Below are 72,089 nucleotides of genomic sequence, written 5' to 3'. Positions count from 1 at the left end.
ATCAACTGGAGATGCGACCCTTCTTCATGTACAAGTATGTCCTATACAAGTACAGGGTCTAGCAGTCATGCTAGTCTGTCCTAGACATGTGCGTAGACTTATAGCCATTGCTCTCCAGAGCGTTGGTTTTCACAAGTCACGTGATAAAAGGGTGAGATTTTCTCAGCGCCTTTGTGGAACCATTAGTTGTTTTGCTACAACAAGTGACCCAAACTGGTGAATGCCTGAGACGTCTTCAGTGCCAAACACCGCAAGTTCGATCTCCAAAGCAGCCCTCCATTATTGTTGTAATCGAGCAGTTTCCATACAGAGCAAGTGTTTATGTCAGGGCTCTGCCTTCATGTGGGTTGGAGGCAAGATGTACGATGTCACGATGTCTTGATTCAAATCGTGTTCATTCAAAGTCCAGAGCATGTATTTCTGACATCCGTGCAGCTGTTGCTAGGGCGATCAGGAACAGCATTCTCTGAGTTAGTAGTTCAAAGGATGTCCGTCCTAGAGGCATCACTGGTCAGATGTTGTAGAAATATGTTGAAATCCAAGGCAGGAGCCTTAAATTTCTTTTGTTGGTCTTCCACCTTAAAACGAACATAGTAGTGCCAGAATCTCAGGTACTTTGGTCAGCTTGATACCCGTTTTCATGGTAATAACTGTACTGAGGGGCAGCCAAGCAAGTTGAGAGTGTTGAACCTTTAAGTGTCTCGTCTGGTTGTAGATGACATAGGCATTCCGCCTTTGAGGATGTGTTGCTTTCGCTGCTGTAAAGCCTTTCCTCTTGCATACTTTTCAAATCTCTGCCACTTGTCGTCGCACAAGTTGCGGTGAGTTGATCTGCGTAGAGCTAGTGTAACTGCTTTCGCTGCTCTGGCGGAGTACCCTCTGGTCTTCAGGCAAGCTTTAATATGCTCCACGCTGCGTAACTGGAACAGTGTTGGGTTCCCGTGTGAGCTTGCTTGGTGCTTTGGATGGACGAGTAGGTTCGACCACTCTGGTAGTTTCAGGGTTGGACTACAGAGTTCTTGTATGAGGAGGAGAAACCATACCTCTCGCTGGCCAATAGGACATGGCCAAAATCAGTTGCAACGTAGTCCTCTGCTTGATTTTCTGTAGTACTTGTGGTAGCAGTGCAGGAGGTGGAAACGTGTAAACGTTTAGTCCTTCCCATGAGATGCTTAGAGCGTCTGTTGCCCATGCCTGAGGATCTGGAATCGGTGAGACAAATGTTGGTAGCTGTTTGTTGAACTTTGTTGCAAACAGGTCTATTTTTTTAAGGGATCCTATAGTCTGTATGATGAAGAACTGGAATGCTTCTGGATGCAGCATCCATTCTGGTCGGGGCGTCTGCTATGACATTACTCTTTGCTCCCGGAATGTGACATGCCTTCCTGTAGATGTTCAGGTTGTCGACTATGCTGAACAGGAGAAAGCTGAGTTGTAGCAGACTTGTTGATCTCGTTGACCCTTGTTTGTTGATGTAAAACGCCACTGTGGAGTTGTCCGTGTGTACCATGAGTCGTGCGTTCTTGAGCGCGCTGGACCAAGTGTTGAAAGGCGTTGATTATTGCTTTCATCTCAAACAGATTGATGTGTGACATCTGATCCTGACTCGACTACTTCCCCTGCTGCCACTGGTTGTTGAAGTGCGCACCCCATCCTTGTAGGGAGGCATCCACGTAAAGATGAGTATTGCAAACCGGCTCTGTCACAAAAAGGTTCCTCCGCAAACATTCGACTTCCAAGTCCACCATAGGAGATATGGTTTCATGCTGTCTGGTAGTATTAACGGATCTAGGCTGTCTAAGTGGGCGTTCACAAATACTTGTAGTGGCGCAACTGTAGCCTCCTCTGTGAGTCATGTCTTGAGCTGGAGGTGAGTAGACCTAGCATGCTTTGCCAAGCATGAAGTGTCAATGGAGAGAGCATTGCTTGAGATATCATCTGTTGTATCTTGACCCATCGATCCTCTGGAACGACTATGCAATTCACTGGTGTGATGAGTCGAATTCCTAGAAATTGCACATCTTTTTCGCTCCAGTTCCGACTTGAGGAGATTTACAAGCCATCCTAGTTGGGTGAGCAGCCTGATGGTGAAGTCTAGTTGCAGTCGGAGCTGAGGAAGATGTATCATCTTGAATTCTGCTGGTCTGTGTAGATACTCCCGGTTGAACTTCCTCATGTTGTAGATAAGCTGAAATTTCTCCTTGTAATTCTTCTTCGGTACGAGGAAAATTGGGGAGTAGAACCCGGGCGTGATGAGATCTTGATCTATCTCTTCTTCTCCCTCTTTGTCGAGTAGGCTCTTGATAACGTCGTCGAGTTTCTCTATCTGGTCGGCTGCATAGTTGAAGGCCATCGGGTTGCTTGTGAACGGAAGGGGTGGCTTCCAACTGTATCTTGTACCTCTGTGCAGTATCTGGGACTCATAGTCGTCTCTGTAAGATTCCCCTCAATTTTCCCAGTACTGTTGAAGACGTCCACCCACTGTCGAAGGTTGTACAGGAACGGCTGGGGGTGGAAGACACCAGTCGTTCCAAACCTGGCCTTCAGCGCTTGATTCCTCTTGCACCCCTAGGTGCTTGGCCTCTTCCAGGGTTACCTCTAGGAGCTCCGGTTGGGCGAAGAAAGGAGCCTCTTCCTCCTTTCATGCTGGAATACTTCTGTTCTCTGGGTCTCTGAACTCCTGCAAACTTGGATTTGTTGGAGAAGCGTTAGGATGTCTTATGAATCACATTAGCCAAGATGTTGATGGATTTTAATAATCATAACCTCCCCTTGTGTCGTGAGAGACTTCTCTGGCGACTTCTTCAACTCCTCCTCCAAAGATGTAAGATGCTGCACATGGGGCTCTGTATAAGGACTTGGTGAAGCGTTCACTCCAAGTGCATCCTGACAATAACCCTTGTCTTCTCAGGAGAGTCAGGCCGCTGATGTGGATGCTCAATGCTCTGACATAAACTAATGGTCCCTTTTCTGCATTAGTAGAGCTGAGTATATCATCCCGTCATCTTCGGCCAAGGAATTCTTGAACTTCGAGATCATTGTTTCATTGATAGCCCCTCGATCTGGCTAATCCGAAGTAGGTATGTCTGGTGATTGTATCCAGCCAGCGCTAAACTTCTTATCCCTCAATCTTGTAAGTTCTCTGACGGGAGTCGGTGATAATCTTGTAGTCATCATCAACGTCTGGAGCCTTCTGAAAGGGTTCCATCCTATGTAGAGGGAATTTCCTGGCGTTGAACTTCGCAAATATACAAGGATATGTGCCGTATAGGGACCCAGGTGCTCTCACAACCGTCCTCAAGGGCGAAGAAGGAGAGAGTGACAAACATGGCTGGTCATGTGACCAAAAAGGGCGCCAAAAGGGAGGAAAGGGAGACTACTTGTGGGTGAGTGAGTTTACGTCCGCTTTTTTAGAAGGGAACTTCAAGAGATTTCAAGTGTCCACTATCATTCGCAAGCGGGAGACAAGCATAATTAGCATGAGTCAGGATAAGGAAAAATGTGTTATTTAAAATGGGATTTGGCTTTGTTTGCGATAACCAGTGTATTGATAATATTCAGTCATTTTTATTAGAATTTATGGATAGAGCTAAGTCATAGTAAATGTATTTATCAGCAAGTTTGGCATACATCTTTGTCACAAGGTTCTAAAACATATAATTATTCTATGTACAAGTTAAACTTATATCCAGAGCATTATATTAAGCATATAACTATTCGAAAATTTCGTGTCGCTTTAGCTAAGTTTAGATGTAGTTCTCACCAACTGAAAACTGAGATGGGTAGATATTCAAATGTCCCAAGAAATAAAAAGATCTTTGTGAACAATGTCAAGATGAGTACCACTTTTGTTAGTATGCAAGGCTTATGTCCATTTACTTGAACAGTTTATTGCTAGGAAATACTACGATTTCAAACATTAGCTAAATTTAATCTTTTAATGTCAAGTGATAAGTGATCTTATAAGAAAGTTGGCTATGTATGTTGGCTATGCAATTAAGAAAAAAATCTGTTAATGTAGGCAATATGTATTGTGGCTGCTCTAATAACCTAATGTTGTGTCATGGGCCGATGGCCTACGTCTCTTTTGCTGAATAAAACACTATTGAATTGACTGCATTGTAAGAGGGGTGTTTGGGGTGACAGCCGTGTCAGAGGGTGTTTGGGGTGACTGCAGTGTCAGAGGGTGTTTGGGGTGCATTGTCTGCAGTGTCAGAGGGTGTTTGGGGTGACTGCAGTGTCAGAGGGTGTTTTCGGGGTGACTGCAGTGTCAGAGGGTGTTTGGGGTGGGTGTTTTAGGGTGCACTGCAGTGTCAGAGGGTGTTTGGGGCTGGGGTGACTGCAGTGTCAGGGGTGTTTGGGGTGACTGCAGTGTCAGGGGGTGTTTGGGGTGACTGCAGTGTCAGAGGGTGTTTGGGGTGACTGCAGTGTCAGAGGGTGTTTGGGGTGACTGCAGTGTCAGAGGGTGTTTGGGGTGACTGCAGTGTCAGAGGGTGTTTGGGGTGACTGCAGTGTCAGGGGGTGTTTGGGGTGACTGCAGTGTCAGAGGGTGTTTGGGGTGCTGGAGTTGTCTGGTGGTGTCTTTGGTGTCATGGTGCTCCTGTGTGTTGGGGGGGATGACTGGTATGCCATATTTTTTCAGTCACAGTTTCAAAACATTCTCTTATCAACAGAATCACACGCTTTTTTCATGCTCAATATTTGATATTGCTTGAACTGTCGGGTTGGGTGCGTCTCTCACTCACTCACCCACACATCACCATCCTTACGTTTTGTAACGGGTATCCCGCCTGGGTGAGGGCATGTATGGTGTAGTTGACACTCAGGTTGTAACAGGGATGTGAATGGGTGGGGGGTGGGGGTTGGGGGGCAGCAGGTCGAACATCAACACATTGTCACTGTAGTTCCTGCCCAATCGTGCAAGCTCCTCCAGTGTAGGCAACGTCTGATTGGCTACATGCCTCTGCTGAGCATCGGTCAAGTCCCCAGATGTCCAGAAATGGTCATTCTGAAGAAATGAAAAAATTGTTGTCAGTGCTTAATTCACATGACCAACAGTTTCCGTGCACAGAATGAAACTTCAGTTGTCTTAACCACGTTAATCTGTAAACCTGCCTTTGTGGACGATAAATACCTAAACATTTGTTGGCTTGGTGGTTTCATTTGGCGAGGTTGCTGGAGACTGTCAAGTGTCATAATCTGAATGATTTTACTGGATATCAATGTCCACAGAGTGTCAGTAAGTTATACATAAGCATGAACCTGCTGGAGACAGGCTTGACTTTAAGGTGTCTCTGTATTTAACAAAACAGTTCCGTAATGGCCAATTATCAACTAATTAATCTGACCATTTTCAAAAGTTTTGTCAACTCTTAATGAATCTCGATATTTCACCATGTACATAATCTTCTTAATCGCCGAACTGTTTATCCAGAGAAGTGGTGGCATGGACTTTGTCCATCTTTGCAATCTTTACATAAATTACAAGAAGGGAGGTAATTCAGTTGAGTTGGTCGACTTGATATATAACGTTGCACACAGCAATATTCCAGCTATGTGGCGGAAGTCTGTAACTAATTGAGTCTGGATCAGACAGTCCAGTGATCAACAGAATGAGCATTGATTGAAACAATTGGGAGGTGATGACATGTGCCAACCAAGTCAGCGAGTCAGACCACCAGATCCCAATAGTCGTCTTTTACAACAAGCATGGGTTGCTGAAGACCAATTCTAACCCAGATCTTCACTGGTATTTTCAGCTGAGTAACCACACCTCACAGCAAAGTCACACAGTGAAAGGTGGCTTTCAGTGTTCAGCAAATACTCACTTGTAAAAACCACGAGCCAGCATCCAGCCTTTTCAGATCTGACATGTTGAAAGACGACGGATCATCATTTATCCAGTCAGGATGAAGGGCACACAGTCCAAACTGAAACAGACAGAAGACATCAGTGTTTGTCTGTTTGTTTGTTGTTCAACACAAGTTTCAGCAATATTCCAGCAGTGGTCTGAGTCTCCTCAAATCTGTACCAGATCCAGAGATCGATATTGTGAGCAGCTACACATCAGAGTATAATGACACTGAGGCTGATTGTTTGGGCGTCTCTTCCAAGCAGCATGGGTTTGGCCAATTCTAACAATGAATCCCTACTTGCGGTAACTGTAAGGCAGATTCGACACCCAGCACAACCAATCTTCATACACAGGTAGAACTGATGACACTTCCAGCTTGTAATACACTAGAGGTAACTGTAAGGCAGATTCTACACCCAGCACAACCAGTCTTCATACACGGGTAGAACTGATGACACTTCCAGCTTTTAATACAGATCTGCTTTAGTCTACAAGATGCAGCAACACAGCACAAAGTACAGCTTGTTCAGCTTGACCTGATCAAGTGAATACTAATGAATTGCGTGTTTGGGTAAACTTACGTCAATGACAGATTACAATTGAAAATTAAAACAACAATGTCTTTATGTTTTAATTAATGCCTATATGTTCTCAATCCAATGCTACGTACCGCCATACATAAACATACAGAATTAGGCCCATTTGCATACAGTAATAACTGAGATAAACAGATGTAATTCAACTCATTAAATTTTAGCACCAGACAAGAACAACTAGTCAACCTTTGTTGACTAGAGATTCCCTACAAGGGAAGGGAGGTAACTCTGTGTAATCTGTCTGACTACAGACCGTGTCACAACTGGTTGGGTCTTTTATTGTGAAGGGGTGCACAATTGTCAGTTGTTTGTCAACATGTCCGAATAGTCGAGACAGGTCGACCTTTGTCCTAACTTTCTTTAAAAGAGAAGCTACAGATGGTTTGATGTTTCCGATTCGGGCTGTAACGAATCTATGTATGAATGCAACATTAATAACATTCTCTGCTATCCTATTTAATGAAGTTAACTCGACCGGCCGTTTGTGCCATTTGACATCCCGGGTCAAGCAAACAGTCTCTTCTTAAAGACATAGTGAGGAACTGCTCAAGCAAACAGTCTCTTCTTAAAGACAGTGAGGAACTGTTTTAGAAAAACAGTTTCCGGACGGAGGATGTTACACTCACCTGAGCTGCACGTCACTCTCCACACCGTACACACCATCCTGGTAGGCAAAGTCATATGCCATCAGTGTATTCTCGGGTAAAATCTACAAACAGGAAAGGTATGTATCTTAGAAACTTTGCTACAGCTGCACGCCACTCTCCACGCCATACACGCCATCCTGGTAGGCAAAGTCATATGCCATCAGTGTATTATCGGGTAAAATCTACAAACAGGAAAGGTATGTATCTTAGAAACTTTGCTACAGCTGCACGCCACTCTCCACGCCATACACGCCATCCTGGTAGGCAAAGTCATATGCCATCAGTGTATTATCGGGTAAAATCTACAAACAGGAAAGGTATGTATCTTAGAAACCTTGCTGCAGCTGCGTTACTCAACACACCGTACACGCCATCCTGGTAGGCAAAGTCATATGCCATTAGGGTATTCTCGGGTAAAATCTACAAACAGGAAAGGTATGTATCTTAGAAACCTTGCTGCAGCTGCGTTACTCAACACGCCGTACACGCCATCCTGGTAGGCAAAGTCATATGCCATTAGGGTATTCTCGGGTAAAATCTACAAACAGGAAAGGTATGTATCTTAGAAACTTTGCTACAGCTACACGTCACTCTCCACGCCGTACACGCCATCCTGGTAGGCAAAGTCATATGCCATCAGGGTATTCTCGGGTAAAATCTACAAACAAGAAAGGTATGTATCTTAGAAACCTTGCTGCAGCTGCGTTACTCAACACGCCGTACACACCATCCTGGTAGGCAAAGTCATATGCCATCAGGGTATTCTCGGGTAAAATCTACAAACAGGAAAGGTATGTATCTTAGAAACCTTGCTGCAGGTGCGTTACTCAACACGCCATGGTGTAGAGTGATTACACTGTTATCACAGACCTGTAGCATGTTGGAAGTTGTTGAGATGCTGTTTCCTCCAGTTTGAACCATTACTCCACTTTACTGAAACCTCCATACAGAGGGGCCTGGGTTTTACATGGTGCAGATGTGCAGGTTTAATGTATCAAATACTTAACCTCTAAAAATTATGTCATTTTCTGAATAAAATTGATATTTTATACTTATCCTGACTCATGCTCTTTTGCTTGTCCAGTCTAAGTAAACTTAGTCTCAATACTATTCGTTACACTCCTCTACTGAGTCTAACAAAACCTTATGGAAGGTCGCGTCAGGTGACCTTTGAGATTGACCAATCAGAACAGAGCTTACCAGATCGCGAAAGTCGACATTCGCACAAACCCTTTGAACTTTTACCTCGAAAAGTTTGTACCCGAACGATTCCGAATGCAATTTTCCGTACGATCGCTTCCGGTTGATGCACATGGAGCGCGCCACAACCGTGAGTAAACAGTCGCGGAAAATATCGTTTTGTCATTATTCAAGGATGTCAGCTTGCGGAAATATTAGCTAACGGTAACCATCTGACCATGTCAACAGTAACCCCAAAGCGTATATACTGCAGGTCAAATATCTGTGTTTTATGCGGATTTTCGTTTGTTGAGAGGTCAGTGTCAGCGACTGGGGAAGAGAAAATCCAAAAACACTTCACGCAGAAACTCAAACTCAATTCTGAAAGGATTGAGAAGATTCATCTAGTCATTGGTGATTTTGAAAGGGAACCGTCGTGTGAAGATTCCAATGGCGTGTGTGTTAAATGCTTCAGACGGGTTGAGAACGTTTTTAAAATGAAGAAGGAAATTGAAAATCAGATTGAATCGCTAAACAAGTCAAGAAAAACTGTAGATAACACCCTCTTGACTTTGCCATCGCCACGAAAACAAACAGTAACCAAAAGACTGCTAAGATCCCCACATTCAGGACAAGAAGCCAAGTTATCCACAGCTACAAAATTGTTTCCTACAACTGTGGTGCGAAAGTACCCCGTGCAGCTATCTACTCTGCAGCCACTGCAATCTTCCAACAGGAAAACAGTATGTTCCCCAAAGCAAATGTTGCCAGGCATACCTCTGTTACCAGGAGTTGAGAATTTACCAAGCAGTGAAGGTGAGTTAAAACACACACAACTACAGTATGCTAAAATGTTAATGTTACCTATTTTCTCTAATATGTTTCAGGAATATATCAAGCCATCTGAACTAATCTTCAAGTCAACACGAAGTATTACACTTTAAAAAATTGGTTATATCAGCGGTATTATTGATAAAAATAACTAAAGGACATATATAATTAACCATTTATCTGAATCACCTGTAAGTTTTTCCTTGTATTAATTTTCAAAAATCTTTTCATGCTACTTAGACATTGAAGCCAAAAGATCAGCACGAAGATCGATTGACTTTAAACAGTCAGAAAAATCTCCTGACATGGAAAGACCTGACGGAGAAGTAGAGGTGTTTGAATGATCATGAATACAAAATTAATGTTTTTTGTGAATTCCACTGCATGATTTGAGTTTAAGTTGAGTATTTATTGTGTTTTGTGTACTCAGCTGAAATGGATATGTTCTACTTAAACTTTCACCAAAAACAAACACTCTTTGAACAGAACAAATAATTAAAAAGGACGTTTTGAAGTTATGGAGTGTCCAAGTATTACATATACTCGAGATAATGATTTTGAGATGTTAACATGAGAGACATTTGACATTATTTGTATTACTAATGGCTAAAGTAAAGACTTATAATTTTCAGGAATATTAAACATCAAAGTCATGGAAACCTAAAAATGGTCATTACCGTCATGCAAATCAAGCTAATTTACATAAAACAAAAATTTGAGTTGAAAATGTGTATGGTGATTTCACAAGAAAATTTAACAGCTTACGAAAAGAAGAGTATATTATTAAGAAACTTTTAAAGTTTAGCTTTTGATCATGTTACTTTGTAGTTATGTTGACTATACTAACCTATACTAACTATAATTTTCAGATTTCAAGCACTCGGCTTGTTTAATACTAACTCTGTTTTTGATTTGCAATGAAGTGAAAGTTCAATTCACCCACATATGTTATATGCTATCTATACTTGAAAAAAGTTTATCTATACTTGAAAAAAGTTTTTATTAAGTGGATTAAAGATTAACTGAACCATATGTTATTCTTTGACTGCCTTGTAATTCATCAGTTTCCATCTTCAGGTTCTGGGTAAGAGGTTAATAGTTCTATTCAATTTTTTCAGATGTTCATTTGCATGCTGTTTGCAACAGTATCATACCCAGGTCTAGTTATTGGTAAGTTAAACATCTGAGCACACAACAGACTCTCAGTATTAAATGAAAAATAATACAAAAAATCATCTATACTCACTGATAAATCTTGGTGGCATTGTTATTTGTGGGTACAAAGGCAGATTGGAGAGTGGGGTCTTGACTTTAGTTACTGTTAATTTGACAGTAGTAGCCCTTAAAGGGGGTTAAAGTATTGTAAAATTATTGTCCTCCTGAGAGGGTACGTAAGTCAAGAAACTTTCAAAGTACATTTCAACTTACCAGATTCTTGAAACGTAGTATTTTTGTGATTTTAATTTATGGCTAAATTTGACCAAAATTGCCAGCGGCTGAAGGGATGATATAAATCCAGCTAGGTACCATGCAGGTAGCAAAAGTACTGTAAGTCTCCATGGTTCCTAGTATGGTGATATACCTTCAGTTGATGGCAATCTATTGCCTGTTTTTTTATTAAGTATTGTCCAAATAATGCTATTATTAAATTACTGGTGTGACATTGAATGTTAACTCACTCACTAATGCATCAGAAAAAAAATTGTGATAACATTCTGTTTTTACCTAGGTCACAATCTTCTACCAGAGCGGTGCAAAAAAAAAGATTGTTGAGGAAGAAGGGCAGAAGAAAGCCTGCAGGGCCATAGTTAGAGGATCTGACTTTAATAAGGTTGTTTTAGACCACATAACTGTTTCAAAACCAATGGATGTCATTAAAAGCTCCACCAAAGTGGTTGCACATGAGTGCAGAACCTTATGCAGAAAGAGCACTCAGTCACTTCTAATGCTGAAAACTCATGATGACATTATGAATTTCACATGGGAAAAGTTTTACCATGAACTTACAGCCAGGTGCCCAGGACTTTGTTCCATTTTGTCAGCAATTGTGAGTGATGTGCCAATACAAGCAACCAGCAAGGCATTCCGCCACATGTTGATGACAGCAGCAGTTGGTCTTCATGGTAGATCCCAAGACATGTCAGCCCTCCAGTACATATCAGGCTTTCTTCTCACCCATGGTGGTTGTACTCAGAAGGTACTTTTTGAATATGCTCATGATATGTAAAACGTTTTTAATTATGGCAGTAATTTTCAGTATAAGCACCATGATTTCTTATTAAGTGCCTCAGGTGATTGCAATAAATGTTTATGAACATGGGTGACATAAGATACCCTTTAAGTGTATAAGCATCATCTTCCATCAACAGTATTCTGACAGTCTGATGTAATACATGGCAGCAAATTATTAAGTTCAAGTAAGCACTGTGTTATGTGTGTTATGACAGACTTACAACACCATTACCAATTATTCACTTCCAGCATTTACACAGGATTATGATTCCATGTAAATTGTTTCATGTATTTCTGAAGGAGTGGTTGTAGAAGTAGTACATCACACAACTCAACTATTTAGTCCATTTTTAGTTACATACCTAATCAAATGTATTTCTCTTTCAAGGCTATTCAGAGGCTGTCACAGATAGGATTCACTATGCATCCAGTTACATTACATCAGAAGCTGCTTTCTTGGGAAAGTGAGCTTAGCTCAGAGATCAAGGATATGAAGAATGAATGGGCTGCTGGAGGACAGAAGAAGTATCAACTGATTGGTGACAATTGGGATAAAAACATTCTGCCATCCTACAGGACCTCGGACAGGAAAACTGTATCACTTCATCTGTTTAACATGTATGCCATTGTTGACAGAATCTGCCCACAGCCATCTGCATCCTATACAAAAGTTATAAATGCCATTGATTTGGACTGTTTGACCTTTATACCATCAAAGGAAGAGCAGGCTTTGCTTCTGAGAGAGATGACATTCCTGTTTTCAACATCAGTCATTGCTAATCACCCTGAGCTGAACAGCAAGTTTGGAAAAATCTTCCCTCAGCATCTACCACATGAATACAGTCACCTAGCAGGAATCAAGACAAGCCAGGTCAATACACATGTAACGCTATTTATATTTACCAAATAATATTTAGTCTGTGTTTAGTGACCTTTTGGACTAAACAATTATCCATCTTTACTAAATTTATGAGCTAATTCATTATTTAATTTACAGCTGAAATGTTTGATCACCCCTGTATCATATTGTTATTGCCTGCTGGTGAAGTCAAAGGGGATCATGTCAAGGCTGTGATGTGATGTATTTGTTTTACAGTGAAAATGTAATAATCGCATACTCTTGATTCCAATTCATTTGAATAATATCAATGGTTTTTTTTCTGCCTTTCAGTATCCACTTGGGCTTTTTGACTGTAATGAAAACAAGACACAGGATGTCATAAAGCTCTTGACTGATCTCACCGAAGAGTATGTGCCATTCGCCGATGGAGAAATAGTGGAATCAGTATTTCTGGGAGGCAAGTTAACAAGTATTGTTTTCAGACATACCATTACTTTGAACAGGTATCTGTAAAGAAACATTTTCTCACATTTTTACCTCATCAGGCCTGTACATATATCTATTCATTTCAGGTGACAGACTTACTGATGAAAGGGTTCAGTGCGCTCAACAGTCTGTAGGAAATGGATTAACACCGAAAGACAGACTTGAAGGATTCATCTCAAAGATAGAGGATTTTCACAGACTGATGAATTTACTCGAGGTAATGATATGATAGACTTTCATAATTCTAATTCTGAGGAGTTGAACCTTGATCAATGACTGAAAATTCTTTTGATACAACCTATCAGACAGGAACTAACTATTCTTCAGACTGCATTCAATCTGTACATGTTAACTTACTGATATAATTTAGTTACGTTGTTTTATGCATGATAAGAATATTATCAAATACTAAATGTTTCCTTCTTCAGGCAATACACAAGATGAGTTACAGCACAAAAAGTGGAAATGACAAGGGAACTGTGTATTTCTTCAGGAACCTGCTGAACATGAGAAATGTAAAGGGAGATGTGAAAAATGCTTATCGGCCCTTTAAAATATTGTATTACATCATCTTGGATGCAATATGCTTGCTGCTGTTCTTACACCATTTGCATTTGGATGACCCTGACACCAAGATAAGCTTTCCTGACAACTTCACTGACCTGTCAGCAGGGGAAAGGGTACAGTGGCTGAATGATATCTCAGAGGAAATCATTAAAGAGTGGTTTTTTGAAGATTCAGAGGACATTTGTGAATCTCTGAGAAGGGTTCTTTCAAATCCTGAACATCAGGAAAACTACTGGGTGTCAAACCTTGATGAAGGCCGTGTCAAGTGTCATTTTTGTGAAAAGACATATGCATATATTGGGTCACTTAAGGCACATGAAGCAAAGTTTCACAATGTGAACATTCAGAAAAAGAAACCAAAAAGCAAAACCAAGAAATCAGATCAGTTGAAAGACCATCTTTTAATGGTGTTTAAGCTGACAATGCTTCACAAGAACTTAGACCAAGCTGTTGACATGGCTGATGGTTGTCGATCTGTTCGCTCCGCAAAGTATGAACTTCCATTGTACAACAAGACAAACAAGGTGAAATATGTCATCGGTTCGGTACATTTAACTGCCCTTACTTCAGGCACTTTGCCAGCAGAACAGAGCGAGCGACTTGTCGCTAATCGATTTGTGAATTTGCAAGGGGGAAAAAACAACAACATTGCTCTTGATGAGTACTTGGAAATGCTAAATCGGGACAGCAAAATTGCATGTTCCGGCCACAAGACCAAAGAGAGTATCATTCAGCATTCCAAGGAGTACCCACATCTTACCCAGTCTGTGCGGAATTTTGAAGACATTTGCAATCTGAAACAGAGGAAGGGATTTCATCACTTGCCAAACTATGGTGCCGATGTACACAAGGTACTGAGTGAACTGAGACAATTAGATGTGCTCACAACGAAACCTGAGCGTTCACTCCACTGCAAGGATCTGTGTAGTGACAGGAATCCATTTGCCAACAGTGAATCAAATCTGTCTACCATGATACATCGTCACAAACCAACAGTCCCCTTTGCACGTCTCCGCAACAAGCATATTTGATTGTGAAACAAGCTGTGATATTAATTCACCGGGGATATGTGATGTGTGCTCACTTTTGACTTGTTATTCAAGTTCACTGATGTTCAAAGCATTACATTCAACATCATAATAGTGTTGAACACTCTGATAAGCCTTTTTGTGCCAGAATATTATAAGGCAATATTAACTGCATGTCCAAATGTTTATTGCAATAGAAAGTTTAAAAGCTTGATTGTAATTTCCAACAGGTGTGTATGTATCTTTAGAGTAACTGTTAATCACAATCACCATCTCGATATTCTCAAATTTAAACTAGTAACTCTTCAGGTTAGATTTAGTTATTATTTCTAAAAATATGTTATAGAACAAAGAGAGGTAAATCATGTGGATGGTAATATTTTAATATCCTTGATCAAACATCTTGACATTTACATTGACAATAATCCTGTGTAAATGGGAGTTAAGATCATCTTTGTGCTAAGACCGATTTGAGGCTGTGTTACAGCATGGGAGTTAAGATCGTATTTGTGCTAAGACCGTTTTAAGGCTGTGTTACAGCATGGGAGTTAAGATCATCTTTGTGCTAAGACCGATTTGAGGCTGTGTTACAGCATGGGAGTTAAGATCGTATTTGTGCTAAGACCGTTTTAAGGCTGTGTTACAGCATGGGAGTTAAGATCGTATTTGTGCTAAGACCGTTTTAAGGCTGTGTTACAGCATGGGAGTTAAGATCATCTTTGTGCTAAGATCGTTTTGAGGCTGTGTTACAGCATGGGAGTTAAGATCATCTTTGTGCTAAGACCGATTTGAGGCTGTGTTACAGCATGGGAGTTAAGATCGTATTTGTGCTAAGACCGTTTTAAGGCTGTGTTACAGCATGGGAGTTAAGATTGTATTTGTGCTAAGACCGTTTTGAGGCTGTGTTACAGCATGGGAGTTAAGATCATCTTTGTGCTAAGACCGATTTGAGGCTGTGTTACAGCATGGGAGTTAAGATCGTATTTGTGCTAAGACCGATTTGAGGCTGTGTTACAGCATGGGAGTTAAGATCGTATTTGTGCTAAGACCGTTTTAAGGCTGTGTTACAGCATGGGAGTTAAGATTGTATTTGTGCTAAGACCGTTTTGAGGCTGTGTTACAGCATGGGAGTTAAGATCATCTTTGTGCTAAGACCGATTTGAGGCTGTGTTACAGCATGGGAGTTAAGATCGTATTTGTGCTAAGACCGTTTTAAGGGCTGTGTTACAGCATGGGAGTTAAGATCGTATTTGTGCTAAGACCGTTTTGAGGCTGTGTTACAGCATGGGAGTTAAGATCATCTTTGTGCTAAGACCGATTTGAGGCTGTGTTACAGCATGGGAGTTAAGATCGTATTTGTGCTAAGACCGTTTTAAGGCTGTGTTACAGCATGGGAGTTAAGATTGTATTTGTGCTAAGACCGTTTTGAGGCTGTGTTACAGCATGGGAGTTAAGATTGTATTTGTGCTAAGACCGTTTTGAGGCTGTGTTACAGCATGGGAGTTAAGATTGTATTTGTGCTAAGACCGTTTTGAGGCTGTGTTACAGCATGGGAGTTAAGATCGTCTTTGTGCTAAGACCATTTTGAGGCTGTGTTACAGCATGGGGTAAAGAAATGTACAAACATCCCAGTAGATTGCAAGACTAAATGTTTTAATAAAAGTATTTATTTCTCAAACACTGCTGAATCTTTTTCCTCATTTAATACAGTATACCCTAGTTATAATGCCACCATTTTGCCAGGAGAAGGCATGTCTTTATTGATTATTCTTTATTTCTCAGTTACATAGCACATGTACACTTGCACATAAATGCAAAATACATTTTAATAAGGGCAGAAAATCTGTTCTGGCATAAACATGGCATTATATCCAGGTTGCACTGTCTATTAAAAATACTTATTTCATTTGCATTACTTTTCCAACACATTTAGACGCAAATCATTACATGAAATCAACACAAGATTGTTGTTGTGATATCATAAATTCCAGACAGGTACTCAATGTAAATGAAAATACTTGCTGCAGTTCATTATCTACATCAAACATCATTTCTGCAAGCTGAGGCTAAAAATCTGATTCACCACCCGAATCGGATGTGTAATAGAAATCTGTACTGGAACTGTTGTCTGAAGAGTCTGATAGAACAGGCTCCACTCCTGCAAACAGTTCTTCTAGTTTCAACATAGAACACTTTCCACATGAACACGCTTCAGCACAGATGTCACAACAAGTATGACAGCCGGTTTCAAGTTTGAGTTCATCCAACTGTTTCACTGTGAGAAATGATGTCATGAGAGACATTCTTCTGCATTCTGTTAACTGGTACACATTTCTTACTTCAGTGTCAGACTTTCTCAAGTGAAATGAGTTGTGCAACAACAGTGCAATGGCCATGTGACCTCCTCGTCCAACTCGACCTATTTCCTGTACAAGATCAACAGTGTTACCTGGATTTCCGTATATTATAACACTGTCAAAACCTGCTATGTCAACACCCATGCCAAGCGCACTTGTACACACCACCAACCTTAGTGAACTTGAGGTATCTTTCAAGCCCTGTAAAATGTCCATCTTTTTATCCTGCGGTGTATGTGAATGAAACATGTCCACTTGCTTCACAAGATCTGGCTGCTCTTCGGTAATGTAGGTATACATTCTTGTTACATCCCTGATAGTCTGACAGTACATAACAGTTCTAGGAAAATGATTCTTTAAGTCTCTTAACCCGTCCACAAGCCAAGACATGGCAATTTCAACAGTGTTGGGCACTTTAGCTACAACAAGTTTGATGTTGGTCTTGTTTGGAGACATGTTTATGACATATGTATTTTCTTTTAAGGACAGCACTTTCAGTACACGTTTTCTAATTTGTGTTGTACATGTGGCACTTAGTGCTAGTATGCATGCATCAGGAAACAATGATCGCAGTTCCCCAATGTGAGCAAACCATTTCCTGAAAGCTTCTTTTTCGGTACCATCACTCCCATGTCCCCTGAAACAAGTTATGAAACCTAACAGTTACTTGAACAAATATTCAATTAATTGTTCAAATGTCAGGTTGGTCTAAAACTGCAAAAACATTAACAAATGTGTCCAACCTTAATAAAAATGACTTTTGTGATAAAATGGTTATATCAAGTATGAAGAAACTTAAAGCTGTATAGATGATATTGTTGACATTTTAGTCTTTTGATGAGACATACCATGTTGCAATTGTGTGGAACTCGTCGATGACAATCACATCAACTTTGAGCTTTTGTAGTGCTGTTCTCCAAAGTGGGTCACCAACAAGTGTCTCTGGAGAGGCATAGATGATATCTACTGATCCCTCTTGAATAAGTTTGTCACTTGACTCACTGAAACCTACAAAGATGAACAAGCTGAATTATAGGAATTATAAGATTATTTTGACTTTCTGGCGTGAGATGTTTTCACAGATGGTTAAAGTGGTTATTACAAACACTGAACCATGTAAACAAACATTCAGAAATGGAGGTTAGAGTATTGGTACTAAATTATACTGTCTAAAATTGTGTATTCAAGATGACTGTCGTAGAATTGATAATGATAGAAGTTGTGCGGTGTCAAAAAATGTAATCAAAATTGTTATAATTGGCAGCAAAAGGTAAGCTTTACATAAGAATTTCGTACCAAATATTTTACTGACGTCTCATGTACATGAATTTAATTAAGAAATGTAGCTAATAACAGGAACATTAGTGTAATTTTCAAAATATAATAAGCCTATAATAAGTACATTTAAAACAAATTCATTACATATTAGGCTCTTAAGATTAACACAAATGTTCATACCTCTGTATGCTGCAGCAATGCCCGGAATGGAGGAGAGTTTATCTACTTGATCGTGCATTAGTGACACGAGCGGACAGCAAACGATCATCCTGCCGGTATGTGTAGAATCCAACACGCGACGAACGGGAATGTAAGTTTGAAAAGCAAGTGACTTGCCAAATCCAGTTGGTAGTGTGGCAACACAGTCGCTATCGGCCAGCAAACACTTTAAAATTTCTTTCTGTTGCTTTTTCATCTCTTTTACACCGAAATGCGGAAGAACTTTTCCGAGCGCACTGTCAATTTCATCTTGAGTCGCCATTTTGCAAGTCCCGCCGTACGCAAAATAGTAGCCGTTGTCTGATTGGTGAATTCCGTTCGGCCGTCTCGCGTTTGATTGGGCGGTCATAGGTCGCTCAAAGGTCACCTGACGCGACCTTCCATACGGTTTTGTTAGACCTCAGTATAGTAGGGTAACGAATAATACTGAGGCTAAGTTTACGGTGGTACGAGACTTCGGACTTAGTCGCTGTCGATAGAGGGATGAATAACCGCTTGAGTTGTCGTCGCCTCGTTTTGGATCGTTGTAGATAGATTTTGAGTGCTCTGACTGGACATAGAGATAGGTCAAGCGTATCTTGAGGTCCGAGAATTGAGGACTGACTGACTGAGTGAGTTTGGTTTTACGCCGCTTTTAGCAATATTCCAGCAATATCACGGCGGGGGACACCAGAAATGGGCTTCACTCATTGTACCCATGTGGGGATTCGAACCCGGGTCTTCGGCGCGACAAGCCAACGCTTTAACCACTAGACTACCCCACCGCCCCCCGAGAATTGAGGAGAGTGCAGGGACATGGAATAATCTGTATGGTTGACCTGGCAATTGATTCTTGGCTATAAAGTCCCATCGCAGTCCCATATGCACTATGTTTTGATTGTCGTCAAAACGTATTCTCTTATAATCTAGTGCGTGAATTTCTGACATCCTGGCTGCCGTTGCTAAGGATAACAGGAACAATGTTTTCTGTGACAGAAATTCAGAGGTTGTTGATTCCAGTGGTTCATAGGCCTCACTCTGTGAGGTGTTGGAGCACTATATTTAGATCCCATGCTGGAGCCGAATCTCTGTTTCTGATCCTCCAATCGGAATGAACGTAGTAAGGCCAGTAACTCTGGCGCTGCTAACTTGACACCCGTTCTCATAGTTAATACAGAACTTAGAGCTGCAGATATGCGTGACAATGTCGAGCCTTTTAGACGTTTAGTTTGTCGTAGGTAACACAGATAGTCAGCCACTTGTGGATTTGTAGCATTTCTCGCTGTAAATCCCTTTTTAGCAGCCGTATGTTTGAAAACTGTGCCACTTTGTCGCCATACAAGTTGGCGGTAGAATTGGCGTAAAGCAAGCATGACTGCTTTCGCCGCTTCTGGCTGAATAACCTCTTTGTTTAGCCACTCTCTTTAATACAGTCCATACGTGAAGTTGGAATGCTTCTGGGTTTCCGCACTTGTTTGGTGTGAGGATGTACTAGTAGATTCGAGCGCTTTGGTAGCTGTAGTGTTGGTTGTCCGATTTCTTGAATTAGAATGGGAAACCACGTTCTCACTGGCCAGTAGGGCCGCAATTCAAAAATCAGTTGGAGGCTCTGCGTTTGTCTGATTTTTGTAACACCTTTGAATTAGCTGGCCGGCGGAAACGCGTGACGCGTTTGAGGCCTTCCCAGGATATGCTTAGTAGCCGTCCGCTGCCCAAGCTTGTGGATCCGGGGACTGGTGATACGAATGTTGTTAGCTGACTGTTGAAGCGAGTGGGGAATAGGTCTATTAGCGGAGCCCTATTTCCTTTGATAATCTGTGCAAAATTTCTGTATGGAGCATCCATTCTGTCGGTGATGGTAGATGCTGCCGAGAGTGCGCCTGCTAGTACATTCTTGGCTCAAGGAATGTGGCATGCTCTGACATGTATGTTGAGATCGGCCGATTAGATCGAACAGTTGAAAGCATAGAGTCAATAGGTTCAATGATCTCGCTGAGCCTTGTTTGTTTACATAAACGCCACTGTTGAGTTGTCGGTTGTGAATCATTAGATGACATTCTGTAGAATGGTGCTCCAATGTAGTAGGGCGCTGATTACTGCTTTCATTTCTAGCATGTTTATGTGCAGCTTGCTCTCTTGCTGGTTCCATAACCCTTGATGTCATCCGGGTGGATTAGATGAGCTCCAACAACCTTGGAGCGACGGTCTACATAGAGATGAGTTTTGAATTCGCTCTGTTAAATAGATGCCTTCAGAGACATTCGACCTCCTGGTCCACCATAGTAGATGATGGTCTGGATGTGTTTCGGTAGACTGAATGGCTGTAGGTCGTCGAGATGAGTGTTGATGAGGACCTGTAACGGACGAATCTCGTAGTCTGCCTCTGACTGTCATGTCTTTGGGCTGACGTGGAGACCCAACAGACTCTGCCATTGTCGTAGTGGTAGCCGAGAGAGTAAGGCTTGTGGAATGGTCTGTTGGATCTTGAGCCATCGGTCCTCTGGTACGACGATACGGTTCTGTGTGTCGCGGATAAATCGTAATGCCTAGAAATTGCAGATCTTGGTGCGTAGGTTCTAGGTCCGACTGGAGTAGGATTACTAACCATCCTAGCTGTGTTTTTAGTAGCTTGATGATGAAGTTTAACTGTAGTTTGAGACTCTGATCTTGATCTACTTGAACTCCCGTCGTCGAGGTAGAAATCGCACTCCCGTGAGCCCCAGACGATTTAGGTAAGTGACTCCATAGGTTTCGCAGTACTCTTTGTGAATAACCAGGGCCGATGATATTCCAAATGGGAGTACTCTCCATTGATAATGCAGCCCTTCTTGTGTAAAACCGTAGGTATTTCCTGGATTCGGGATGTATCAGATATGTAGATAAGCATCCTGCAGATTTATACTGGCCATGTAGTCCATGGGACGAATTAGGTGCCGTAGTTGAGGTAGATGTATCATGCGAAACGTTGGCAGTTTGCGTAGATAATCTCTGTTGAACGTGCTCATGTTGTAAATGAGTCTGAACTTTTCCTTGGAGTTTTTCTTGGGCACTAGGAAAACTGGGGAGTAGAAGCCTGGTTCGATGTTTTCTTGATCCAGTACTTCTATGGCCCAAGCTTGGTTAGGAGAGATGTAACAGCCTCTCTTAACTTTGGTAGTTGTTGCTTCCTGGAAGCCTAACTTGTGAGGGTTGACTGTAAGCGGAGGCATGGCCTGTAGTTGGATTGACATCCGTGTTGAAGTATGTTGGAGACATATGGGTCTTGTACAATTCCCCAGTTCTCCCAGTGCAGTTGAAGGCGTCCACCCAATTGTGATGGTTGTACTGGAATGGCTGGGGTGGAAGACTCCCGTCGTTCCGATCCCGCCTTTCATCGCTTATAGTTGCGGGAACCTCTGGGTGCTCCTGCCTCTTCCAGATCCTCCTCTGTAGTTGCTATATGGGCGACGAAAAGAATCTTTTTCCTCTTGAACTGACCATCTTCCTGTCCCGTGCTTTCTGTAAGCCGGTAAATTTTGATCTTCCTGAATATCTCTGTGATGTCTGCCTGATGGCTTAGCTAAGCGTCCATCGACTTTATCATAAGGACTTCCCTTGAATCCTTGGTGACTTCTTTAGAGACTTTATCTATTCCTCCATCGAAGATAGATGGCGAGACCGACGGGCTGTGTAGAGTGGAGACGTGAACTGTTCACCCCAACTACAGGAAGCGAGGAGACCTTGACGACGCAGCCAGAGTTAGCGCCGCGGAGACTGATGTAAGATGATCCGTTAGAAACGGCTGGTCCATCTTCTGCATAAGGAGGGCCGAGTATATCATTCTGTCATCTTCTGATGTAGAATTTTGAAATCTGGTGATGAGAGTCTCATTAATCGCTTCTTGATCTGTTAAGGCCGAAGAACATTCTCCTTGTCATGGTTTCCGATCTGAACCAGCTTGCGGTCGTCTATCTTGTAGGTCTTATTCTTTGCATCGTTGATTACTTTGAAGTTATCGTCGATTTCTTGTGCCTTGAAAAATGGGTCCATATTATGGGTTGAGAACTTTTTGGCGTTGAACTGTGGTAAGTCCGGCGCCTGGGCTTTAGTGGCTTTATGGAAGGCTGTGTCCAGATTCTGGGGGACCGCTGCTATCAGGTCGATCGGAGGTAGGGTGATGGTGTCTGCATCGTCCTCCCTCATAAGGTAAGTGTGGGCCGGGTTACCGTTCTTGGAAGGTGAAGATACGTCCAGGTTGTTAACCATCCAATAGCGTATTTCTGCGTCGGAGAAAATGATGCCTCCATCATCCTCTGTAATGGGATCGCTGATAATAATAATAATAATAATACACAAGATTTGTATAGCGCCTTATTTGCTTTTTTAAAAAACACTCTAAGGCGCTTAACATATAAAATACTGTATGGTGATATACAGGTGGTATACAAGTGATGCTAAAAGATGAAACATCTAACACATGGTAAAAACACATACAAGGAGTAACATTCTACACAGTGATAAAACCAGTGATACATTATATGGAATAAGCAGCTTTAAAAAGATGGGTTTTAAGAGCTTTCTTAAAAATGTCCAGTGAGGATGAATTTCTTAGGCTAATTGGTAAACTGTTCCAAAGATTAGCTGAAATGCTGTCAAAACATCTGTGGCCATCGTTACTGTACCTAGCTCTTTGGTTGAGAGAAGACGGATTCAGATTCTGATCTGAGTGACCTGGTTGGATGATATGGCACAACAAGTTCCTGAAGATAGTATGGGGGCCACACCGTGGATACATTTATAAGCATGCCACATCAAGATCTTATACTGGCATCTCTGTCTGACTGGAAGCCAGTGTAGCTTCTCTCTCACAGGCGCCATCTCCTCACGCCGGCTAGTCTTGGTAATGAGTCTAGCCGCACAGTTCTGCACCTTCTCTGTAGACAACAGTGAGGGTTTCAGGTAGTCCACAGAGAAGACCATTTCCATAATCCAGTCTAGATGTCACTAAAGCATGTACTAGAGTCTTACAACTGTCTTCTGTGATGTATCGGCGTATGGCTGAAATACTTCTGATCTGGAAGTAGCATGACTTGGCTGATGGCATTCACTTGTCTCTCCATTGTCAGTTTGTGGTCGGGCTTAACAACAAGGTTCTTCACAGAAACAGCTGATTTAACAGAGCTGTCTCCAACTTGTACTTGCATATCACTAGTGTCAACTTTAGGGTTCTTAGAACTGAAAATAATAAATTCAGTTTTTTCCTGATTGACTTTAAGCATATTGGTGCTTGTCCAGTCGATGACTTCTGACACACAGGCCTCCAATGCTTTCGAAGTGGGCGTCCAAGAAATCCAAGGTTGAACAACTCTGTACATCTGCTGATCATCCGCGTAAACCATATAGGAGAGATCATGTTGTTGGCAGATGTTGCCCATCGGCTTTGAATACAGACAGTACAAAACAGGCCCCAAAACGGAGCCCTGTGGTGCACCGAAATGAATATCCGCACACTCAGACACTGTAGATCTTATCGCCACACTCTGTGTTTAACATATAGGACTGAACCCATGATAGGGCTTCTCCGGTCACACCATAGCTGTACTGTAGTCTTTGTAATAGTATGTCGTGATCTATGAGATCGAATGCAGCTGACTGATCGATCAATACCATTGCGACGGCAGTTTTGTTGTCTAGAGCTTTGATGATATCATGGTGCACACGCAGGAGAGCAGTTTCCGTCGAATGACCAGATCTGTAGGCAGATTTAAATTTGTCCTGGAGGTTATTGACTTGAAGATGCTGACTTATGCGAGAAAACACAACCTTCTCTAAGATTTTGGAGATAAAGCACAAATTGGAGACAGGTCTATAATGCTTCAGCACCTCCTTGTCCAGGCCAGCTTTCTTTAGCAATGGTCTCACCAAGGCTTGCTTGAAACACTGTGGGACACATGACTCCTTAAGGGACATGTTGACAATGGCCGTGATCAATGGCAGCACCTTGTCCAAGCACCCCTTCAGTGGGTAAGTCGGAACTGGGTACAATTCACATGACTTGGAGGGAGCTTTCGTGACAATATTGCGAATTTCTGATTCAGTAGTCGGTGAGAAATCAGGCAGACATTCTCCTTGGAATTCAACATCGGCACTCAAGGTAGAAAGATTTGAAGAATCAGACAGAATGCTGTTCCTGATAGTTTCCACTTTGTCAGTAAAGAAGTCCTTGAACTTATTGGCCAGTATCTTGTCAGATGAGCAACTAGGCAGGATAACTTCACCTGTGTGTCCCATCAACGTTTTGCTGACTTTGAAAAGTTGTTTATAGTCAGAGCCACATTCGATGATCTTATTGCAAAAGTACTCACTTTTGGTCTTTACAAGCAGCTTGTGATATGACTGACACATACTCCTAAACAATTGATGGTATACAAGAAGCTTAGACCTATGCCAGAGTCTCTCTGCTTTACGTCGCTGGTGCTTAAGTTCGCGGAGCTCATCACTATACCATGGAGAGTTAGGCCTCAGTGTTATGACCTTCGTCTGTGTGGGAGCATGTTTATCAATCAGAGTTTGAAATCCGCTGTTGTAGGCACTCAGAAGTTCATCCAGTGAACCATCTGTGAGCTGTAGGGATTCACTGGATTCCACATCCTTGATAAACTCCTGGATGGATATAGCCCTGTATCTACGGAAGGTACTTGATTGTCTCATTAGCTTAGGTTTGACACAGCGAGATCACAGGTTATTGCAAAATGATCTCCAGCTGAATTACCGTTCTTGTCACAGAATCCAGGATCAACTACCACAGGATCACTGCGAGAACAGGACTGTTGTGTCTGGTAATCAACACATCTAGTGTGTGGCCATGGATATGTGTTGGTCCGGTAATATGCTGTACAAGACCGTGAGCATCCAATAGACTGTGGAACTGCTTTGTATCAGGGTTGGAAAGGTCGTCCAAGTGAAAGTTTAAGTCACCTGTAATGATTATTTCCTGGGGAATGAGATTCAGTAGATTCATATATTCTGCCCACTCTACGAAGAATGTGCTGTTTCTAAAACCATTTACGCTGGATGGTGGGGGGCGATATATTACACACAGAATGAAGTGGATGTCACCTATGGTCACAGAACACTCAATGTGTTCAAAATGTGTAGCGCCTTCATCAGCACATACCTTCATTTTCTTTACATGAAGTTCACTTTTATGTATGATAGCAACGCCTCCGCCTCGCTTGTCTTTACGAGGGACGTGAGTGTTACTGTATCCGTTTGGTACCAACTCTGTGATCACATGTGCATCAATGTTGGTTCCAAGCCATGTCTCTGTAAGAGCTAGGATGTCGATGTTACGGGTTGTCATCAAATCGCTGACTGACAATGCTTTGTTTTTGACCGATCTGCAATTTACTGAACACAAGGAAAACACATTCACTTGCTCTGTGCTACTGTTAGTCAGAGGTATCGTTTTTAAATTGGATTGATTTACCCCACTTGAAGTTGTCTTTTTTGATTTGGTACGTGTTGATTCAACAATTGTGTTGATATAAGTCACATTGCTAACTGCATGAGCATCGGGTTCGGTTGGAGCTATATGGGTGAGATTATTAAAGTTGGCGTAGTTTTGTACATTATGGTTACGTCTAGTTGCTGTTTGTAGCACAGGAATATGTCTTTTTATCTTCCTTCCAGCTCTTTGACCTCTTTTCCTTTTCAGATTACACAGGTCCGGTATGCAGTTCAAAACGTGCATTGTTTTCACCTTGGCTGTAGTCAATGCTGGCTGTAGTGACATAAGCTCGTCCCTGCTGTACACAATGCGGGCTTGATTGGTACCCATTGTCTTATTGCCCTGGTGTGAGCAAACTGGCCACAGTGCTTGCCTGTTGATTGATTTATCACAGGAGAGACTTGAAATATTCAGCAAAATAGTCAACCAAAACACCTCGTAAATCCACATTTCTAGATGAAAATATGTCCAAACATTTTCATGAATCTCTCCTAGGTATATTTATACACGTCCATGCCGTTTTCCAGGAATGAGGAGTAGTTATAAAACACATAAATCCAGCAAAACATGAGAGCTCCTGTATATGTGACTGTTGCTGCTGAGCGCCACCCTGGTCTGCAAAGGTCACCACACCGTTCGCCTCACAAGATAAGAGGTTGATGCTCTTCCGATGGTGACTGAGGTGGAGACCTGTATACTTCTACAGCTGTGCAAGGTGACGTCAACGGAGACCTGTCTGGGGACTTCCGTGAAGACTTGTGAGGCAAACGGTGTGGTGACCTGCGAGGAAATCCACGTGGTGACCTGCGAGGAGATTGGCGAGGTGAACGACGAGGTGATCGGCTAGGAGAACGGCCTGACGCGCTGCGTCTATATGGTGACCTTCGCGGAGATCTGTGTGGTGAACGTTGATAGCTTCGCGAAGCTCTTGGGGAATCCCTCGATGACCTTCTAGACGAAGATGACTTGGAGCCTGTAACTGGTGCCCTTCGCGAAGACCTTCGCGAAGCTTCATCTGAGTCCGGTCCTGGGGAGTGACGACTTGACCTTCGCGAAGGCTGAGGGTCCGAGTCAGAGTCCGGGGATGAGAGGATCTTCCTTCGCGAACCTCTTCATGAGCGTTGATCATCGGAGTCCGAGGTAGGTGACAATCTAGATGTCCTTTGCAGAGGTGGGATGTGACGTCCTTCGCACAGGTGGCTTCCCCAGCGATGACTTGGTAGCAGCCGCTACGTTGACAGGGGGTCCCTCTGGGGTGACGTCTACGTTGGAGCCTTTGCGAAGGCTCAGGCTCTGGGCTGGTTGTCTCTCCAGTCCGTAGCGGTCTTCCATCATCTTCATAATCTGAAGAACCAGGTCGTCTGGGACGGTCTGTGAAGATGTAGTTGGTGCCCTCTCTGCGTTGGTAGCGACGGGACCCTCAGGAAGATCGTCAGACATCAGCATTGGTACATCAGGCTGCGTGTAGATCTGCGCTGACGTCACTGTTGCCGACACCGTTCGTTTCTTGTGGCGTAGATCAGGTATGATGATCGGCTGATCATCATACAGGCCCAGTTCTGCGACGGGAACAATCTCGGCTGAGAAGGTTCTAGTAGACTTCGTCGATTTCCCCTTGGAGGTAGACGCTGCCCTGGGGGTACGGAGTCTGCGTTGAGATGATGTAGAAGCCCTCTTAGTCTTTGGCTGCGACGACGGGATGTCTGGGGATGCAGGACGCTTCTTGGAGACGGCGGACTGCGTCCCACGCCTCTCCTCCGAGGGTAACTCTAGCGGAACACCAGATGGGAGGGGGTCGTCCGACAGCAGTTGACTGGCGAGGGGTTCCGATGTATCGGCCATGGCTAAACTCTGTTTACGTGACCTATCTGCTGCGCGTCTCAAGACGCAAAGATAATATTTGTTAAAAGCAGAATTCGACAAATTATTACAGTAACTGCAACGTGAAGAAAATGCACATGGTGCAGTTCAGCTATGGCATATTAAATGCGGATCAGCAGCAGAAAAACGTAACCTACAAACAGTACAGATTTTCATCAACGTAAACTTGCTGAACAATCACGGCGTCCCGTGAATAAACAGCAGAAATACGAATAAATATCAATACATCATTGTTGAAGGATACTAGCTAAACCTCTATAGAAGGCTATAAGAGGTAACTAACTAAGAATAATCAAAGGATATAGTGTGTAGGGAGACACAGGCGCTCTCACATCCTGCTCACTGGGCGAAGAAGGAGAGAGTGAAGCATGAGGGAAGAGGTGGCGCCTCCTTTCCCGCGCATTTTGGAAGAGGGAGGCAACTCTTGGTGAGTACTAATTAGTGATTTTACATTGAAGGGAGCTTCAATTAGGGAGATACAAGTGTTCCACTATGTTCGCAAGAAGAAGAAGACAAGCAAAAGAGCATGAGTCAGGATAAGGAAAAATATGAAAGCTTTAAATCACAAATGTGCTGATTGGTGGGAACAAAACTTAAGGTCAAGGGTGTTCATAGTGATTCTAGTAATAGAAAAATAGTGGAGAAAAAATAGCCGTAAATGGATGAAATTCTCCCAAAACATGCATTAATGTCTTTGCACTCAGTATGTCAACCACAAATTCAAAGGAGGAGTGTTAAAGGAACTAAGTGGAAGATATGTTTTTATTGAATAGTTGCATATACATACAGTGAGAGTACAAGTTTCTTGTCTTGTGTAATATGTTGCAGTCATCAGTGATTATCATTATTATACCGTTGGTATGTTTAGTTTAGTCCAGCCCTACTTGATGATAAATCTTTAGGTAATGTATAACGATTTTGATGATCATTTAATCAGTGAAAATTATGTGTAATATCCCACCAGTATGTAATACCTTGTCTGTCAGTCCTGTCCGTCGTCTGTAATTCATTTCGTTTCCTGAGCAGATCTTGAAAAACGTTCATTATCTCCTTCTGAAACTTTGTATGCATCAGCCAAGTACTGAAGTGGTGCCTTTTGATATTTTCAGAATACTAAACTTTTATTTCAATGGCTAGACTTAGAATTTCTACCTGGTAAGGGTTTGTTTTTGGATCAGAAAAATGATCTTAGGATTTATGTGGAACTGGTGGGATAATTATCTTCTGATGATTCTTGTTGTCACATCGATAAAATAACTACTTTTAAAACAAATATAAAATATATACTAAATATAATCTCATGTGAAATTAAATGATATGGTAGAATTACTAAGACAGACAGGACATGGGCTCTAAATTGACACAAGCTGATCCTTATATATTTTGGCATTCAGATTTTCCCAGTTTGTTTCATTTGCAAATAGTCTAATTTTTCTAGACCGAACGATCCTTTCTCATTGAAAAAGCCACAAAAACTTTCACAAAATCACACAGATTAGCATTAGGTTACACAACACCAAATGTTTTCCCATAGACTTCTATAGTAACCTTATATATTTTTTTAAAATATCCAGGCTATCAACAGCCATTCCATGTACACATGGGTACACTCTAGCCTTTAAACTACCATCAAAACAAAATATCAGGCCAACTTGTCCTGCTCGTTTTGAGAGCACAGTAAGCGGAACACATCAACCCCAGTTCCGCACCAAATGTCACCTACTGGAAAATATCTGTACACACAATAAGCATAAGTGATGGTGATAAAAATGACAGCACTAAATACTTCAAATTGTGGTCAGTTTTAATTACTGGTTGGATGTGCTTTTAAAAAATAAACATCTTACACTATTTCATCCAATCACAGCTGTCACATGTCTCTGTCTCTCTTCACTTGTTTACATATGGCTCTTGCGCAGGGAGCAAGTGATACTGATTAAGTGTAGTGGAACCTATAGGAAAATTTAGAAACATTTGCCCTAGGCAAATCTGTGATTTATGTACTGTATATACATGTAACTTCTCAGAAAAAATATAAAATTGCATGAAGCTTCAATACTTTTTCCTGTCCAACATATCTATAAGGCACAAGAATATAGTGATTTGCTGCACTGACAGCTGTAAGAGTTATATTATGTCTATTTCACCAAAGCTATACAAAATGCACTTCTGTATTAATAGAGAAAGTTTTCAAATCATACCTATACCATGGGAGTTTACTCTTATTTCACAAAAGAAGGGGGGCCATGGGTTAATTCCATGCATGACTGGGACTGCCTTGATCATATCAATCCAAAATATATTTTGAACGACAAAAATCATGGAATTCAGGCCAGAAATTGGACAGGTTTAACATTAAGCAGCATTAACATCCTGACATATGTAAGGCAGGATGATGAACTTTGCCAGAATGTAATTAGTGAGGGGTTGGATAATGCCTAGCAGTCTGAAACACTGACCACAGTACCCTGCCGCCTGTTAGTCGATCAAGGCAAATGACCCCTTCAACAGATGAAATCACTTTTAAACCACAGCATAAGAACTTACACTTGAATCTGTTGATTCATCAAGCTAAGACTTTGAAATACTTCCAGAAATTCAAAATTATTTACTGTGTATTGTTTGGAGGCTGTTAGACTTGCCAATTTCATGTATAAGCCAGTTTAGAGGGAACAAAGTGAAAAAATCCACATAACTTTGGAAATGCATTGGTTACCCTGCCCTAAACTGAATATTTTTAATTACAATTAACAGTGTTTGGCAATATCAGCTAAAAACAGAGCTTCTCTGCAGTAATTTATGGGTTACTGGGTTAGAGAAAGACACAATGTATTTAGGTAAACAGGGGAGATAATTTTACGATATCGAACACTCTCATGTCAATAAAATGTGAATTCAGACCCATAATATTACATTCCACAAAGGTCAGTTGTTATTATTTACATCTAAGCAGCTTCTGGGGTTGATGTACAGCCCTTATTTCATGTCTGGGAAACTGAAATACTACACAGTGAGGCATTAAGGGGACACTGTCAGAAATTTCTAATGGATGAGGATGACCGAGTGATGGAATTTGGTAGTGAGACATTGTGGTGCCTTAACTGGACTGGGGGCACTTAAATGTACTATATGTACCTACATGTCCAAGAACTGCAACTTCTACAAGGCGGTAAAGCATATCGAAGCAAAGGGAGTATGCTTGATTAGACACTGCCAACAACAGCCTTTGGACCGGCTTGTCGAAATACCACATTGGATGTGAAGGCTTCTTTTTCTGCTGTATTTGTGAAGATACACCTCCCCATTCACCAACAGGCATTCTACAAGCTGAAAATAGTGTTGAGATTACATTAAATGTCAAGTCATAAATCCATAACAGCAATGAGACAGTTGTTAATAAAATAGAAATTCATTTTGAAAGTCCTATGGGTGAAAAAAGGGGTATATTTTTAAAAAAGGAAAAGAAAATTAGGTCGTTGCATATTCAAAAGGGGACAGACAGAAAGAATTGATCATATGCTACACTGTTTGCATTTAAAACAAGGGTTTGTGACATGTTCTGCTGTCAGCAGTGAACATATTTCATGATATTCTTATCATTTGACTTCAAACTGACCCTCAGGAGATTAACTTAGACACTCACATTGTTGTGGCAGTGGTGATTTTAACATAATTTGTTGTCAAATTCCAACAAATTTAGAAGCCAGGGAACCACTACTTGATGGTAAGACTCACCTTGAGGGTCTTTTACCACTGTTCGACCACAAAACGAAGCAACGTTCATATTCTGGACACTAAAACAATCTATTCCACTCAAAACAGCCATATCTTTACTCCCAGTACCTTTAAACTTGCCTCTACATTAATGCTAACATGTTTCCATGGTGAAATAAACACAGGAAAGCATGTAAAGTATGAATTACTGAAAAATGCTCGAACCCTGTAGAATAATGGTCTGCATCTGCACTAATTAAATCTGTGACGTATTTATTGTAAATATATGTAGCTCCTTAGAAACAAATGGAAATTGGTTCAAGCGCTATACTTTGTGCTCACTGCCATGTGTGTATGACACATATATATGCAGAGATCAGATACATCATAAAAGCTGTTAAGAGTTAAATCACTATGGTTTTGGCAGCTTATTGCAACATGTACTTCTGTATTAATAAAGAACTTTCTATGACCATACACAGGCCCCTATTGTTTATTCTTGTTTCCCAAATGGAGGGGTTCACAGGTCAATTCCATGGTTCAAAGATGATGCTTCAAACATGTCACCCCTAAAATATCTTTTCGACACTGTAAAATTGGCAATGCTGATAAAGCCAAAATAAAATAGACTTCATATTTCAATTTAAATGATGGTGAATTGTTTGGAGTAATGTGGTGACAGCAACTTGTGATAGCAGAATCCGATACATCTCATGGAATTTGGTTGTGACACTAATTAGATTAAGTGTTAAAAGAGGCTGGACAGAGTCAGCTGGCTGGAACTGCTACCCCTACACTGTTTACATCTAACTGACAGGTCCATATTTGGTATTTTAACTATGGGAGGGCAAGATCCAATGTTAATGCCTTCATTCCAATGAAAAATTCAAACTAACCTGTATAGGTTTCAGATTCTTTGAATATATTCCTCCTTGGGGTACTTATAAGCATTTAAATGTCCATTTAAAATCCCTACGACAGTTGTAACAATATTTGAATAAAATATTTACAAAACAAAAACTACGTTTTGTCTTGTGAGACCACCCTTACAGGGCCCTCTGGCCCCCTACAGCCAAGAGCAGGTAACTCTAGACCGTAACCTCAGACCTCACTTTCCATGCTGAACGACATCAGACAGAATGTGGGGAGAGCTGAGGCGTACCCTGCAAGGAGGAATATATTCAAAGAATCTGAAACCTATACAGGTTAGTTCGATTCTTTTTATATATTCCTCCTTGGGGTACTTATAAGCATAAGACAGACTCCTAAAGACGGAGCTAAGGAGCTGCATTCTGTCTGCAGAAAACACCCCGACAAGAAGTGGAATTTCCCAAGCTAATTATAGCAGAAAAAGCACACTTTACCCGGTCACGCGTCCACCATAGCCAATCAGGCGGGGCATGAGCCAGGGTCAGGGTCGAACATATGTAAATTGCCCAGCCAAACCTGCGCTAAAGCAAACTAACGAGACACACCCTCCCTCCTTCCCGTAATCTACTCGGAAGCCGAAGATAAGGGTCCGCAATAAGCCGCCAGAAACGAAATGCCTTAATATGTATATATTTAGCAAAGCTTCCAAGGCCAGTAAAGTCTAGAGCAGAATGCAAAGACATGGGAATAAAAACCATCACCACATAAAACCTGTCACCAAGGGAATATGTAAACAAGATTTTTAAAACCCAACACCAGTGTTAAAAAAAAAATTTGGCATAGAATGGTTCACATAATTCTCTCGAAAGCTCAATCGGCTAGAGAGGTGGAACCATGCCCACTGGAGAGAACTGACTGACCGAACCGAGCACGATCCTTAGAATGCGTGTCAAGTTGGTAATGGCGAATGAAGGCGTTCTGCTGGCTCCAAAGAGCGACAGAACCGATCTCATCATTGAGCAGTGCCGCTGTGTAATGTCAACAAAGCGGCATCTGCCCTACCCAGTCTGCCTGCAACCCCTCGGGGGGAGGTAAACCTTATCATTGTAACCATACAATTATGGAAACAAGCCAACGAGATAAAGTGCGCTTGCTAGCAGACTCCCCAGTCTTCCCGCCACCGAACAGCCCACATGGGTACCCGTACGGATCCCTGTTGTTCGTTCGTTCGTGACAGGCACGGGTGAGCAATCGAAAGATTGGTCCCCGGTCGCGGAAGGCTGGTTAAAGGTGGAAAGTGCGATATGAGCAGTCACGTGGAAAGCAATATCACACTGAGAGTGGTAGGTATCCGGGAGTCGAATACAGGACATGATCAGTATAAAAATACTGTCAGTGTCGGGTCAGTGGGAATCGCATGGATGTACCCGACCCTTCTACCAGAGTTCACCACAACAAGTAAAGTCGTCTTCCACGTCAACAAGTGAAGTGAGAGAGACGATATACTTGAAAAATTAGGGCCGGACAGCCAATTGTGAATAAGTGGCAATTTTAAGGTGGGCTGGGTCGCCGACGAGGCGGTCGAACCCTGCTCATGCCAGCTACGACGCGATGTACGAGAGGATGCTGCCTAGGCAGAGCACCATCAAACGAGGTGTGAAACGTGGAAATAGCCATGGAGTACCCGGCAATGGTGGAGGTCATAAGGCTCTCAACCAAAACGAGGTTATAGTAACTCCAATATCCGAACTAAATCCGCAGAATAGGGATTATGAAATCCCCCTATCTGCACACCAGCGCGCCCCACCTATCAACACACTGAACGGGTGTCGAATCCCAGCCAGAATTGTGTCTGCAACTGGTGCAGGAATTCCTATCGCGACGCGGACAGGACCCTGGAATCCAGTGGTATCGAGCGCTCTTACAGTACCCTGTCCATCAATCGAGCTGGCGTTCGGTGGCTAACGCTCGCGGATCCGAATCCAGGAGCAAAGCGCAGAATCTGGTTCGTCACCCAGACGCAAACAGATCCACCTGGAACGACCCGAACAACTGGGAGATAATCCCGAATATCTCCCGGTCGGCATCCACTCGTGTGGGGCTAGTATCGCCGTGAGAGTGCATCTGCACGGACGTTGTCTACCCCTGGGAGATAAACAGGCAAAACCGAATGCTGAACTGATCGCACCACAGTAGAAACTGCCACGCCTCCTGAAGGAAGCGGCGGAGACACTGTGCGCCTTTGCTTGAGAATGGAAGACATGGCGTTTGATTGTCCATTTCTAGGCGAACCACATGGCCCTGCACCAACACCGGAAGCACTCGAACACCCTGCGGACTGCTCTCAGTTCTAACACATTGATGTGTAGGCTGACTTCCCGCTCCGACCAGGGCGGAGTGCTGAGTGCACTCCAGGACCCCAACCTGTGAGTCCGTCTGAACTGAGAGGGAAGGTGTAGCGGGGGTAGGAGTGTCGAGGGGATCCCCTGGACAAATTCCGACGTCCGTCCACCATCGCAAGTGAGGAATTAACCACTTTCGGGCGTTGTGAGAATAATCACCGTAGCTCTGCTGGGACCACAGCTAGAGCTAACAGCTTGCTGAACAGTTATCCTCAGACGCGCCGCGTAAAACCGATCCACTGTCGCCGCCATGTTGCCTAGCAACCGAAGCCATGTTCGGGCTGGCGCATTGGGCGACTGGAGAAACTGTGTAACAGTCCTCTGGACTTTGGCGATGCGGTCGGGCAAAGGAAACAATCCCCTAGCTCCGTGTTGAATCTGGCCCCAAGAATATCAGATCCTGCGTCGGAGCGAGGTCTGATTTCTTGAGGTTGATAATCCAGCCCAGTGACACCAGAGTATCCATCATGCACAGTGTGGAGGCTCTGCTTAACTGAGGACCTAAGGCCCTGAAGCCAATCGTCAGGTACGGGTGACAACACCTGCCCTGAGACCTGGCTAACTGAGCTGGGATTAGCATAAGTTTGGTGAACACCCTTGGCGCCGTGGAGATGCCGAAGAAGAACACGCAGCGAAACTGGTAGCGCGTCCCGTCGAAGGAGAACCGGAGGTACTTCTTGAACTTCGGGGAGTGCATTGGAACATGGAGGTATCGTCTTTGAGATCGATTGGCGTAAGCCAATCCCTGTCACCGACGGAGGAGATCACTGACCTGAGTGTCTCCATCCTGAAAGACGGCACCTCCAGTAACTGGTTCAACCCTCTGAGATTCAGAATGGGTCTGAACCCTCCGTCCTTTTTGGTCACTAGGAAGTAGGTGGAATAAAACCCCTCTCCTTGTTGACCCACAGGAACCACCTCGATGGCTGCCTTGTTCAGTAAGGACTGAACCTCGGCACGGAGCGCGTCCGCCTTGTCGGCGGGAGGTCGGCACAAGCGTGTGCGAACCCCGGAGAAGGACGGAGGATCTCGCCTCCACTGTGGCAAATGGCCATCCCTGAGCGTGGACAGGACCCAGGGATTTGAGGTGGCTGCCTCCCACTCCCGGAGGAATAGGGACAGCCGGCCGCCGACAGGGACGTGTGGCAGGAGGCAGTGCACCCCCCACAGTCGGCAAGTCTCCGCTTGCGTGAGTGGGGGGCAACAAGGGCTCTGGGGAAGGAATCAGCGGGAAGCCGGGGCTGGCTTCCCCTTGCCCCGAAAAGGCTGCTGCGCTTGAGCAGGCTTGCCCTTGCCTCTCGCGCGCCTGCTCCGCTTGGACTGCAAAGGGGCAGTCCACTTAGCAACATCCTTCGCCGGGGCAGAAGGATAAGCGGACGCAAGCGGGGAAGGCCGCTGGCGAGGAGCGGAGGGCTGCTCCAACAAAGGCTTTGAGTCTTTGAAGGTAGAGACAGCCTCCGCGGCCTCCCGTACTACCTGCAATGCCCCAGGGAACAGGGAGGATCCCATGGTATAGGGCAATGACAGGAGCGCTTGTTGTGTGGCCGGCGAATACCGCGCCACAGACAACCACAGGCGGCGCAAGCCCATGACGGCACCCATCATCTGGCTGGCACAGCACCGAATGCTATCCCTAGCCAGATGCGAGTGTACGTCCGTGAGCTGGCGCGCGAGCACCGACTCCGATGAGTCGGCGCCACAAGCGCTGTGAGCCACCAGCTGTCCCTGCAGTGCAGACAGGTAGGCCGAGTGGACTGCTACTTTGAGGTGCTGGGCCGCGCACCGGTAACATTCCTCGAATGACCGGTACGCAGACTTCAGCGGCAGTGAATTAGCAGGAAAAGGGGGGAGGCGCCTGCCCTGCCTGGCCGAGGCCAGGGAAGACGAGGACGACCCCCCTAACGTGACTGAGGCAAAGACGCACTCGTCCACCACTGGTGGTTCGAATAGCGTCTCCTCCCCCAACTGGTACCTCCTGCCAACGTCTGGCAGATCAAATCTCGAGCGAGAACCAGTTAAGAGAGGATTTACCACCTCACCTACCAGTGATGGTAGGATGCGTAGGCGCGCCTCGGCGACCTTGGTAGGCGCAAAAGCCTCCCCCGGGAGCCGAAACTCCGCGGGGTCGAGCGCCTGTGTGGGAACGGCCACCTGGGGCAGGGCTTCGGCAATTTTTTCCCGCACCTGCCTCAGAGACGAGCCAAAGGAGTACGGCACTCCCGCCTCCGGCTCCTCCCTCCCTCCATCGTCCTCCATGTCCACCTCGGCATAATCCTCGGCAGCCGTACTCTCATACTCCTGAGAGACCGCCGAGGATACACCAGAGGCTGAACCCGAAAGACCATAAAGGTCAAGAGGCGCCAGAAGCAACGAGTCGCCCAGCCGGGCAGAACTCGCCCCAAGTCGCCGAGGCGCCCGAGAGGAACCTGCCGCGACAGGCCTCCCGGGCAACCCAGACTGGCTGCCAGGCGCCGAGGTGTCCCCGAGCTGGGCAGTGCCGAGGCGACTGCCAGTCAGGGCACCAGGCGAAGCCAGGGGCAACCCTGCATCGCCGGCGCCAGCCACCTGTGACGGACCTACGCCCGAGCGAGGTCGCCCTTAGGGTGCCGCGCTATCTCCCGCGGCCTAAGCCGGGATCAAGCTGCCCAGGGGGCCAGGCGTTCCCGAGCCTTCGGGCCAGCCAACCAACCCCAGATGCGTCAGATCCACCCCGCACGACCGGCGCGGTGAGCTCCTTACGGAACCCATCCAACGCCGTATCAATGAGAGATTTCACTGACGCCATCTGTTCCTGGAATAAAGCGGTTAGTGATTCAACGGGCACAACTGGTGCCGACACAACAGGGGGAAAGAGACAGGAGCAAGTTGAGGTTTGGTATTAGATGCCTCCTTGGAACCTTTAGCTCTTTTGGGAGCCGGCTCCGTATGGGAAGCGGCTCCCGTAGACCCCTTTTTGTGTGAACGTTTGGACGGGGGATCCTGCCCAGATATCACCCCCGGCCCGAATCAGATTGCTGTAGAACAGCTGATCCGCTCGTCGTGCTCTAATCGTTTGAGGCGTAAAAGTGGCACATGCCACACACCCCTCTTCCTCATGGTCAGTTTGGGTGAGGCAACGTAAGCAGACCTCGTGTGTGTCCTTGACGGGAATGGCCGCAAGGCACGAAGTACAGGATTTAAACTGCAACAAGTAAACAACCTGTGCAGCAATCAACCCCATACACACAGACATATATGAAAAAACACGCATGGGCGACACAACTAATGCGACAACGTAGCATACAGTTGACAATAACCATAATACGCACTGACATAACTACGACTTTTTATTATCGTAAGATAGAAAATGCAAGCAGTGGAAACGCCCTACATGTAACCACATATACGTAAAAATTACTAACCCCACCTGTAACATTGAAAAACCACACGGGAAACCAATGAACAGTGATGCTAGCGAAGGTACCTGGCCGCCATCTTGGCACGCACCCGGCGAGCCGACCGCGACAGGTACCAAGTTACAACTAAAAATTATGAATGAAAAAGTTCAGAACAAGCCTTCAAATCGCCCATGCAGGGAAAAAAGAGAACCATACATACAGTTGCTGTTTCTGACCCACTCATAATTCTCGCCGGGAAAAGAAAACTTTCTTGTAATGGACCCACGTCTATGTCGGGAAACGACAGCATGGAAAGTGAGGTACGAGGTTACGGTCTAGAGTTACCTGCTCTTGGCTGTAGGGGGCCAGAGGGCCCTGTAAGGGTGGTCTCACAAGACAAAACGTAGTTTTTGTTTTGTAAATATTTTATTCAAATATTGTTACAACTGTCGTAGGGATTTTAAATGGACATTTAAATGCTTATAAGTACCCCAAGGAGGAATATATAAAAAAGAATCGACTATAATCTACGTATTCATGTCACCCAAGCTTTGAAATACTTTCTGCAGGTAACAAAAGTCCTCATTGTTAAATGATTTGGGTGGCCAAACTTGCCTCATTAAAATAATTTATCTTTAAACAAGGTGACATAAGAAATTTTCAATTTAATTCACATTTTTCAGTGATTAAGAGAATTGAAGTAAGTGGCCAAACTCAGACTCATGAATGAGTGTTTTTCAAAACCACCAATTAAAAAACATGTTTTTAATAAAATAATGAAGGGCTAAACTGGGATAGAAATAGAAAATACATTTCATCCAGTCAGTGAGATAATTCACAAATGTAGAACACAACAACATATTGTAAATAATCATTCAGAAGTTTCCTAAGTAGTCAGTGGGGTTTATTTTAAATCTGCAGGGCTGCTGCTGATGTGTATCATCTGTTCCACGTTGGGGACACAGAGAAACTGTTCAATGAGGCATTTCGTGAGCATGCCACGACATCGACAAACTGTGAGGGGGACCTGGTTATGGATATAGAGCATGAACAGCAGTGGCGCCTCAACTGGACAGAGAGACTGAAATGTACCAACTGTGGCTAACTGTCTATGCATCATAAGCTCTACAAGGAGGTAGAAGTAGCTGTGGCAAAGAAGGGACGTCGCTCCTCCACTGCTAACAGTGGACTCCAGATAGGCCTGTCGAAATGTCCCATGGGGAGTGAGAGTTTCCGTGTCCTCTGCATGAGTGCAGATATTCCACCCCCATCCAGTTCAGGCATGCAGAAAGCTGCAAACAGAGTTTGTGATGATATTAAATCTCAAAATGTGAAGGATATGAGGGCCGGGAGGGTGGAAATGAGGGAAATAAATAAATACAGGGGAACAAATTTAAATAATGTTAGCATGTCTACAGATGGCATGTACAACAACCCACTTAGTTCAGGTGTTGGGAAAACCCCTTTCCAGCCCGCCACTCAAGTTACTCTATGTTCAAAGCTGTTGACAACATTTCTGTGTAAACAATCCAGACTGCACTGCTGATTTGCACATGTCAGAATCATGTCAGTTAGCGGCAGAGTGTTTCAGGGACAAAGACCAAATTGATGTAGAATTTTTGACAACAGATGCTGATAGTGCAGCTTACACAGCTCTCACTGAAATGTATAAAGCAGGGGAGATGGATGTTTGTCTGCAAACTTTTCTCGATACAAGGCATCTATCAGCCAGTTATAGAAAATTCATTAAAAAAATGTGGACATGATGCCTGCTAGAACTAGACAAGATAAACAGAATTTGGCAAATACATTTTCTTTAGACTGTGCATCCAGATGTGCAGCTGAGTTTTCAGCTGCTTACTCAAGTCATGCAGGTGACTTTCCAGGGTTGAAGAAATCTCTGTCATATACCTCTGATGCTATTGCTTACTGTTACATGGGAGATCACACTAAATGCAGAAAGCAGTCATTTGTGTGAAAGGGGGGAGAGCATAATTGGTTATTACACAGTAAATATTTGGATAAAAACTTCAAAATTACTCACAATGGAATTCATTTTCAAAATTTGACTGACATTCATCTCGGCCCTAGAATAATAGACAAGGCCCAATTCAACCTGAATAGTCAAAAGTGTGAATCTACAAACAAGGCAATGCGCAGGCCATTACCTCGTGATACAACCTTTACTCGGAACTTCCAAGGCAGAGCTCACAGTGCTGTGCATAGTGTCAACTTTAAAAGTCCAGCAAAATCACTCTTGACGCTGAGACACGGGCTCGGGTGTGCTGTCACTGCAGAAAGTAAAATTGATAATGAAATCAGCAAAAGCCACAATAAAGTACTAAAAGCTAAAACATACAAGAAATAAAAAATAAGTAAGGACTGCTGTGCTGAGAAAAAGTTAGAATTATTCAAACTCCATCATTGTAAAAAAAAATCAATATTCAAAAGACATGTTATTGAAAAGAAATACTGCATATTTGAAACATCAACACCAGAGAGAGGATCATTCATACACAAAATGGCCCCAAACAGAAAGACAGTAGGGTTTATGACTCTTGGTGCACAAACCCTGTTGTCGACAGTGAATTCTTTCCATATTGTGTTCGTGGGTCTCCACAGTCAAATGGTCAATGTATACACAAGAAGTGTTGTTACAGAGATGGCTCAACTTCAATTTTTTTGCCAGAGCTGTCAGTTTTAACCAAAACCATCTGGTAAACATTTATTTGCTATGCATGGGGCTAATTTGTGGGCTTTTTGTTTGGTTCCTGCCATGGACGGCCACGAAAAGAAACACCGCCCAATAACTAGACGACTTTGCAGTATACAAAGGTGTGCTCCAGCCGGCGAATTCAACTTCTTTGACGCACTTCACTAGGCAGAGAGGCACAACGGATTTAGGCATAAACGAGGGTGGAAACTCAACCTATCGACTAATACATGTGCATGGATTGATAAAACTTTCATTCATCTTCAAAACGAAACACTTACCTCTTCTAAAAACGACTCATTTTATTACTTAAATGACCTGAAAACATAGAGTCCCACCTACTTTCCACCATTTGTCGGCCATACTGTTATGGTAATGAGCGGTCGAATAAAAAGTGGAAACGCATTAAACGTATTTAGGAACAAGTAGAAATTGTTAAAAGTTCATCCCCATTCCTCCGACTTCAGAGCGTCATGTAATCACGGTCCGTTTAATTCGATTCCTTTTTTTGATACCACTGCTAATTACCATAACCAAAATGGTCGACAAATGGTGGCAAGTTGGTGGGCATAGTGTAAAGTATGGAATGGAGTTTGGATTGGAATGATGGAATTGAATTTGGATTTGGAATAAATGGAATATACTCATCTTGTACTAAACAAACCAAGTGTTGTGCCGCCCTTCAAACATTAATTAAATTGACAGTTTGTAAACAGTTCGGGAATCACTTTCCCTCCCGCTCCCAATTTCGTCACCTCCCACCTCCGGATAGAAGATAAGGCTAATAGACAGAGGTGTGGCAATAGCCAACCTCATAGTCCCTTAACCATTTTATTGTTTATCCACGGTTCCAGTGCAATAGGCTCCGAGTAGAGCTGTGCAGTGAGTGAGTTTAGCTTTACCCCGCATTCAGCAATATTCCAGCTATATGGCGGCGGTCTGTAAATAATCGAGTCTGAACCAGAAAATCCAGTGATCAACAGCATAAGCATTGATCTGCGCAATTGGGAAGCGATGACATGTGTCAACCAAGCCACCCGATCCCGTTAGTCGCCTCTTACGACAAGCATGGGTTACTGAAGGTTCATTCTAACCCGGACCTTCACGGGTATAAAGACAACCAACAGCCTTTCCGTATTCCTTTGATGGCAGGATTGATAAAGAAATGCTGTGGTCAGCAGTTCACACCCACAGCAAGAATACTTCCTTATGATTTACTTTTGAAATGGATTGATCACAGAATGTACCAAAGTGCAAAGAGCAAGGAAAAAAGGAAAAGTATTTTTCTACAAAATACTTATTTCCATTAAAATGCGGACTGTGTTGGAAGGGTTTGTCCCAGTTTTGAAATGTGTCAAGTTTTCATGCATAACGAAATTTAACATCAATTGACAGAAGAGCACAAGAAGATATTGTCGCGACAACAAATCAAATACGACTAGACCTCAGAACACTTGACCACACCAATAATTCAATGATGAAAACTATACCCCCTCAAACCTGTTAAGTTATCTAAGAAATATACTGAGCTTTGTCTGTGTACTGGGGTATGGCCTAAAGACACCCACAATCTGAAGTCTTTTAATTACCACTGCTAATAATTTGCATTTAATGAGATGACTGGAATATCATCTACTAGCTGTGTAAGTCCATATAGTGGTACATAAGGTTTTGATTGTACCTTGGTAAATATATTCCTCTGCATCTCTGTCTATAGACACAATAGTGGAGTGAACATATAATCAAGAATTTGAGATTTTAAGTGACAGCTATATTGAGACCATGTAACATTTGTGATAATATAGACATAATATATTGTTTTTATGATATAATATATATGTTATTTTCCTTCCCATGGTGTTTAATAATCCGTTTCCTCCTCTATATATGCCTAATCCTGCCACAACACAGGTGCCTGCCACCATGCAGGTGTGCCGTTAGCCTCACTTCATAGACTTACAGAATAATAATTGCAGGGATATAATTAATTCTATCCCCAAAATAAGCAAGTATAGATACGTAGACAGCACATGCCATCGGCCTTTCTTCGAGACATCTTGTTCTTATTATGTTAATCACCTAGAAAATATTTTATAAATTCAAAACTTATTCCGCCAAAGATATGTGCTTTTGAGTGTGTGGTGGATGGGCCATGGCTGAAGAGAGAAGCTGACACCCAGGTCTCTTAGCTTACGTGCCATATATCAGTGACCAGCTGTTTATAAACTGTCTTAGCATATTACAGAGGAGACTTGTTTATATATAAGAAAATCGGTGTCACTCCAAGTTCCATTCCATATTCCATTCCACTATTCCATTCAAATTTCCACTCCAAAATCCATTCCATACTTTACACTATGCCAAGGTTGTTGGGGTCTTTATGTTTCAGGTCATTTAGTTATAAAGTGAGTCGATTTTAGTGGAGGTAAGTGTATCGTTTTGAAGACGATTGTTTGTTTTAGTAATACATGCACATGCATCAGTCGATAGGTTGAGTTTTCATTCTTGTTTTTGCCTAAAACTGTTCTGCTCAAATTTCTTGCGTAAAGGTGCGTCAAAAAAAATGCACTCGCCGTATAAACTCGATGTAGGCCTTGGCTGGAATACGAGTTTATTCATGCCCTGCTTATCTCGGCTGCCCAACCACTCCCTGCAACCACATTTACCACTTGGGTCACCCATTTTCCTTACAAAATCCCCTCTACATTTGTCCCAAAACGTTTCCATGGCAGTAGATCAACATGGAATACCATAAATGATTAATTGCTGAAATATGCACTTACGGTCCGGCTCAGCGAGCAAACGATTCTCATTTAGTGTAGTGGAACGTATAGTATTGATACTAGTTCATGTGAATAAACTCGTATTCCAGCCAAGGACTACACCTTGGTATAGTGCAAAGTCGTCTAGTTCTAATATGCTGGACTATATTGATACGAGACCTCACAATCGCGATCAAGTTATACTAGTGTCCAAGAGCGTTCGTTGTGGTACTCTCGGATGGTAGTTCAAGAGGCCGAAGACAAAAGTCAGCAGTATAGTTGAAGACAGCAGCAGCCATGTTTATTATGGTTGGATAACAATGGTCGAAATGGTACATAAGATGGAAATCACGTGACAGAACGCACATCGGGACCGAGTGGCCAATGTTCCCGATGTGGAGACCCGCTCTGTCACTTACACACTTTCGGAAGTCGGACGGCGACTCTTCATCGTCGACGTAGTCGTTGGTGAGGCGACGGCCTTGGCCGACGCCCTGACTAGCCGCACAGCCCGTCCGCTTCGGTGGATGATCTGGGCCCGTTTCGTCGCGTCGTCTCTGACTTGTCTCCTTGGTTGGTCTCCGGGTTTGGTCTCCCTGACTGACCATGTGAGTCCGGTTTTATGCATAGGGACATTGCGCCACGTTGTGCAAGGTCACTGACCTGTGCACATGTACATACGTAAGATCCGCCGACGTGGGGAGGTGTTAATTGACATTTACTGATGGCATTGAAGATTAAGGGTCCTGCCCTGAGGGGGGGTTATGATAAAAGGGCCACACCGAAAGATTGCTGAATACATTAGACAGACAAAGTGGATAGAATTTCGGTGGACTTTGGATATATATGGAATAATTATGTTGTTTGAATATATGAAGTTTTACAGAAACTTATTGAAATGGTTTACTCTATGACAACACTATGACACTAGCAAACAATTTCTTCCACTTGCGAAATCTTGAAATAAATTCTGTTATCAGACAAGCATCGCCTTTGATCAGAGCTTTACTTTTGCATCTTTCATTGTAAACTAGGGAAGAGAAGTAACCACATCCAAACGAACAAGGAAACGCCCTTTTCTGAAAAAATGTTCATGTGTTTTGTATTATTTTCCCCTAACGTTAAATTGATGTCAAACGGGTGCTCGTGTTGTCCACATTATGATACACGGTAAAACTATCTAATTGTTTAATATCTATTCAGGGCATTATTTAAATGGTAAAAACAGTTTTTTTTCTGTCGAAAGAGTGGCAAATTCTGACCGTGAAACCTAGATATATGTTTTTGTACAATCACGGAAATATATAGATATTAGAGAGGTTGAGCAGCGCTACGTGTACATGTACGACTACGTGTGATCAGGGGATTCCCCCTAAATGCCTGTGTATTACGTCATCACTATTTGCTGACCTATCATCCCACAAGTTCCCGCTGACGCCTACTTCGAAGGATACACGTAAGTGAAAACTTGTGAGCTTGTTTTAAACAAAACAGCTGAATAGACTGTTGTATCGTTAAGATAGTGTGTTAAAATAAGTATCAAGGTATCATCCAGTAATAAATTAGTGACCAGTTTCTGTGAAATATAACGCGTTTTTTGCAGCCGTCTAGACACGAGAGTTAACCTATCGCTAAAGGAAGGTCATCATTAGAATCGTTGATATTAATTATTTATCATCGAGCATATGTTCCAGACATGTGTCTTTATATGAATAATTTCGTATTTCAGTATGGCACAACGCAAAACGCAAGTCAGGGTTTCTGAAAATCAGACGATGTCAAATTGCCGAGGGGAGTTCCAGTTGGCTGCCAACCCGTTCAAAGACAAGGAGGAAAATGGCAAACAGCAGCGAACAACTTGACAAAGTACACGGTCAGACTTCAAAGAAAGTCGATGCTAGAGCGACTTAGGGAGAGGCCGCACTTGATGTTAGACCACTTATGCAAAGTAACAATGGTTTATCGATGTTTTGTTGTTTTCGTGGACATGTAGGGTCTTTAATATGTATTTGTGTTCTCTAAAATCAGATCACTCCCGGATGAGACAACCCTACTAAGAGAGAAGTAGTACCAGCGTACTAGACTACCTCAATACTAAGTCAGAGCAGGAGGCAGAAGCTGAGAAGACAGGAACTGGATATGAGGAAGGAGGAACTGAAACGTGAGGAGAAAGATTTGAGCAGGAGAGAGAAGAGAGGGAGACAGAGAATGGAGCAGGAGAGAGAAGACAGAGACAGAATGGAGCAGGAAGAGAAGAGGGAGACAGAGAATGGAGCAGGAGAGAGATGAGGGGAGACAGAGAATGGAGCTGGAGAGAGAAGGGGAGACAGAGAATGGACCTGGAGAAGAGGGAGACAGAGAATGGAGCTGGAGAGAGAAAGGGGAGACAGAGAACGGAGCAGGAGAGAAGAGGGGAGAGAATGGAGCAGGAGAGAGAGACAGGAGACAGAGAATGGAGCAGGAGAGGGAAGAGGGGAGACAGAGAATGGAGCAGGAGAGAGAAGAGGGGAGGCAGAGAATGGAGCTGGAGAGCAAAGAAAAGACAGCGTTGTTTGAACTCTTACAAAAATGTATTAACAAATAATTATTAAGAATGAAATGTACTACACATTCAAGACAATGAATGTGTAACTTGAACTGTACATGTAACAGATTTGCATTGAATAAATATACAAGACATTGGAATATACATGACAGTTATCTTTACAATCAATATTTCACTACCAGGGGCATAGCTAGCGTATTCGCAAAAGGAAATTGCCTACACATAATTGTTGTAACATTGAAAGCACTTTGTCTTCATTTCTGGTGTCTCCCGCCGTGATATTGCTGGAATATTGCTTAAAGCGGCGTAAAACCATACTAACTCACTCTACATGAAAGCACAGGTCTCAAACAGTTATAATCTAGTTTAGGTGCGCATGTATTCTTGAAGTGATGGTGGATCGAGCTGAACGAAAATGCTAGTTTCACTTCCATACAGGCAAGTGTGGCAGTTTGTAAGGATAGCAGCAACTTTGTAGTACTTACCAACTGGCTGCAAATACAGTTTTTGGTTCTTCTTGAAATCTAGAAATGCAAATAGTGTGAGCAACTTGCCAAAAGTCCACTCAACACAGACTCTGACGGCTGACATCTTCTTGTTGAATAGAGCTTGATTAGCTGTTATCACGCCTCCTCTGTATGACGCTATTAGTTAAGGTGAAATTGGATTCGCTGGGTCACCATATACACAAAACACATCATTGTTTCGAGTTGTCATTATTCTCTGACATGTCCTTTTAAACCTCGCTTTCTCTCAACATACCAGCATCATGGCGTCGGCCTTCAATGGGGCCATAAAAATGGGCTATCATTCCATTGGGTGCTACTATACTCTGGTACTTCAAACCATGTACACGTTTATGTCCATTGAAAACGAGATTTTGGTTTGTTGAGGCCGGCATATCGGTCGCACAGTACCATCAATATACCCCCAGCAGTTAGTGAGAGGTGAACCTTGGTAATGAATGGATCAAGACATATCTTCTAGATGACCATGTGATAGCCAAGGTTTGTCCAGATTGTCTGGTAAATGACTGTGCATGTTATAAATGTAATTTAAAACAGTATTAAAAATGTGCGACAATTCTGAAGTCGATCTGCCAAAAAAGTGTTTTAAGCATTCAAGCCGATTTGGATAAGAGAGTCTTCTAAGGAGTATGCACAGACCATCAATGCCTGAACAAGTTGTACGATTCGAGCAGTGGAATTCGTCAGGTAGCAGTAGTTTTTTTTTAAGTGTGAATAAATTTTCTCCAGTAAATCTGAAGCACTTACGGCACTGATCGTCATTGAGGTCATGTAATTTGATATATCTGTCGGACAAAGTATCATCTTCTTTCAAAGCAGAAAGCAACCAGATATCATCGTTATCTTCCACGGCAGCCAAAAGATTTATATTTGCCGCCATTACTAACTAAATTCACACGATTGTAAGTCGATTTACATATACCAGCACATGTACCCGTGCTCAACCGCTCTACTAATGAACATACCAATGTCCAATGTCCTCGTTCTCCGACATTGCAAAATACATAAAACAAGCATGGTGCAGTTTTTACAGTAACTTCCTTATATTTGCAGATACTATCAAATGTGAGAATTGGACACCGGGTGTCTGCCTTTTTTCATATCAGAATGTAGCAGCTATATATGTTAGTTCATTTATTTTTCTACATGACAATAGCTGTTTCAATCGGCATGTTAAGAGTAAGTTACTGAAATAATTGTTTTAAGTAGTCACTTATTCGTAATACTCAACACCGCTCCAACATTGTTGCACTTTTGTACCGCATGAATGAATCCAAGTGGCTCCGTGTGCTATTAATTAGATCTAGAGTGTAACATCACAACAACCTCGCAGAGGTAATACTATGACGTCATCAGCAGTGTGACGTCACTACATTTGGCGCCACGTCAGTGGCGAACCTCGGCTAAGTCTGAGGTCACAGAGTGCAGCGAGATGTAAACAAACAGTTTGTTGTTGTCTGTTTCACGATTAATGAGAAAATTATCACACATAATTAAAGCAGAACTACTTAACGAGATGCGGTGTTCATATACCAACGACATATCATCAATATTTACAGTCAACAATATCCTTACCTGATTCTGTAAAGTTCCATAAACAACAAAATGTCTGAAAATGTTCTCAACAAGTTCTCTCCTCAAACACAACAAATATTCTCACCTTAATACTGAATTATAAACAACGCGATGACGTGAACGGTACACACCACGTCAGTGTCAGTAACGACCTGTCCTCCATCACTGTCTACATCAACACTACATTCACTTCACTGTGTACCACTTGACACCAGGAGATCCAACAGTTCATGATGTCGCCACGTCGGCCGCTGTCTCCCCGTTGTTTTTCCTGGCGTTGATGTCCACCCCGTCCAGAGACAGGACAAAATCCACTGTCTTCCTGTCTCTTCCCACAGATGCCAAGTGAAGGATGTTGTTACCGTCATCGTCCACCAGTGACACATCAGCACCTCGACTCACAAGGAGCTCCACCACATCCCTGTGTCCCCGTTGTGCTGCCCACATCACCGGTGTCCAGCTCCTCCATCCTCTACTGTTGATGTCCACCCTGTCCAGATCCAGGACAAGCTCCACTGTCTTCCTGTCTCCTCCCCGACAGGCGTAGTGAAGGATGTTGTTACCGGCATTAGTCACCAGTGACACATCAGCACCTTCACTCACAAGGAGCTCCACCACATCCCTGTGTCCCCGCCATGCTGCCCATATCACCGGTGTCCTGTTCCTCTCTCTCCTCTACTGTTGACGTCAGCCCGACTTTTGTCCAGGATCCGCTTCACCTCCGCCAGGGTCCCCTCACTGCAGGCGGCACGGAGGTCGTCGTCTGCCCGGGCGTCTCTCCGTGCGGGTGTCGGTGTCGCTGTAACACAAAGTAAACTCTGTACACACTCGGACATCTTCATCTTACAGCTACATTGTTCACATCTTACACTAATAATACAAAACACTCGATACATCATCTATACATGCAGTATAGCTGACAGCAACATGGCGGGTGTACAGGGATCACAAGAACTGAAAGCAATATGGTGGGGGTACAGGGGATCACAAGAACTGACAGCAACATGGCGGGTGTACAGGGAATCACAAGACCTGACAACAACATGGCGGGTGTACAGGGAATCACAAGAACTGACAGCAATAAGGCGGGGGTACAGGGGATCACAAGAACTGACAGCAACATTGCAGGTGTACAGAGGATCACAAGTACTGACAGCAACATTGCAGGTGTACAGAGGATCACAAGAACTGACAGCAACATGGCGGGTGTACAGGTGATCACAACAACTGACAGCAACATGGCGGGTGTACAGGGAATCACAAGAACTGACAACAACATGGCGGGTGTACAGGGGATCACAAGAACTGACAGCAACATGGCGGGTGTACAGGGAATCACAACAACTGACAGCAACATGGCGGGTGTACAGGGGATCAAAAGAACTGACAACAACATGGCGGGTGTACAGGGAATCACAACAACTGACAGCAACATGGCGGGTGGTTACAGGGAATCCAAGGACTGACAGCAACATGGCGGGTGTACAGGGAATCACAAGAACTGACAACAACATGGCGGGTGTACAGGGAATCACAAGAACTGACAGCAACATGGCGGGTGTACAGGGAATCACAAGAACTGACAGCAACATGGCGGGTGTACAGGGAATCACAAGAACTGACAGCAACATGGCGGGTGTACAGGGAATCACAAGAACTGACAACAACATGGCGGGTGTACAGAGAATCACAAGAACTGACAACAACATGGCGGGTGTACAGGGAATCACAAGAACTGAGAACAACATGGCGGGTGTACAGGGAATCACAAGAACTAGTTGATGTTTTTCGCATATTAGTCATATACATGAATAGAATGTCATCTAACATCTCTAACACAGTTTTGTGTGTGTGTGAAAAGCATTCTAACAAATTCACCTTAGATAACATCATATACATAAAAAAATAACACTACCCACCACTATTGGGGGTGGATCCCAACAGCGTCTCTCGCCTCCCGGACTCTATCTGTGTTTCCGAGACAGCGAGCCTGACCACCCTTAGTCGCCTCTTACGACAAGCATGGGTTACTGCAGGCTAATATTCCAACCCGGACCTTCACGGGTCACGTACATACAGCCTGTACACTGTTTACACATACGTGTATAGTGTAATACATACATATGTACACACATAATCAACACATACGTGTATAGTGTAATACATACATATGTACACACATTATCAACACATACGTGTATAGTGTAATCCATACATATGTACACACACATAATCAAGAGTTGAAACCTGATGTCTGGTTTGACGTTTGGAGATATTTACATGTGTTTGGTCCCGGTGTCCGTATGAAACAAGTACCTGCTGCCTTATCCCTACAGTAGTCGTTGTCTATCCGCTCTGTTCACAACCTTATCTATTTCCCTAATAGTTCTAAAAGTATGATAAACAAACTTACCCCACTACTGTCCTCACACAACAGACACATCTCACTGCCAGTATGGAAATGCCCTGACTAGCGACACTAGTCACGCCAAGGGGCCAGCTATGACGTCATTGTGACGTGGCTTATTGGAAGCATGAGTGAGTGAGTGAGTTATTATTTAACGTCACATCGGCAATATTTCAGCCATATCGTGACGAGAACACTTGACATTAAATAGAATATATAGAGAAATAATAAAACCTGTCGACGAAGGACAGTAAAACAACTAGAACATCAAATTACAACTAAAACTAGTATTGAGAGTTAAAACTGATAGCACTATTTGGACAATACAATTTAAAACAAGCTATAGATCATTCCAACACCAGAAGGTAGATCACCAAACTAGGGATCATGGGGACTTATTGTACCTTGGCTACCTGCATGGACCCTAGTTGGTTTACACCATCCCTTCAGCTGCTGGCGATTGTAAGAAATGTTAGCTATAATTAAAAGACAAGAATGCTACGTCTAAAAATCCTGGCAAGTTTAAATTGACTTTGAAAGTTTTGGGACTTACATACCCCTCAGGAGGACAATAATTTTACGCTACGTCAACCCCCTTTGAGGGTACAGCCACTAACAATCTAAGTTACTAATCAAACTACCAATCATTAAAACACAGCTATATACAGAATATATTAATCAAAATTCATTAATGAAATCAATTTCTTTTAAAAAACCAAGAATTAAATGAAGATGAACAGAATTAAAAAGATCCTTAACAGTTTTAACATTGAAATATTTATCCCTTATGATGGAGAATTCAACACAGTCAAGCAGGAGATGCTTGACTGTGACTCTCTCATCACAAGGGATACAAAACGGAGGATCCTCACCTTTTAATAGGTACTCATGAGTATATCTGGTATGGCCAATGCGACATCGTCGCATAATGACCTCCTCAAATCTGGACTGACAACCCAAGGAAGTGTATCCTATATAGGGTTTTACTGCATGTAATTTATTGATACCTACTTGGGTGTCCCACTTCTTTTGCATCAGATCACGGATGTAAGATCTAATGCAAGCTTTGTAATCAGAGTATGGGAGCAGAAGTGGTGTCACAGATTTGTTGAGTGCAGCCTTAGCAGCAATATCAGCCATCGTGTTCCCAGAAATTCCAACGTGGCTGGGTAACCAACAAAAGACGATGTCACATTGGCCAGTAGCAAGCTCATTATACAATTCAATAATTTCTAATAAAAGTGGATGTTTGCAAGACAGATTTTTTATAGCCTGAAGACAGGAAAGAGAATCTGAAAAGATGATATATTGTTTATATTTGCGGTGTTTATTAATATATTTAAGAGCTGTTAAGATGGCGTTTGCTTCTGCTGTAAATATAGCGCTGTTATCCGGTATTCTAGAAGATATTGTTCGGGATCCAACGACAGTGGCACATGCCACTGCGCCACCATCCTTGGACCCATCTGTAAATAAGGATTTGTATGTAGTATATTTATTTCTTAATTGACTACATTCTTGTTTATACTGTAATTCATTTGTTTCTGATTTTTAAATGTAGTTAATGTTAGGTCAACTTGTGGCTAACCAATTGCCAAGGCGGAGAAGAAAGAAACGGGAAGGAGCTATATGTTCTAGCTCAATGCCAGCAGCAGAAAGGAAAGGTTTCACTCTTATACCAAGTGGGCGGAACAAGAGAAGGCTTTCTTGTTTTACAGATCTTTATATAGTGGATTAAAGACACAGTTATATGCAGGGGTTTGACTCATTGGAATAAAGTTTTGTAAGATACTGTAAAGAGTTAATTTTATACGGCGTTGTAAGAGATGGCTCATCAGCCTCGACGTAGAGGCTGTCAACAGGTGAAGTTCTAAAGGAACCAAGACATAGTCTTAGACCTTGGTGGTGGACAGAATCTAAAAGTTTGAGATTACTGTTGCAGGCTCCACCATAAACGATGGAGCCATAATCAAGTTTGGAACGTACCAATGATCGATATATAATTGTAGGAGGGTAGCTTGATCCCTCCCCACTTAGAATTGGAAACGACTTTCAAACCAGTCAAGTGCCTTCAAGCATTTAGTTTTTAGGGACTTGATATCGGGAAGAAACGTTAGATGCGAGTCAAAATTAAACCCAAGAACTTGGCCTCCTTTACAACTTTGATGGGAGTGCCATTGAGAAACAGTTCCGGGTCTTTATGCGGTTTATATTTTCTACAAAAATGTATACAATTAGTTTTGGATTTAGAAAATTTAAAGCCGTTTTCAAGACACCATTTATGTATTTTATTTAAACACAGCTGCATTTGCCGTTCAATGGTATGCATATTCTTACCGCGACAAGAAATGTTAAAATCATCCACAAAAGTGATCCATCAATTGAATCGTTTAAAACCTTGGATAAACTGTTAATCTTAATGCTAAATAAAGTGACAGACAAAATACTGCCTTGTGGGACACCCTGATCCTGATTATAATGGTCAGACAGGGTTGAACCCACTCGGGACTTGAAATTGCCTGTCTTTTAAAACTGTGATATAAAAAGAGGCAAACGACCCTTAAACCAAAATCATGTAAATCCTTTAAAATGCCATGCTTCCAGGTGGTATCGTATGCTTTCTCGAGATCAAAGAATATCGATACTGCATGTTGTTTATTTACTAATGCATTTTTGACAAAGGATTCTAAACGTACCAAATGATCAATGGTACTACGATTTTTCCTGAAACCACATTGAATATTTGTAATAAGGTTATTGGTTTCAAGATACCATGTTAATCTATTGTTTATCATTCGTTCCATGGTTTTACAGACACAACTCGTTAAAGAGATTGGTCTGTAATTAGACGGATCAGTATGATCCCGGCCAGGCTTTGGAATAGGGACTACAATGGCATTACGCCACGACGTTGGGAAATTCCCTGAAGTCCATATTGTGTCAAAAATATTTAGAAGAGTTTCCAAACAAGATTCCGGTAAATGCTTCAAGAGCTGATAGTGTATGTTATCAGCTCCTGTTGCTGTATCACGAGCTTGCTCAAGGGCAGTGTGGAGCTCATGTAATGAAAATAATTCATTATAGTCTTCGCCATTGTCTGAGTTAAAATTTATTCTCTTCTTCTCCTGTTGTTTCTGGTATTGTTGAAATTCCGGGACGTAATTTGACGAAGAAGAATGTTTGGCGAGAGTTTCACCAATCTTGCTGGCAATATCAGACTTATCTGTTAATAAAATATCACCATCCTTCAGATGGTGAACAGTAGATTTTGAACCTTTGCCCTTAATTCTTTGTATCATATTCCACACCTTTGACATAGGTGTACGGGAATTAATTTTGGAAACATAGTTCCTCCAAGACTGACGCTTAGTCTGTTTAAAAGTGCGTCGAGCCTTAGCATTGAAAATTTTTACTTTATCTAAATTATGAACTGTAGGATGTCGCCGAAAATACTTTTCAGCTTTCTTCCTATTCTTTCTGGCCTGTTTACAGTCATTAGTAAACCATGGTTTACGAATATGTGGAATTACAGAGGACTTAGGTATAGTTTGATCAGCAATGTCATTGAGGATATCAGAAAACAATTGTATAGGGTCGTCGCTGTTTGCAAAGACTTCATGTTTTAAATGGTCGACACACAAAGCCTCATATAATGACCAATCAGCCCTGGCGAAGTTCCTTCTTGATGAAGGAGGATCATCACCAGGGTTGATGTTTTGAGAATGGTGGGGAAATGATCACTACCACATAGGTCATCATGGACCATCCATTCAAATTCATTAAATACGGTGGATTCGGTGAGTGACAAATCCAGGGAAGAATATGTTCCCGTAGCTGGATGTAAATAGGTGGATGAATCGGTGTTAAAGATACATAAATTATTATCTGAAATAAATTCCTCGAGGATTTTCCCCTTATTATTAGTATGAACACTACCCCAAAGCGGATTGTGTCCGTTCAGATCACCCATGAGAATACATGGTTTGGGAAAGCTGATCATATAGATTTTGAAGATCTGATTGTCGAATATCGGAAGATGGAGGGATATACAAACTGCACAATGTCAAAGCAATGTGTAGAGAGTCAGACGAACAGCAACAGTTTGAAGATTCGTATTTAGAGTGACAGGGCTGTGTATGACGCTCTGGTGAACCAAAATAGAAGCGCCTCCAGTTGCTCGATCTCCCGGAGGAGAAAAAGAATGAAAATCGCTGTACTGTCTCAAAGTAAAGGTATCAGTAGTTTTTAAATATGTCTCTTGGAGACATAACGCTGCTGGCTGAAAGTCCTGTATCAGCAATTGCATTTCACTGAAATTATTTTTCAGTCCTCTACAATTCCACTGCAGGATATGTGACAACTGTGTCATGGTGGTTCAATGGGCGATCTTTCACGTGAATGTGAGGAGGAACTATTTTTCCGCCTGTCCTGGGAGGACAGAGTAACCTCCATGTCAAGAGATTCAAAGGAGTTCTGTAAAGTAACCTCTGGAGATGAAGGGATGGTGATTGATTCTTTTCTATTCTGTTTTTTTCCTTTGTGCTTTCCTTTTGTTGAGTTAATAGGAACTGGCTGCTTAATAGACATCTGTGAGGGTATCTCAGGCTGACTCTCTGTCTGAGATGCAGACGTTGACTGAGTGACTGGGGATTTTGGTGGAGCGGCTGAAGCAACAGGTTTTTCAGTCCGGATCCAAGTCAAGTCGGTTTGACAAGATACAGATGACGTTGTCATAGATCGAGACACTGCTGCAGAATAAGTTACCATCGATGGAGTTGTTGACTGTGTTGTAAATAGCTTCTTTGCCTCCAGGTAAGATATGTTATTATGGCATTTCAATTTCATGATGCTAGATTCTCGTTGCCATACAGGGCAAGATTTTGATGATGCGGCATGGGTGCCATCGCAATTACAGCATCTGAAGTCTTTCTTGCAGTCAGTGCTCTCGTGGTTGTCACCACAACGATAACAAACCACAGAGTTTCGACATGAGTTGGAACCATGGCCGAATCGTTGACATTTGTAGCATCGGAGAGGATTGGGGACATACACCTCCACTCCGATATTGAGATAACCTGCTTTGATTGATGCTGGAAGGGTGGAACGAGCAAATGTCATGAGATACGTGTTGGTATTTACAGTAATACCATCTTTCTTTATTGTGAAGCGTTTAACTGCTGTTACCGCCTGTTCCTTCAACTCCGCAGTGATTTCCTCTTCAGACATGTCGGACAGGCAACGAGCCCTGTCACGAACAATGCCTCGACAAGAGTTCAGTGTCCTGTGCACCGACACAGCAACCTCAACATTTGCAAATGTTTTGATCGATAACAAATTTAGAGATTGCTGCTTCCGTGCACAGTCCACAAGAAGTGAACCAGTACGGAGCCGGGTGACGTTGTTAACCTCACCACAAATCCCAGATACAGCCTTTGAAACAGCGAATGGGTTAAGCTTGATCGGTAAAAAATCAGCAGCCTCGATCACCAAAAATCGAGCCCAAGAATCATTGTTTGGAGTAATGCTTCCACTTGAAGGATCTAAATCCTCAAAACGCCTTTTCTTCTCACTACGAGATGAACCAGAATGTAATAGTGCCATGATGAAAGGAAATGTTTCAACACCCCTGTTCCCCACCCACCATGGAGTGTCAACAAGGACGGGGTCGATTCGCACCGGATCTCCAGGATGCTAACACCAGGGATACAGGGGTGTCATACTCCAGCAAATATGACATGAATAGCTATATTTGTCAAATAGATCAGTTGTCAAGCTGGTTCGGCCCATAACAAAAATCTAAAGACACACAGAATTCAGCGGTCAACATCACCAGATTGGCCCATGAGCCACCGCCTTCTGGCATAGGACTCTAGGCAATGCAACATAAGAATAATTTGTATATTGAGGATCAAAATATCCAAAGCCCCAAAATAAGTATATGTGCAAATAATATATTTACCATGCACAGGGCTTGGCGTGACCAGCCGATTGATAGAACCGGGCCAGTTCTACCACCCGTCTAGGTGAAGTAAGGGCCGAAGTGGTGTGTTGGGCAAAGGAACACTGTTCCTGGAACCAGTGCCCTCAACCACCAGAATCCCGTCCTCCACCGACACAGGGGCGCAACCCACGGCAAACACGGGTTGGTGGACCAAATATCCCCCGGGTCCACAACGGGGTTGAAGGGCGCTTAGCGTGACCCAGCACCCACCACGAGGAGGTGGCCCTTCATGGGTGCCAGACAACTGTCTTGTGATTGAAAAGAATATTTTTCACTGAGGTCTGTGCCAAAAATGATATTGTTATACTATTAATCGGCATTACACACCGATACATGAAGCTGACTTGTCGTGATTCACATTTAACTGTCGGTAAACACAACTCTTGTGCCATTTGACTGAAAAAATGACATTGGTATGCTCTTTATCATGATGATGAATTCCTACCGTCAGCCGTGGTGTAGTGGTTAGAGCGTCCGCCCGGAGAGCGGAAGGTCGCGGGTTCGATCCCCGACCGCGTCATACCAAAAGGCATTAAAATTTGGTACTTGTATGTCCTTGCCTGGCGTTCGGCATTAATGGGTACAACAATGACTGTTCGGCTCGGAGTCAGTATAATGTGTCTGAGTGGGGTATTCATGCTTCACTGCGGCATGGTATCTCAGTGGGCTAGCACTATAAAACCAGCTTCAGTCTGGGCTAGTACAAGCAGCCGCACATACACATACACACGCATGCACAGAGGTATCTGACGAGTCGTGATAGAGGTATCTGACGAGTCGTGATGCACATTTTTTATGCACCGTGGGTAGACACCATTTCCAATTAAATATGAACAGCAGACAAATTAAAATGTTGACACAACGCCCCCGTACTCGGTATTTCTATAGCGTTTATTTATATCCATAACGCTCTTTCTCTCACGCTGTCGCAACTGAACTTGTGAAGTCACAACAAGTAAGATACTTCTGTAGTCTGTATCAGTATCCATTACACTGTTACTCTCCGGCTGAATGCATACTAATTCAGACTTGAGCTCGTCACTATATGGCTGGAAAAATGCAGATGTACACATTTTAAGTGCAAAGGCCAAATGGGTTTTATGTTATATATATTCACTGCATTAATATTTTAAAACAGAAAATGTCATACCACCAAATTCAAAAGCAAACAATTCGTTATTTACATAACATAACTACAGTTTATGATACAGATCAACATCCCTCAAGTAGTTAACAATGAGGTGGCCGCTCACGCGGGAAAACAGATCTTTCAGATTTGTGGCATCATAATGTGCATCACTTGCAGCTGAAAATTCTGCACAGTCAAGCAGAATACTTGGTGGTGAACACTTTATAGCAAGAGACACACATGGGAGGTCCATCCCCATCTGTTTTCAGCAGATAGTCAGATAGTAACGACTGTGGCCAATACGACATCGTCGTAAAATTACCTCATCACGTCTTGGCTGACAACCCATGTAGGTATAAACAATTGTTTGCTTCAATTCATGAAGTTTATTTCTTCCTGCTTGGGTGTTCCAGCTTTTTTGCATGAGATCCTGAGTATAACTTTTGATAGTGGGTTTGAAGTTACTGTGCGGGATCAGTGGTGGAGATAACGGCTTGTCAATAGCTGCTTTAGCTGCAGCATCGGCCTTTGTGTTACCTGCTATGCCGACGTGACCCGGCGACCAGCAGAGGACGATGTCACATTGGCCAGTAGAAAGATCCTTGTAAAGTTCTAAAATGTCCAGGATGATATGTATCTAGCCACCAGACATTGATACTTTTAACATGCACTATAAACAAAATATGATCAGCAAACGTTTGGGATACATTGAGTTCTGTAGAGGAAAATATCATTTCACTTGTCCCTCTGTTGTCTTTGGAGATACTGCACTGCAATGGGTAGATGTAATCAGCATTAACAGCCTACATGCACAGGGAAATGTTTGTGGAATATCGGAAGGCTGGTCTCATAGTTCCGGGTGTTTGAAGCTTATTTCAGGGCTAGAAATCGTCAAAAACGCAGCCAGAACACGTTTCTGACACGCGAGCGAATGGCTGAAATACACCCGGGGTCGCGGAGGTTAAGTACCTGTAGTTTCGAAGAAGATATAGTTCCCTCCATAACTGGCCGTAGCTCCGTTGTCCTGGAGTCTACAGACAAAACGATTAGTGTTCTGGAATCGTCATGATCCTAGCTATCCAACGCGCACAACGCATACTGTTTAACGTATAACAAAATTTTGGAAAACATTTAGCAGTGTCCATTTCTCAAACCGCTGAGGTAGTTTCACTTATATTTATACCAACGGATAGGAAATTTAATATTCTACTTTTCTGTGTATATTTATAGCCGTACGGAGATCAAGGACCACGCGAGCGCAAATCTCGCACAACGCTCACTTTTCAAGCCTTACGAAAATGTGCGCCTGAAAAAATCCTCGGCATGCAGGGGGTTAACATGGCGACCTATAGGATTGTGCATTGTGGAACTATACGTAAGTTGATAAATGTGATGTCATTAGTTAAAATAGTGGTCGGAAAACTGAACTGAAAGTATGTGCGTGCGTGCGTGCGTGCGTGCGTGCGTGTGTGTGTGTGTGTGTGTGTGCCCCAGTGTGTGTGTGTGTTTGTTTGTTAATGGCAACGCTGGCCTAATTTCTGACTTTTAGAAAACAACGGTACGCTTGAATAAAATTAATAAAGCATTATGTGGTCTGCATTTAATTGCCTTTTGAGGTAAACTTGTTAGGTCCGGATCAAACCAATATGTCACAAACGCAATATCATTGCGGCACAAACCAGAAATGTGTTTCCCTCATAGTACCCATATGGGGAATCGAACCCGAGCCTTCATCGAGACAATCGAATGCTCGAAACACTTGGCTACCCGACTGTCACGCGCCAAACCGATAATTGTGACAGTACGAGCGTAGACACAATGCAAACTACTGACTGGGGCTTACTGCATCTTCCGGCAAGGACGTGAAATACTGAATGGAAGCAACGCCTGGAGCTAACTGCATCTGTCGGCAAGGACGTGAAATACTGAATGGAAACAACGCCTGGAGCTTACTGCATCTGTCGGCAAGGACGTGAAATACTGAATGGAAGCAACGCCTGGAGCTTACTGCATCTGTCGGCAAGGACGTGAAATACTGAATGGAAGCAACGCCTGGAGCTTACTGCATCTGTCGGCAAGGACGTGAAATACTGAATGGAAGCAACGCCTGGAGCTTACTGCATCTTCCGGCAAGGACGTGAAATACTGAATGGAAGTAACGCCTGGAGCTTACTGCATCTGTCGGCAAGGACGTGAAATACTGAATGGAAGCAACGCCTGGAGCTTACTGCATCTGTCGGCAAGGACGTGAAATACTGAATGGAAGCAACGCCTGGAGCTTACTGCATCTGTCGGCCAAGGACGTGAAATACTGAATGGAATGGAAACGCCTGGAGCTTACTGCATCTTCGGCAAGGACGTGAAATACTGAATGGAAGCAACGCCTGGAGCTTACTGCATCTGTCGGCCTGGACGTGAAATACTGAATGGAAACAACGCCTGGAGCTTACTGCATCTGTCGGCAAGGACGTGAAATACTGAATGGAAGCAACGCCTGGAGCTTACTGCATCTGTCGGCCTGGACGTGAAATACTGAATGGAAGCAACGCCTGGAGCTTACTGCATCTGTCGGCAAGGACGTGAAATACTGAATGGAAGCAACGCCTGGAGCTTACTGCATCTTCCGGCAAGGACGTGAAATACTGAATGGAAGCAACGCCTGGAGCTTACTGCATCTGTCGGGAAGGACGTGAAATACTGAATGGAAGCAACGCCTGGAGCTTACTGCATCTGTCGGCAAGGACGTGAAATACTGAATGGAAGCAACGCCTGGAGCTTACTGCATCTGTCGGCAAGGACGTGAAATACTGAATGGAAGCGACGCCTGGAGCTTACTGCATCTGTCCGGCAAGGACGTGAAATACTGAATGGAAGCAACGCCTGGAGCTTACTGCATCTGTCGGCAAGGACGTGAAATACTGAATGGAAGCAACGCCTGGAGCTTACTGCATCTGTCGGCAGGGACGTGAAATACTGAATGGAAGCAACGCCAGGAACTTACTGCATCTGTCGGCAAGGACGTGAAATACTGAATGGAAGCAACGCCTGGAGCTTATTGCATCTGTCGGGAAGGACGTGAAATACTGAATGGAAGCAACGCCTGGAGCTTACTGCATCTGTCGGCAGGGACGTGAAATACTGAATGGAAACAACGCCTGGAGCTTACTGCATCTGTCGGCAAGGACGTGAAATACTGGATCGAAACAACGCCTGGAGCTTACTGCATCTGTCGGCAAGGACGTGAAATACTGAATGGAAACAACGCCTGGAGCTTACTGCATCTTCCGGCAAGGACGTGAAATACTGAATGGAAGCAACGCCTGTACCTTACTGCATCTGTCGGGAAGGACGTGAAATACTGAATGGAAACAATGCCTGGAGCTAACTGCATCTGTCGGCAAGGACGTGAAACACTGAATGGAAGCAACGCCTGTAGCTTAGTGCATCTGTCGGGAAGGACGTGAAATACTGAATGGAAAAAATGCCTGGAGCTAACTGCATCTGTCGGCAAGGACGTGAAATACTGAATGGAACCAACGCCTGGAGCTTACTGCATCTTCCGGCAAGGACGTGAAATACTGAATGGAAGCAACGCCTGGAGCTTACTGCATCTGTTGGGAAGGACGTGAAATACTGAATGGAAACAATGCCTGGAGCTAACTGCATCTGTCGGCAAGGACGTGAAATACTGAATGGAACCAACGCCTAGAGTTTACTGCATCTGTCGGGAAGGACGTGAAATACTGAATGGAAGCGACGCCTGGAGCTTACTGCATCTGTCGGCACGGACGTGAAATACTGAATGGAAGCAACGCCTGGAGCTTACTGCATCTGTCGGCAAGGACGTGAAATACTGAATGGAAGCAACGCCTGGAGCTTACTCCACCTGTCGGCAGGGACGTGAAATACTGAATGGAAGCAACGCCTGGAACTTACTGCATCTGTCGGGAAGGACGTGAAATACTGAATGGAAGCAACGCCTGGAGCTTAGTGCATCTGTCGGGAAGGACGTGAAATACTGAATGGAAGCAACGCCTGGAGCTAACTGCATCTGTCGGCAGGGACGTGAAATACTGAATGGAAACAACGCCTGGAGCTTACTGCATCTGTCGGCAAGGACGTCAAATACTGGATCGAAACAACGCCTGGAGCTTACTGCATCTGTCGGCAAGGACGTGAAATACTGAATGGAAACAACGCCTGGAGCTTACTGCATCTGTCGGCACGGACGTGAAATACTGAATGGAAACAACGCCTGGAGCTTACTGCATCTGTCGGCACGGACGTGAAATACTGAATGGAAACAACGCCTGGAGCTTACTGCATCTATCGGCCTGGGACGTAGAAATACTGAATAAAACAACACCTGGAGCTTTACTGCATCTGTCGGCACGGACGAGAAATACTGAATGGAAGGCAACGCCTGGAGCTTACTGCATCTGTCGGCACGGACGTGAAATACTGAATGGAAACAACGCCTGGAGCTTACTGCATCTGTCGGCAGGACGTGAAATACTGAATGGAAGCAACGCCTGGAGCTTACTGCATCTTCCGGCAAGGACGTGAAATACCGGAATGGAAGCAACTCTCTGGGGCTTACTGCATCTGTCGGCAAGGACGTGAATACTGAATGGAAACAACGCCTGGAGCTTACTGCATCTGTCGGCACGGACGTGAAATACTGAATGGAAACACAACTCGCCTGGGGCTTACTGCATCTGTCGGCAAGGACAGTGAAATACTGAATGGAAAACAACGCCTGGAGCTTACTGCATCTGTCAGCACGGACGTGAAATACTGAATGGAAACAACGCCTGGAGCTTACTGCATCTGTCGGCACGGACGTGAAATACTGAATGGAAACAACGCCTGGAGCTTACTGCATCTGTCGGCAAGGACGTGAAATACTGAATGGAAACAACGCCTGAAACTTACTGCATCTTCCGGCAAGGACGTGAAATACTGAATGGAAGCAACGCCTGGGGCTTACTGCGTCTGTCGGCAAGGACGTGAAATATTGAATGGAAACAACGCCTGGAGCTTACTGCATCTGTCGGCACGGACGTGAAATACTGAATGGAAACAACGCCTGGAGCTTACTGCATCTGTCGGCAAGGACGTGAAATACTGAATGGAAGCAACGCCTGGAGGTTAGTGCATCTGTCGGGAAGGACGTGAAATACTGAATGGAAGCAACGCCTGGAGCTAACTGCATCTGTCGGGAAGGACGTGAAATACTGAATGGAAACAACGCCTGGAGCTTAGTGCCTCTGTCGGGAAGGACGTGAAATACTGAATGGAAGCAACGCCCGGAGCTTACTGCATCTGTCGGCACGGACGTGAAATACTGAATGGAAACAACGCCTGGAGCTTACTGCATCTGTCGGCAAGGACGTCAAATACTGGATCGAAACAACGCCTGGAGCTTACTGCATCTGTCGGCAAGGACGTGAAATGCTGGATGGAAACAACGCCTGGAGCTTACTGCATCTGTCGGCACGGACGTGAAATACTGAATGGAAGCAACGCCTGGAGCTTACTGCATCTGTCGGCACGGACGTGAGAATACTGAATGGAAACAACGCCTGGAGCTTACTGCATCTGTCGGCACGGACGTGAAATACTGAATGGAAACAACGCCTGGAGCTTACTGCATCTGTCGGCACGGACGTGAAATACTGAATGGAAGCAACGCCTGGAGCTTACTGCATCTGTCGGCACGGACGTGAAATCCTGAATGGAAACAACGCCTGGAGCTTACTGCATCTGTCGGCAGGGACGTGAAATACTGAATGGAAGCAACGCCTGGAGCTTACTGCATCTTCCGGCAAGGACGTGAAATACTGAATGGAAGCAACTCCTGGGGCTTACTGCATCTGTCGGCAAGGACGTGAATACTGAATGGAAACAACGCCTGGAGCTTACTGCATCTGTCGGCACGGACGTGAAATACTGAATGGAAGCAACGCCTGGAGCTTACTGCATCTGTCGGCAAGGACGTGAAATACTGAATGGAAACAACGCCTGGAGCTTACTGCATCTGTCGGCACGGACGTGAAATACTGAATGGAAGCAACGCCTGGAGCTTACTGCATCTGTCGGCACGGACGTGAAATACTGAATGGAAACAACGCCTGGAGCTTACTGCATCTGTCGGCAAGGACGTGAAATACTGAATGGAAACAACGCCTGTAGCTTACTGCATCTTCCGGCAAGGACGTGAAATACTGAATGGAAGCAACGCCTGGGGCTTACTGCGTCTGTCGGCAAGGACGTGAAATACTGAATGGAAACAACGCCTGGAGCTTACTGCATCTGTCGGCACGGACGTGAAATACTGAATGGAAACAACGCCTGGAGCTTACTGCATCTGTCGGCACGGACGTGAAATACTGAATGGAAGCAACGCCTGGAGGTTAGTGCATCTGTCGGGAAGGACGTGAAATACTGAATGGAAGCAACGCCTGGAGCTAACTGCATCTGTCGGGAAGGACGTGAAATACTGAATGGAAACAACGCCTGGAGCTTACTGCATCTGTCGGGAAGGACGTGAAATACTGAATGGAAGCAACGCCTGGAGCTTACTGCATCTTCCGGCAACGGCGTGAAATACTGAATGGAAGGAACGCCTGGTGCTTACTGCATCTGTCGGCACAGACGTGAAATACTGAATGGAAGCAACGCCTGGAGCTCACTGCATCTGTCGGCACGGACGTGAAATAATGTACGTATTACTGAAATCATTACACCTATAATTATAATGTATGATATGTATTATAGCAGTATTTGGAAATAGTTATGTAAGTAACTCCTACCATTTATTCATAGTATTGTTATGCAGTGTTTTACGATGTGCGACAGTGTATCATCCTCATACATTGTAAGGGGCATTGGGGTGCTATGTTCAGACTTTACTCGATTTAGACAGAATGATTTGCAAAGTGCTACAATGATCTTATCCCCGAATCGTCTGCCAAAAAGTGGTATATAAAGGGAGTTAACTCTTGGCTCTCATCTTACTTACATCTCAATGCAAAGGAGACCACCATGTGATGGGTGAAACCCTGGACACTCTCTGCTTAGCCCTTTCTTCAAAGTTAGATTACTGATGCCGAGGTGAATATTACCATCATTGCCTTTATTGGTCTCATCACTGATGTTGTCATCACTGCTATTCCGTACTGTATTATGGTGCCCGTGTATTCCACCATTGGCTTTATTGCCACAGCTCTTGTGTTATGGTATCCTGGCACAGTGTCCCAGTGTTGATGCCGAGGTGAATATTACCATCATTGGCTTTATTGCTCTCATCACTGCTCTTGTATTATGGTACCCGTGTATTCGTACTGCCACACAATTCTGTACTGCCACAGTGCGATCCCAGTGTTGATTTATGTTCATTTGAAAACATGTTAAATTTTAAAATCACACATTCGGATGCATTAATTGATGCATATTTCTTTGTTTGTTGGTTTAGCACCTTGTCTCTTTACGGGCTCATTCCCGGCTAACATTTTAATTTTAACTGGAATCCAGTACCAGCTTTTTGAAAAGACTTGCTGCCCTCATAAATATGTCCTTTCAACTTTATTAATATTACATGGAAACCAGTGGTCGATATGCTATAATGTCAGTGTTACCTTCGGTATCCAGAAACTCTGATGGTGTATCTGAACAGATGAAAAGTGAAGATATAGGACCTGTCTTGTGTTTTCGGAGTGTTCATGGTTTCCATTTGTCATTTCATTACAATTCTGTTCTGTGTTCTTCGGAGAGTGTGGTCGAAACGTGAAATATATAGACAAAGGGGTGGTGTCAGATACTAGACATTCACACTGGTTATATTTGCCTGTAAACGCACTTGGAGTACACGAGCTCAAATAGGGAGAACAATTGTACAACGAATGACAAAAAAAGATAATACATATTACAGTTAGAGTCACTTAGATTCTCCACTGAACGTGATCTCCCTCAAAATCCCAAATGCTATCTGTGTTTAGGGAAATATACACATTGTCGCTCAATGTTGATTGATTGAAACATATTTTATTCAATTAAGAAACGGATTGGGCACAAGTTATCCAACTTAAATAAGCCCTCTCCACATAGTTACAAGTGTATATTACAACAAGAGGCAGACAAAGGGTATAGATATGTACAGACAAGAGTTATTTAAATCGTTTAGTGTTATGGATGTAGATATGTACACTTTTAAAAACATTTTGATTTTCGCTAAGCGAGAGACCTGCATTGCCATTTAAGATGAGATTAGTATCAATACATGCTCTATTATTCACTATATTTTCTAAAGAGGTTAACATTTGTTCTCTTTGAATTATATATAATGGACATTCAAGAAAATAATGAAAAGCATTTTCACAATTATGGCCACACTGACAAAGTGCATCATTTCTAACATTAATTCTGAGAGCAAATCATAATTAAAGTGTATTTGTCATATATCTTAATCTTGTGCAAAACATTTAGTTTCCTTTTCCATATGAGAAATATGCAGGTGCACATTTTTGTTTAGCAGACTGCAGTTTTAAAAGACACTAACAGATTTACAGTTTCTGATAGCTAAGGTGATGTTATTCCACAGTTTAATTGTTGATGGAAAAAAGGATAGAGTCGAATGGCGTAGTCTTGTACAGGGTTGAGTGTAATTACTGGAGTTTCTTAATTCATAATTTGTTCGACTACCTACTACAGGAGGGAGTAAATCATAAAGAAAACTTGGGCAAGGCCTGTATGTATCTTATAAAATAACGATAATTGTTTCACCCTTCTTCTCTCAGATAGTAAATCCCATCCCGTTTCAAAGTATAATGATCTAGAAGAAGCATATCTCTGCAGACCAGTAACTATACGAGCCGCTTCAAGTTGTAACTTTTCTAATCTATTAGATTCTTCAATAGAACACCTGTCCCATACTTCAGATGCGTACTCGAAATGTGGTCTTATGAATACAGTATATATGCTTGACAATGTTGTTCTATTCAGGAGAAACTTTAACTTTCGAAATGCTCCAATCATTTTAGAAGTCTTTTAACAATACTTTCAATATGATGGTGCCAACCCCCATTACATGAAAATGTTAGTCCCAAATGTTTATGAAAGTCAACCGGTTTTTACATGACAATTGTCAAATTTCAGATTAATGTCTGTTTGGCCATCTTTCGTCGTAAATATATAGCTTCCGTTTTGTCCGGATTATAAGAAATTAGCCAGTCCTTTTGCCCAATTACATAATATTTGTAGATTTTCTTTCATTATTCTTTCCATCAAATGCTTTTCTTTTGACAAGGCTCCCAGTGACGTGTCGTCAGCGAAAAGCCGAGTTATACAATGTAGTTTATCTGCTATCTCATTTACATACACAATGAAAAGAAAGGGACCTAAAACTGATCCCTGTGGAACTCCTGCTTTTAAAACCAAAGGCTTAGATAACGAGCCGTGAACAGAAACTGATTGATTGCGACCTCTTACATAACTATCAAACCAATCAAGTAACTTTCCACTTACTCCGTACCTCTCCAATTTAAGCATAAGCCCTCTGTGCCAAACTCTATCAAAGGCCTTAGATACATCGCAAAAGACCATACAATAGTGTTCTTTGTTATCTAGTGATATACAGATTTGGTTATAAAGAATAGTATATACAGGCAATAATGCAAACATAAACAAGTATCGAGATAAACTATTGTGTGTTGATATACTAGATACAATTCATAAATAGAAATATTTTGCGTACTTACATACGTCTGAATTTCTACACACATACAATCCAAACATGAATGTGAGAACACAAGATAGTCGCTAGTGTCGCCTGAACTTGTCCAGGTCTGACTCACGCTGACTCACACGAATAGCTCCTTCACACTGTTCACAGATGTACACTCTCCCATCATATGTCCAGGTTGAATACATCTTCTGATCCTTCCTCAATGTTCTACAACCATATTGTGTATGAACGTATATTGAATACAGTTCTGGTCATTGACTGATTCTGTCATTAGCTCGCCTGTACCCTCATAGCGTTATCGTGTAATGCCCGTGCATTGATGTAAGTCGTATCTTGTTTCAAGCACCCCTCCTTAATTAGGAACTAAACTTAAGAAAAAGCAATGATGTCAAGATTTAGTTTTGTATTTTTATATTACCATCAATATATTTCTGTAACATAAATGTATGAGTCGGTAGTATTTCTCCAATAACCACCACTTAAATCCAACCAACCCATGGTTACATTACTTTGCCTCTGTCATTCAGGTATGGCTGGTTATCATTGTCAGGCTATGCCCACTGATATCAAAATGGATACCAAACTCGGACACCTTACACCCATAATGCTGAGCATCAGGTAGGGTTACAGTAACACGTTTAATGTTTCTTTGTAAGACGAGATCAGGAGACACATTACCATTTACATGTAGATAACAGAGCCAAATGTTCATTAGAGATAGTTTAAGAGCATTACGTTGCACTTGAGCAGGAATTGCTGCGCAGCGGTCGCCATGAAAACCTTTGAGCTTGGTTTTGTACCTCTTAAACAGATTCAGGTGATATTAATAGCAAAACCCAACGTGAACCTCAAGATTCATTAGTTCAGAATGTTTAGAGAGCTTTACAAATTCACCATTGAAAACATAAAAATATGGAAGTTTTAAAGTTAAAAGGGATGTAGGCAACGGTTTTCACTATTATTGAATGGTTGAAAACGCTACTAAAACGCCAATTTACGCTAGTCAAAGTTTTACTTCTGGTGCATGAAATGTTTCCCAATGCTTATACACCCTAAATTATAGAACCAATCATGTCATCTAATTTGCAAATATTATGAAGATGTGTTTTTTGTTAACAGTGTCACATTTATAAATTAACTTTTAGTTATTATGGGACTCAAAAGTTTGAAGTTTGGATTGGAACTCACATCTAGAACTTAGGCTATGCAATTTTACCTGTTAAGAGTAAGTTAGAGTTACTTCCCTTTGTTTTGCTTAGGGCTGAAGCCGGTTGGATTCCTGTAATTTCTCTTTTATTATGCTGGTTTAATAGTCTCAGTAATTTCTATACCGTAACAAAATGTATAAACCCTTATTATTGATGAGAAACTTACTGTCTAATCTGTTCATCCGTATACAGGGGTTGTCAATACAATAACATGGAATGGAATTAGGATTCGTAACTTTGTACTTCTATGTCAGGTAAAGATGAATAACAGTCAGAGAATAAGTACAAATGTGAAAAGTCTCTAATAGCTAAAGGCGGCAGTTGACACCCTGGGTTTTGTATTTTGCATAGATCCATGAAAAAAGTACTCTTGCGAGATGGTGCTGACAAACACAACACTTCGAACAAAGTGAAATTGCACAAAACATCATAGTGTGAGTGAGTGAGTTAAGATTTATAGTCACATCGGCAATATTTAACAAATTATCAGTTCATATTATATGCAATTAAATTATTAAAAAACTGTTGACGATGGACAGTAAAATAACTAGATTATCACAGAAAGAGAATTAAAACTAGCATGTATCTGTAAAATTAAACAAATTTTATGAACAATACAATATATACAAACGGGCTCGAGATCACCAGCAACTGAAGGTACAGCACGATACCAGTGACCATGGGGACTTACGGTACCTTTGCTACCTGCATGGCAAAACATAATAAGTAACAACCCAAGTAACATTTCCCAGCCTGGTGTTTGTGTGCACACAGCTTCATGAAAGAAAGGGACATATATATCCTTCCCTTCAACCCCCACTTTGAAGTCCAATAAAAGTCACCATATATCACGCACACAAATACACTTCACAGTTTCGAATTCTGCGGGAAATGTCCTGTTTCTTGATACCATCCACTATTATTTAAGACAAAGCTCAAGTGCTGAATATGACCTTTCAAAATAGGCTTCATGGAAACTGTCGCCATTTTGACACGATACAACAACGCGATTCACAGCGTTATTTGCTGTATGTTTAGAAATGTGAAAATCGGATAATTACTGGGACTATTGAATTTCAAACATAGCATATAAATGATCACTGATATCAGTTTTCATGAAACCACTAATGATAATTCTGAAACTTTGCCAATAAACCTAGAATCGGTTGGGATGTTTTCGAAAATACACCTACACGAACGCCGAAGTGCGCTTTCCGCCATATTGGATAGTGTTTACGCAATGATGTTTCGTGAAGGCCGGTATTGAGACGCCAATTACATCACGTACATTTCATATTAGGCTGCGACAAATGAATGACTGAATTCCCCATACATTTTAGAATCACATTACAAATGGTCTTTGTCACCAATACCAACTGCCTAGATGAAATAAAACAGAACATACTGGGTGTGAAAACGAGCACTGTGCTCGGAAGACTACGCTTGTTTGAAATGTAAACAAAGACAAATATTCCGATTTTGCACTGCGTAGCATTTTCTGAAATTTTCAGACACCAAGCCGTCTATTCACTGCTTGCAATGGCTCAATACATTCAGAATATTCATGGGAAGAGTATCGTAGGAAGACATTGTAAATTAAAAATAGTTAAAATGCATTATTTGATAATTCATAAGAAATTGTCAAAGTTTCCGTGCAGCGTGACGCCATGACGGACGCAAAATCATGCAGAACGACAACGGTAATTGTCAGCATTTCTGGCTTATTCTCTTACTGTGAAAACGATAAAACATATAGCAATACACCGATAGTCAGAATCATTCAGGTTACTTACATCTCATATTTATAAATGGAAATCGGTAGTGATGTCATACGTCAACATTGTTGTACATATTAGGCAATTTTGTGAAGGTCGGTTGAACAAGAGTATACACAATATCGTACTATCCTTCCGATTACACTTTCAGCATAATGATGTATATTTTGCGTATCGTTCAGATATTTTTCAAGAAACTAATTTCAGTATCTACATTTAGCCCTGTTCAATATCTTTTCATACGTGGATATAGGGTATACGTTTTAATTCTTTGAGAGTTTTTGATTGTTGGAATAATATTGACATAAGAAAGTGACACATTTAGTGTAGTACACCATAATTTAAACCTTTACATAATTGTTAGAAGATGAAACGTAGCCATAACTGCAACATGTACTCTAGTTCGTATGAGGTACAAGATTCAATACATTGGGACTAATATTGCAGTTTCATATGAACAGGTTACTGAACAGCGATTTAATTCAACCGTATAAGTAAAACTGACAATATAAATGAAAATAATTTATACTTTTTATGAAATGTTTATGCACACATATGTAAAGGAATTTGTCTTGTTCATTGAATTTGATGGGTCGTTTTATGGACAAAACAATGATGTATATTGATTGGCCAGGTGCGCGTTTGCTGCCAGAATCGTTTTATGATTCACTATCATTGTTTTCGATAATAAAATCAGTTCATGTTCGATGAAGAAATATTGTGATGACAGGATATCAAACTTTAACTATATTTATTTATGCGAAAATTGTTTGAAAATATATAAAACATGTCATGTCTTACTTTGGACAAACCTTACACTCATATTATATTAGTTCCATGCAAAAAGCTATCTTTTTGCATCTTTTTATTGAATACTTATGGAGAGAAATAGCTATATAATCATAAAAAGAAACCCCTAATCGTTAAAAATATTTGGTTGTTGTGAAATATTATTTACCGTTAAATTGATGCCAAACAGGTGCGCGTGTTGCTCACAATAAGATACGCAGTCATACCGTCCAATTGTTGATATTGAAGTCGTGCTCGGCTTATCACCAAACTACTTCGTACCTAGAATTAGCCGGGAGGGATCTCCACACTTTAAAACAAACAGAAGGATTCCAGGGTCAGACTCTTTTATTAATATATGGATTCAATGTCATACAAAATCATTCAACCACAATGATATAAATGTCATTGATGCACTTGAGAAGGGTAGAATAAACATATAAACATTACTATATAATACATCATTATCAATTAAGTTAAACTCAATGCAAGGTACCTCTACCGTAACGAAGGTGTAATACAAACATTTATATAGTTATAGTTAACAACTGCATGTCTGTACTAATAATATCTGACTTAATATGATCTGTATTCATTTATTGTGAACTTTTACTTATCAAACATTACACCTTTCTTGAACAGCGACCATGTTTCAATATAGGGGCGTCCTTTACATAAATATGGTACGCCCGTACGGTGTTCCTTAACATGTACCTGTTAATGCCGGATGTACGGTAAAATGTAACATAACAGTTACAGATGACCAATGATATCTTTGACAAATAAATATCCTTAAACCAGTTCAAAATATGGAGTGATATACAGCTACTCCATGGGTGTAAAATGAAAGACAATGTGACTGATCGTTAGAACGCACAGAGATTGACTACGGTACGTTACGTCACACGTACGCAATCTATAAGTGGACTAGCTGTATTGACCTGACCAGTGTGGCGGTATGCTAATGAACCGTTACCGTTGCATTGTTGCACCGATTTTACAGCGTTAGCATTTATTCGTTAAACCCACTGAAGTGCTTCACACTGATAATGTAAACAAACTCACTACATGTATTATAACTACTAA

At 42.7% G+C, this 72,089-nt stretch overlaps 4 protein-coding genes and 2 long non-coding RNA genes across 6 annotated transcripts; 2 read left to right on the top strand and 4 right to left on the bottom strand.

Annotated features, from left to right (window-relative positions):
• Nucleotides 1-8,317: 8,317 nt before the first annotated feature.
• LOC124275108 lies at nucleotides 8,318-10,921 on the top strand. The gene is made up of 3 exons (XM_046710595.1): nucleotides 8,318-9,092; nucleotides 10,226-10,277; nucleotides 10,837-10,921. The coding sequence occupies exons 1-3, from the start codon at nucleotides 8,516-8,518 to the stop codon at nucleotides 10,913-10,915; spliced, it is 708 nt and encodes a 235-aa protein (XP_046566551.1). The 5' UTR covers nucleotides 8,318-8,515; the 3' UTR covers nucleotides 10,916-10,921.
• Nucleotides 10,922-10,971: 50 nt separating this feature from the next.
• LOC124275109 lies at nucleotides 10,972-15,421 on the top strand. Its single transcript, XM_046710596.1, has 5 exons — nucleotides 10,972-11,304; nucleotides 11,728-12,210; nucleotides 12,511-12,637; nucleotides 12,753-12,883; nucleotides 13,095-15,421. Exons 1-5 carry the CDS (start codon nucleotides 10,972-10,974, stop codon nucleotides 14,262-14,264), a joined length of 2,244 nt encoding a protein of 747 aa, XP_046566552.1. The 3' UTR covers nucleotides 14,265-15,421.
• A 474-nt stretch (nucleotides 15,422-15,895) lies between these two features.
• Nucleotides 15,896-18,491, bottom strand: LOC124275107 (probable ATP-dependent DNA helicase RecS). The gene is made up of 3 exons (XM_046710594.1): nucleotides 18,077-18,491; nucleotides 17,467-17,626; nucleotides 15,896-17,255 (listed from the first exon to the last, which is right to left on the bottom strand). The coding sequence occupies exons 1-3, from the start codon at nucleotides 18,462-18,464 to the stop codon at nucleotides 16,328-16,330; spliced, it is 1,476 nt and encodes a 491-aa protein (XP_046566550.1). The 5' UTR covers nucleotides 18,465-18,491; the 3' UTR covers nucleotides 15,896-16,327.
• Nucleotides 18,492-38,956: 20,465 nt separating this feature from the next.
• LOC124275105 lies at nucleotides 38,957-40,905 on the bottom strand. The gene is made up of 3 exons (XR_006898206.1): nucleotides 40,822-40,905; nucleotides 39,996-40,118; nucleotides 38,957-39,119 (listed from the first exon to the last, which is right to left on the bottom strand). It is a non-coding gene; the product is annotated as an uncharacterized LOC124275105 (long non-coding RNA).
• A 7,101-nt stretch (nucleotides 40,906-48,006) lies between these two features.
• LOC124275106 lies at nucleotides 48,007-48,992 on the bottom strand. Its single transcript, XR_006898207.1, has 2 exons — nucleotides 48,543-48,992; nucleotides 48,007-48,341 (listed from the first exon to the last, which is right to left on the bottom strand). It is a non-coding gene; the product is annotated as an uncharacterized LOC124275106 (long non-coding RNA).
• A 5,729-nt stretch (nucleotides 48,993-54,721) lies between these two features.
• LOC124275104 lies at nucleotides 54,722-55,582 on the bottom strand. Its single transcript, XM_046710592.1, has one exon. The coding sequence runs from the start codon at nucleotides 55,580-55,582 to the stop codon at nucleotides 54,722-54,724; it is 861 nt and encodes a 286-aa protein (XP_046566548.1).
• Nucleotides 55,583-72,089: the final 16,507 nt, after the last annotated feature.

Source organism: Haliotis rubra, unplaced genomic scaffold, assembly GCF_003918875.1.
Source record: "Haliotis rubra isolate DU_JTF1 unplaced genomic scaffold, ASM391887v1 Scf1984, whole genome shotgun sequence".
NCBI classification, from domain to species: domain Eukaryota; kingdom Metazoa; phylum Mollusca; class Gastropoda; order Lepetellida; family Haliotidae; genus Haliotis; species Haliotis rubra.
The sequence above is the reverse complement of the archived record's forward strand: the minus strand, read 5'-3'. Positions and strand labels throughout refer to the sequence as shown.

What these genes read in the sequence shown, in the direction of transcription:
- LOC124275108 (XM_046710595.1), top strand. Translation starts at nt 8,516, where the DNA reads ATGTCAACAGTAACCCCAAAGCGTATATACTGCAGGTCAAATATCTGT. An exon ending in GAATTTACCAAGCAGTGAAG is followed by an intron (nt 9,093 to 10,225) that starts GTGAGTTAAAAC and finishes CAATTTTTTCAG; the next exon opens with ATGTTCATTTGCATGCTGTT. An exon ending in ATACCCAGGTCTAGTTATTG is followed by an intron (nt 10,278 to 10,836) that starts GTAAGTTAAACA and finishes GTTTTTACCTAG; the next exon opens with GTCACAATCTTCTACCAGAG.
- LOC124275109 (XM_046710596.1), top strand. Translation starts at nt 10,972, where the DNA reads ATGGATGTCATTAAAAGCTCCACCAAAGTGGTTGCACATGAGTGCAGA. An exon ending in ATGGTGGTTGTACTCAGAAG is followed by an intron (nt 11,305 to 11,727) that starts GTACTTTTTGAA and finishes TTCTCTTTCAAG; the next exon opens with GCTATTCAGAGGCTGTCACA. An exon ending in CAGGAATCAAGACAAGCCAG is followed by an intron (nt 12,211 to 12,510) that starts GTCAATACACAT and finishes TCTGCCTTTCAG; the next exon opens with TATCCACTTGGGCTTTTTGA.
- LOC124275107 (XM_046710594.1), bottom strand. Translation starts at nt 18,464, where the DNA reads ATGACCGCCCAATCAAACGCGAGACGGCCGAACGGAATTCACCAATCA. An exon ending in CATTGCTGCAGCATACAGAG is followed by an intron (nt 17,627 to 18,076) that starts GTATGAACATTT and finishes TCATCTTTGTAG; the next exon opens with GTTTCAGTGAGTCAAGTGAC. An exon ending in TTCCACACAATTGCAACATG is followed by an intron (nt 17,256 to 17,466) that starts GTATGTCTCATC and finishes AACTTGTTTCAG; the next exon opens with GGGACATGGGAGTGATGGTA.
- LOC124275104 (XM_046710592.1), bottom strand. Translation starts at nt 55,582, where the DNA reads ATGTCTGAAGAGGAAATCACTGCGGAGTTGAAGGAACAGGCGGTAACA.